Source organism: Salvia splendens, chromosome 5 (genome assembly GCF_004379255.2).
Source record: "Salvia splendens isolate huo1 chromosome 5, SspV2, whole genome shotgun sequence".
Classification (NCBI taxonomy): domain Eukaryota; kingdom Viridiplantae; phylum Streptophyta; class Magnoliopsida; order Lamiales; family Lamiaceae; genus Salvia; species Salvia splendens.
In genome coordinates, this window is record NC_056036.1 from 41,435,190 (window position 1) to 41,505,842 (window position 70,653).

Below are 70,653 nucleotides of genomic sequence, written 5' to 3' on the forward strand. Positions count from 1 at the left end.
GTTAGATAAGTGTTAGTTAAATAGAGCCGAGCTGTGAAAAAAGAAAAGAATTTTTCATCCAAGAGTTTTGTAATCTTCCACACAAATAAAACACAAGATTTCCATTGACTCTCCAAGAATTGTTTTTTTGCTCATTCATTTTCATATCAAGTATTCGTTCTTCTTGTTCCGGAATCGATCTCGTTGTGATAACAAGATTGAGTCGCGTATCTGATAGCATTACAAATTGGCGCCGTCTGTGGGAATCGAAGAAGGACGACGAATTCAACAATGTCTACCGCAAAGTTCGACGTTGAGAAATTCACCGGCGAAAATGATTTCGGCCTGTGGAGATTGAAGATGAGAGCTGTTCTGATGCAGCAAGGCGTCTGGGATTATGTGAAATCCAAGACGGACAAGAAAGAGATTCAAGGGATGGATGCGGCGAAATGTCAAGAACTGGAATACAAGGCGTATAGCTCGATTGTCTTGTGCCTCAGCGATAGAGTCTTGAGGGAGGTTCAGAAAGAGGATGATGCCGCGGGAGTGTGGGAGAAATTGGAGAAAATATATATGGAGAAGTCAATCTCCAATAGGTTGCATCTCAAGCAAAGATTGTTCAACTTTAGATTTTCTGACTCCAAGAATCTGGCGGATCAGCTGGAAGATTTTCGAAAGTATATAGATGATCTTGAGGGTGTGGATGATCCCATGAAAGATGAGGATAAAGCTTTGATGTTATTGAATGCTCTGCCTCAGAGTTTTGAGCAATTCAAAGACTCAATACTTCTTGGAAGGGATTCGAAAGTGACTTTGGAGGAGGTATTTTCTGCATTAAAGCTGAAGGCAATGCAGAAATGTGTCAGCAAGCCAATCGATCAAGCTGCTGAAAGCCTCAATGTGAAGGCAACTTCAAAGAAACAATTCAAATTCAAGAAACCCCCATCTGACAAGTGGAAGCCAAGATCATCTAAGGAAGGAGATCAAAAGGAATCTAGAAGCTGCTTCTGGTGTAAGAAACCAGGACACATCAAGCAAAATTGTTTTGCTTGGAAGAAAAAGCAATCTGAAAATCACAAAGGAGATGGCACAGCAGCTATCACTGAGGAAATTGAAGAGGCAAGAGCTCTCAATGTGGTGGAGGATAGCCCATTATCAAGGCTATGGATCATGGACTCAGGCTGCAGTTTCCATATGTCCTCCAATCTCGACTGGTTCCAAGATTTAAAGGAATCTGAAGGCTCGGTGTTGCTGGGAGATGACCATGTGTGTGATGTAAGGGGTGTTGGGAGCATATGTTTGAGGATGGACAATGGAATTTTCAGAACTCTCACTGATGTGAGATACATCCCATCCATTAAAAGGAATCTTATATCCTTGGGTCTTCTTGAGAAGAATGGCTACGAATTGACTCTCTTTGGTGGAGAGATGCTTGTCAAAAGGGATGGCCAAATGATCATGAAGGCTGTCAGAAACAATGTGCTCTATTATCTGAAAGCTGAGGCAGTTGCTGGAACAGCTAACAACACACAAAAGACCATCAATTGGCATGCTAGGCTGGGCCATGTGGGGGACACTGGGCTGATGCAGCTGGTAAAGCAAGGCATTATTCAGATGGCTGATTCAGAGATACAAAGAGCCATTGGATCGTGTGAAGAATGCATTCTTGGCAAAAACAAGAAGCTGCCATATGGAGTGGGCAAACATAACTCAACACAACCTCTCCAATATGTTCACAGTGACATATGGGGCCCTGCACCAGTAAATAGCATTGGAGGAGGCAGGTATTTCTTATCATTTGTTGATGATTTTTCAAGAAAGGTTTGGATAATGATCATGAAAGAAAAGTCAGAGACCTTCAAGAAATTTCAGGAGTGGTGTACTGCAGTTGAGCTAGAAAAGGGGAAGCCTTTGAGATGCCTAAGAACTGACAATGGGCTGGAATTTTTGTCCCATGAGTTTGATGAGTTTTGCAAGAGAAAGGGAATTAAAAGGCATAGAACGGTGCCTCACAACCCACAACAAAATGGGGTCGCCGAGAGAATAAATAGAACCATTCTTGAAAGGGTAAGATGCATGTTGATAGCATCTGGAATGTCAAAACCATTTTGGGCAGAAGCAGCCTCCACAGCTGTTGTTTTAATCAACAAATGCCCCTCTGCTGCCATTGAAAATCAGACTCCGGATAGTAGATGGTATGGATCTTATGGAGACTATTCAAAATTAAGACCATTTGGGTGTAGAGCATATGCTCACATCAAACAAGGAAAGCTGGAACCAAGGGCTCTCAGATGTGTGATGATAGGCTATCAGGTTGGAATTAAAGGTTACAGATTATGGTGCTGTGAGGAAGGGAATAAGAAGGTTGTCATCAGTAGGGATGTTGTTTTCAGGGAATCTGAAATGCCTTTCTTCATGAAGCAAGTTCAGACTGTTGAGTTTGAGGTGGAGGGTCAGAGGGAATCCTCATCTGATGCTGTAAGAAGTCCACCAGATACTGTGAGAAATTCACAAGAAACCAGTGTTGGTGGATCCTCTGAACATGAAAGTAACATCAAGACTCCACAGAGACTGGTTGCAAGAGACAGAACCAGAAGAAGGATCAAGCTCCCTTCCAGATTTCAGGATTTTGATATGATGCACTATGCACTGGCCATAGCTGAGGAGATGGACTATCATGAGCCTTCAAATTACAAGGAAGCAATAAGGAGTCCGGAGAAGGATCAGTGGCTATTAGCCATGCAGGAGGAGATTGATAGCTTGTACAAAAATCACACATGGATTTTGGTGTTGAGGCCAACTGATCAGAAAACAGTTGGTTGTAAATGGATTTTTAAGAAGAAAATTGAGGCCTTCAACAACAATCAAATCAGATTTAAAGCCAGGTTGGTGGCCAAAGGCTTTACACAAAAGGAGGGAGTAGATTATAATGAAATATTCTCCCCTGTGGTAAAGCATAGCTCCATCAGGATTCTACTTGCCATTGTTGCTCAGAGAAATTGGGAATTGCAGCAACTCGATGTCAAAACAGCATTTCTTCATGGAGAGCTCGAAGAGAAAATTTACATGGAGCAGCCTCCTGGTTTTGTCCAATCAGGAAATGAAGGAAAGGTGTGTTTGCTGAAAAGAAGCTTGTATGGTCTAAAACAAAGTTCAAGACAGTGGTATCTCAGGTTCAATGAGTTCATGCATAAGATCGGTTTTGAGAAGTCTTTGTATGATCATTGTGTCTTCATCAAGAGAAGAGGTGGAGTTGCTGTGGCATATCTACTATTGTATGTAGATGATATGCTGATCTCTGCAGAGCATAAGGAAGAGGTGGAGTTAGTGAAAGGTGATCTGAAATCTGAATTTGATATGAAGGATCTTGGAGATGCAAAGAAGATCCTTGGAATGGAGATCATAAGGGATAGAGACAAGAAAAGGATATGGCTAACTCAGAAAGATTACATCAGGAATGTGATCAAGAAATTTCAGATGGATAAAAGCAAACCAGTGAGTGTGCCCCTGAGCCAGCAGTTTAAGCTCAGTGTAAATCAGTGCCCTAAAGATGATAGTCAGAGAAGAGAGATGGATAAAATCCCATATGCAAACATAGTGGGAAGCATCATGTACACCATGGTGTGTACAAGGCCAGACATCAGCCAAGCCATAAGTGTTGTGAGCAGATACATGGCAGATCCAGGTATGGAGCATTGGCATGCTTTAAAATGGATACTAAGGTATCTGAATGGTACTCAGGATTATGGCATACTGTTTGATGGAAGTAAGAATTTTGATGCACAGCCTCTATTGGGATATTGTGATTCTGATTTTGCTACTAACATTGACACAAGGAAGTCCCAATCCGGCTATGTTTTCTGCATGTATGGAGCTGCTGTAAGTTGGAAGTCGAGTTTGCAATCTGTGGTGGCACTCTCAACAACTGAGGCAGAATATATTTCCATGGCTGAGGCCGTAAAGGAGAGCATGTGGCTGAAAGGAATCTGCTCGGATTTTGGAGTTGATCAAGGAGCTGTGACTGTATTATGTGATTCAAATAGTGCCATATGTTTGTCAAAACATCAGACATTCCATGAGAGGAGCAAGCATGTGGATGTTAAGCTTCATTTTGTGAGGGATGAAGTTGAAATGGGCTCAGTGAAGATTGAAAAGGTAGCTACTGAGCACAATGCAGCTGATATGCTAACAAAGGTGTTGCCCGGACTTAAGTTGAAGTATTGCATGGATTTGGTGAATCTGATTCAGCTGGAGTGATTGTGGAAGATGGATGAAATCTATGGATTGTCCAGTTATGTCCCAAGGTGGAGATTTGTTATGAGGATTGGGGCAAAACTGCACAATCAGTTCAGTTCGGTTACCAATATACTGTTCGGCGATTAGGGACCGATATGCTGTTCGGTGATCTGACGAACTGCAATCATGCTCGGTGATTGGTCGAGTTTGTAGTCGTGCTCAGGGATTAACCGAGCTCAATGTTCGGTGTTGAGCTCGGTGCTCAGTGCTCGGTGTTGGTGCTCGGTGTTGGCCGAACTTAAACGAGTTCTCAGTGCTCGGTGCTCAGTGCTCGGTGTTGGTGCTCGGTGTTGGCCGAACTTAAACGAGTTCGGAGTTGACAGTTGTTATTAACTGATGCACGTCGTCGGATGCGACTAGTTAGTTAGCTTTAAATGAAAGCCGTTAGGTTTGAACTAGTTGTTAGATAAGTGTTAGTTAAATAGAGCCGAGCTGTGAAAAAAGAAAAGAATTTTTCATCCAAGAGTTTTGTAATCTTCCACACAAATAAAACACAAGATTTCCATTGACTCTCCAAGAATTGTTTTTTGCTCATTCATTTTCATATCAAGTATTCGTTCTTCTTGTTCCGGAATCGATCTCGTTGTGATAACAAGATTGAGTCGCGTATCTGATAGCATTACAAATATTATTCATATAATATTAAATTCAGCCCATGTTATTCCATTGTCACATTGGGCTTACCAAAAGTTGAAAAAATAAGTTGGCAATCATACTAAGCTTATAAATTAATACAAAACTTGGATAAATATAAGTAAATAGTTCTTGAATAGACAACTTTTGATTACTTAGGCAACAAGAGTTAGAAGATGCATGAATTGTAATGAAAAGTTTGGTGATTGTTGAGAAAGCAAAGTCGTGTAATGAAACAGAGACAGCATATTAAAACCAAGTGTCCAACTTGATTAATTTAATTTAGTGACAACATAATAAAACCAAGTGTCCAACTTAATTAATTTAATTTAGTGACAACATATTAAAACCAAGTGTCAAACTTTATTCATTTAGTTCTTTTTACGGCTGAAAATGATTTATATGCAACTTTTCACCGTATACACTAGATGAATTGGGTTGAGGATATAACTAATTTAACCTAATTTTAAATCAATTGTGTTCCGACTTTTAGCAATTGCATCAATTATACTAGTATTTTACTATTTTCAGTTATCAATTATAATAAATTTGATTTAAATTGAAATAATTAGGAACTGAAGAGATTGAGATATAATTAATACAATTATTCATAAGACTAAGATAAAATAAATAAATATTTTAATTAAAATAAAATGAAATTAATAAAAACACTAAAGACACAGAATTTCGATCATTAAACCAATTAATTTAATTCACTTTATACTTTTCTAGAAATGATGTTTATCATATCTCCCTCTTAAATGAATGTATATTGACTACTTTTATAACGAAAGAAAATGACATTTGAATAACTAGATAGACATGCACAAAACGAATCTGACCGCCGATTAACCGATGGTTTGGAATCGTCGGTTCACAAACCGGAACCGGCGCCGGCAGTTCGGTGGTTCAAGCGGACCGGTTCAGGTTCAAAAAAATCGTGAACCGTAACCGACGGTTCAGCGGTTCCAACGGTAGGATTCTGGCTAGGGCGTAGGTTTTCAAGCTAGGTGTGCAGAAAAACCAGCGGTTTACGTCAGAAACCAGCGGTTTCTGCCGAAAACCGCCGGTTTCCGACGGTTCAGGACCTTTTTCAGGTGGCAGCGTATAGGTGGCAGTGTGTAGACCTGAAAACCGGTCAGAAACCATGGACTGAACCGCCGGTTCAGGCAGTAAACCGACTGAAATTTGAACTTTTTTTTATTTCTTCCAATTTTACTCCTATAAATACCCCACTTCCCCCATCATTTTTATTCACCCCATTCTTGTGTTAACAAGGATTTCCTTCTCAATCTCAATTTATCTATTCTCTATCCTCATTCTCTCTAATTGCTCAAGTTGTTTACTACTATATTTGTTGTTGTGTTCGTAATTTACCATTTATTCAAAACTCCATATTCCATAATACTTTCATTTTGCATTATGTCTTCTTCTCGTGGTGGACAAGGACGTGGTGATCGGGGCAAAGGAATTTCTCAAGATCAAAGTAGTCGTCCCCAAAGATCAAAGCGACATAATCGTCGAGAAGTTATGGAAGAGGTTTCCCGAGTGGCGGCTGAACGCATGCAAGTAAGTTCTACAAAATAAAATTATTTTTACAATTCATAATTTCATAAGATTGAGTTTTTTAATTTTTTTTTGTGTTCTTAATTAAAACTTTAACTTATATAATATTTATAGATAGAAGAAGATCATAGGACCGCCATGCTACTCGCTCAAATGCATCAAGGTGGGGGGCGGTGGTAGTTCCCAACAAGATGACGAGTACGACGTGGCTATATTGTCGGATTGAAATCTGATATTTTTGTTAAACACTACAAGAAGGTCCCGGTGGTAATTTCAAGTCCTAATGATCCGCTCTCTCAAGAAGAGACATCGGTGTTTCAAGCATATTGTAACTATTGTGATAAAGTCTACAAATTTACGAGTGGTGGGGGATATGGCACCCTCCGTCGTCATTTGGTGACAAAGCATCGGGTAGAATGTGGCACTGCCGCTACCCAAACCCAACTAAACTTCCAACCCGGTGGCTCAGGTTCGTCAGGTACGCAACTTTTTAAATATGATTCTACAAATTTTGCTGACGTTATCACTAGATGGGCCGCAATGAAGCATTTTCCTTTTAATGTTTATGATGACAAAAAATTTGAGGTTACTATGCAAAGTGGTTTGAACATAGCTGTCAAAAGAGTAGGTCGAATGACCGTTCAACGATCTACCGTTCGACAATGTTTGGAGGAAAAAAATTAAATTGTCACGTTATTTACTCAACTTGGGACACAAAGTGAACATTTGCTCAAATGTATGGACTGATTCTTTTAATAGACATTCATACATGGGCATTACGGTTCACTTTGTGGACAATAGTTGGACTTTGAACAAGCGTTTGATTGGTTTTAGAGAATTTGAGACACCACACACTGCACCTGAAATTACTTCTTTAATTATTCAAGTTTTGAATGAATTTCAATTATGCAATAACATATTTTCTGTTGTTTTGCTAATGCAACTGCAAACACTACAAGTATTAATGACTTGATTGTGGCTTGTGCTCCGGTTATTGGTGGTAAGTATTTTCATTAAAGATGCATATGTCATATTTTGAATTTATGTGTACAAGATGCGCTTGAATTATGGCAAAAACATGTTAGTCCTATTAGAACTGCAGTTAGATTAATCCATCAAAAACCGTCTATTGGCAAAGCTTGGAAGAAGTATTGCCATCAAAAGAAGGTAAGATATACGAATTTTACCATGGATGTGTTACATAGATGAAATTCGACATATGATTGTCTGAATTCTACTTTGGAGCATAAAGATTATTTATGTGATTTTTTAGAACCTATCCCGTTCTGATTTATATCTGTCGCATAGCTGTTGGGATCATAGCGTGAGTTTATTAAAATTGTTCAAATATTTCAAAAATGCGACTGTTGAATTATCGAGTGTTTATTATTGCACTGATGTTCATGTTTTAGAGCATTGCATGTATATATCACTTGGTTTTAAAACGGCGATGAAAAATGCTTGTTTTTCTCCTGAATTGATGTGTGTTTTATATTATATGATTGACAAATGGCTTAAGTATTTCAGTGAGATTCCAACGGTGTTTTTGATTGAAAGGTCTTGGATCCAAACTAGAAATTAGCCGGTACCTCCAGGATTTTAGATTTTTATTATAACAATTTGAGTTCTATTGATCTTGGTCCACTTCAAGCATTGCAAGCGGATATCAATGACCAATGAGGAGTAAACCTAATCGAAACATTTCAAATAAACTTCCCGGACCGGTCAATTGTCCAAAAAACCTTCGAGTTTAACTTGCGTGCTCTCTACACCGAATATGAAACCAAGTATAACAGGACCCACCAAGTCAGAAGACCTACCCCTCCTCAACAACATAATTTTGCCTCCGCATTTCAAACTTATTATGATGACCCCGACGCGCAATCCCAATTAGCCGACCTATACAACTACAGCACCGGCGGAAGGTCGACCTCAGGTATGGTAAGTGAGTTAGATTTATATTTCGATTAACTCTTTTCCTTTGGTGATGAAGGTCCTACTCCTCCCGCCCAAATCGACGTCCTTGATTGGTGGGGAACACACGAGAAAGACTTTCACATACTTGCGTCAATAGCCAAGGAGATTTTTTCGGTTCCAGCTTCCACTGTCGCCGTAGAGTCCGCTTTCAGTGTTGAATTACGTGTGTTGGATGAATCAAGAAGTAAGCTCCCCGCTAAAAATATGGAAGTCGTGATGTTACTTGATGATTGGGACAAAACTGACGTTAGAGAACAAGAAAATGATTGGGTTGATCGTTAGTAGGAATCACAAGAAGAATTCATCGGGGATGAATCGTAGGCCAACCGTCAACCGCTGGCCAAGCCAAATAGGTAAGTAAGGTAAGAGAACTACGTGGGCTTTGATTCCCTAATGCAAATGAGCATTAGGGATACATATGCACCTCAACTTAAATTTTAAATTTAAGTTGAGTTCAAGTCTTTTTCCTTAATTTCTTTTTTTTTCATTTGTTTCTAATTTAAAAATATGCAAATACAATTAAATAATTGTATTTGTATATACTCTAGGCGGTGAAGTCGATTTCTCTATAAGGCTAAATTCGGGAAACTTTTGACAATTCTACTATAATTGTTGATTGTTAGACTAAACTCAACATTTAAGCTTGAATTGCTAAAGGTGTCCTCAATTTAGTTATGTAGAAACATCTACTTCGCCGACTAAGAGTATATATACTTATACATTTATTGTTCAGAACTTCAAGTCTTTTTTGTAATTTGTAATTAGCTTCGTTGTAGACTAGTAGTCTCGTTGTATTAATTTTTTTTGTTTAAGACTTCAAGTTTTTTATGATTTGTAATTGTTGTAACTTGTAATCTCAATAAAATTGCAATTTTCATCGTGATTTTTTGAATTTTATTTACGCACATTTCATAGATAAATAAATAAGAAAACGCAAAAAAAAATATGAACCGCCGAACCAGCCCGAAACCGGCGGTTTATGAACCGTGTGCATGCCTATCTAGAAAGTCAAAACTGTTGTAAATATGTTTTTTTTAAAGGAGGATCAACGATGGTTTCCCATCTACCCCCGAAGTGACTCAGACCCCCGGCCTAACGGTCGGAGGTGAAGCGTCTTACCACCGAGCTGCGCTCCGTTGTCTTGGAGGGGACCAACGGGTCCACCTACCTTCCCTCCAGTCACGGGTCCAGACCAGTTAACATATCTTCCCAATTATGGGCCTGACCAGTGAACTTATCTCCCCCTGCTCCTGGGTTCAGGCCAGTGAACTCATCACCCCCCAGGGGAAATAAATCTCCAAGATGGGCTTCCCAGGGGTCGAACACGTGACCTCTAGGATGACGCGGTATTTGTAAATATGTTGAATCTCATTGTTTTCACTATTTTATTTTATTCGTAATCGGCGGTTTGTGAACCGTGTGTATACCTATCTAGAAAGTCAAAATTGTTGTAAATATGTTGAATCTCATTGTTTTCACTATTTTATTCTAAAAAATACTCCATATTGAATATTTGGTAATAAATTATCGGAGTGAGAGTTTCCAATCTTTCACAAGGGTGGGAATTCCTCTATGTTTAGGGCAGGAAATTCAAATCGGGCCTAAGCCCATATATAAAATGATTGGGCCCACTACCAATGTTCAACAATAATGAAATGCTTCCACTGTCAATTGGGCCTCGTGTAAGGAATGAGGAAATAAATATAATCTAGGTTGGGCTCTCATTGTTCTCAATATTTTAGAATATGTGATTATTATTTATTTGCAATAACATTAGATCTTGATGTCAGTTAATTTTTTTTTTATATTTTTGTTTACTTGGGCCCATGTCTATATTTGCAATAACATTATATTTGCAATAGATCATGTCTATTTTTTTCTTAGTTTCTCTCTCTAATAAAGTCTCTCCATTATCAATTCTCCAAACTAATTTCCTATCATTTTTTGCATTAAAACTAAAACTTATGTCGTGCACTAATAAGACTATTAGTAGTAGACGGATGTAATAGTATATAGTTAAAATAAAATATGGAGTACAAAAAAGTACCGAAACTTAATGCAAATGAGAGTATGTATACATAAATTTACAAAGAAAGTGCTTAAACTAAATGACTGATTTAAAGTTGCAAATTTGGCATACTCAAATTCTACCGAGAACTATTTTTTACGTATCATAAATCACTCAAGCCAAAAAGATGGCAAACAACATTATAGCAAAAATAAGGCAAACATGACAGAGTTAGGCTTTCTATTGTTCCTCTTTATTGAAGAATATTCCAAGTTTTCACATTTGTTATGTTCAATTAATAAAAAAAGGGTTGAAAATTGAAAACATAGAGAAGATATAGAGATGGAAATCTTGATAGAAAGAGGTGAGAATTAGTAACACCACAAATTTAGATTTTTGCAGCCAAATGGCACACACATTAGATTTTGTGGTGGCCACATGGCATCTCAACTAGCCAATCACACCTCCACATTCATATCCTAATTGGATAAGCCCCATTCATCCATACATTTAACTCTCTATTCCTCAACTCTTTACACACACAACAACACACACACATTCCTGAAGACAGAAAAATGGCCTCTGCTTGTGCTTCATCAGCCATTGCTGCTGTTGCCTTCTCCTCCCCAAGGTAAGTCTCTCAATTCCCTCTCATTATCAACAATCATGAGATGATCAAAATTGTTAGATTTACCCTTAGGCCTCTTTTGATTTGCTTTACTTGATGTGATAAGTTAGATATTAGGTATTACTATAACTATGTTTTGAGCTTATAAGGATATTTTTCTTTACAAAACTAAGAAACCAAACAGACCCCTTAGCATATGTATAATGTATCTAAGGCCTCATTTTGTTTGCTTGACTTGATATGACAAATTAAGATATTGTGTCAAAACTAAGAAACCAAACATGCCCTTAGCAGCTCACAGAAAAATGGATCAATTGTGGGAGCAACAAAGGCCTCTTTCTTTGGAGGAAGGAAGTTGAGAGTGAGCAAGGTTACTTCGCCTTCCGGTAAGCGATCCGTGGCCGTCTACGCGGCAGCTGATCCCGACAGACCGTTGTGGTTCCCCGGGAGCACCCCTCCCGAGTGGCTCGACGGCAGCCTTCCCGGAGACTTCGGCTTCGATCCTCTCGGCCTAGGTGCGTTAGAACCGGCCTAGAAAAATCGGTTATTACATGAATCGGGTTTTGAACTTTTTTTTTTTTCCTGTAGCGTCCGACCCGGAGAGCTTGAAGTGGAACACGCAGGCGGAGCTCGTCCACTGCCGATGGGCGATGCTCGGCGCGGCCGGCATTTTCATCCCCGAGTTCCTCACCAAGATCGGCATCCTCAACACCCCGTCGTGGTACACTGCCGGTGAGCAGGAGTACTTCACCGACACGACCACGCTCTTCGTTGTGGAGCTGATTCTCATCGGCTGGGCCGAGGGGAGGAGATGGGCCGACATCCTCAAGCCGGGATCAGTCAACACTGATCCCATTTTCCCCAACAACAAGCTTACCGGGACCGACGTTGGTTACCCCGGTGGGCTGTGGTTCGACCCTCTCGGGTGGGGCACCGGATCGCCAGAGAAGCTCAAGGAGCTGAGGACGAAGGAAATCAAGAACGGACGGCTGGCAATGCTGGCGGTCATGGGAGCGTGGTTCCAACATATCTACACCGGAACAGGGCCCATCGACAACCTCTTCGCTCACCTTGCGGATCCCGGCCACGCCACCATATTTGCTGTGAGTGAAAAATTACTACAGACATTAAACATTTAAAACTTATACAGTCTACTAACAGTTTTACTATGATATGCAGTCTTTCAGCCCTAAGTAAGGAACGAAACAACGTGTTGAACGAGCAGCAGCGACCGGAGGAAGATATTCTTAGTTTGTCTTTTTTCTTTCTAATTAATGTTGCATTGTTTAGATGTGTAATGCTACATCCTTATGTGTGTAGAGAAGGGGTTAAGCCGTGTACAAATAAATCCGAGAGATCCTAAATACACACTGTCCATAAACATACCGATACTCATGCATAGAGAAGACAGTTTATTGAATCTAGATTACAAAAAGGGGATCATAAAAGCCGAGTAAAAAAGAGCGCGCAAATTGAGCCACACGTCCTAATTCTAGAAACGAGCATAAAAGATTATATGCACAATAATAGATGGCGTGTGGAAACCCTAGGTCTTAACAATGAAACACTAACCCGAAGCAAGAATTTAGCCCGGCTTTGTGATCTTGAATGCTACTGATCTGGCTTTGACAGTAGGCAGCAGTTGAGGCTGTGTGCATCAGCTTTTATTCGTGCAATACCTGTGAATGACGAGGCAGCATTTGTCGAAGTTCATGTGTTATATCAGCGAAAGAAACCAGAGATCTAAACAACACTATTTTTCTGAACTTATCTCAGTAAAATCCCTGAGTTTTCAGAGATCTCAAATCAGATACACATCCAAGGAGTATTAATTAGTTCTAAATATCCATATCCGAGTAGAGTGCAAGTGAAACTAGAAATCAATCAAGCCACAACATATTGCAATATCTTCCAATGTCATGGAACTTCAACCAAAATTGCAGAAATCTTGAAAAAGCAAATACCTTTAGCCACCCAAACACCAAAAAGATCTATCAACAGAAAACATTATCAATTTCGTAAATTTTGCACTTTTAATTACACCCTAAAGACCAATTCCCAATAGTCATCTGTCTCTGTCTTCTCCAAGAATGTTCAATACATACAGATGAACATATAGGTGCCGTTCAGTTCGACCAAAACATGCAATAAATGAGTAAAAGAGGCAAAGCACCTCAGCTTTCAATAGTCAAGAACTAAAACAAGACAAGAGATAAAGATTAGATATGGCCTTTAGTCACATTAAACAAGACAACCGAACAACCCTTAAAATCGGATATCCATATCCCAGCAGAACAAGTGAAACAAGAAATCAATCAATCCACAACGTATTGCAATATCTTCCAATGCCACAAAAACTCCAACCATAAGAACTCATATCACAACCAAAATTGCAAAAATCTCTAAAAAAGGATAAACCTTTAGTCACCCAAACACCATTATCAACAGAAAATTTCATAAATTTCATACTTTTAATTACACCTTAAAACATCAATTCCCAACACTCATCTCTCTCTGTCTTCTCCAAGAAATAATCAAATCAATACATACAGATGTCATCCTACACAATCCTCAAGAAGGCGGGCGAGGGCGAACCGCTATCTGAACCGGAATCGGGCGGCCCGTTCCAGACCCACCACAGCTGCTGCAGCCCATCCGGCCCGACCCGGCGCAGGTCCGGCATCCGTAATCGCTGTCGCTCCAGCGCGTGCACATGCAGGTGACCCGGCCCGTGCCGTTGCAGCTGGGGCACCTGGGGCCCATCATAGGGCTCTGATCCATCGCCTGTTTCACAAGAACCGCGCCGGCCAAGACGCTGAGGCCGGTGGCGAGGACGATCGGGCCCATGGGTGAAGAAATTGAGGAGATGGGAAGGGGAAAGGAGGGATTTTGGGAGTTGGGTTGGGTTTGAATTGGGGAGGGGTTGTGTGTAGGTCGGAGTTTTGGAGGTGGTGGAGGAGTAGAGTACACGTAATTCGGCGTGGAGCTGGTGGTGTTGGGCGGTTTGAAGCTTCTTCACACGCACACGCGCAATTTGTGTGTGGATTTCTTACTTGTTTGGATTGTTTTTTTCTGTGATTCATTTGTCGTGTGTTTAGATTTTTAGTGTGACGTGGCAATTGTATTTTCCTTGGATTTTTTTTTTGGTGTGGCATGAGGAAGACCACTGCATTTCTTGGTGTCGATGCTAGATTGGATTATTTGGTGTGGATTTTAGTGCCAACTGCCAAGGGATTTTCAATTTTATTACTACTAGTATGAAATTAGATTCTTGTGAATAATGATAGATTTTTGGATTGTTTTGATGAATGTACATCTCAATTTTATTACTACTACTACACTAGATTTTTTTTGGTGTGGGTGTTGGTGCTATAACGGGTTTTGTGTGTGACTGATTTTTGGCGTGCTATGACGGATTTATTTATGATTTAGGGCTAGTTTAATATATCGGTGATGATAAGATATGGCCCAAATATAGATATATATCTAGTCAAGCCTTATTTTATGAAACCTTCTTCCGAAGTCTGACGATCTCCATCGAAATTACTTCATGGAATGGTAAGAATTCAAAATGGTGGGTGAGACCGACAAGGTTGGTTGTGTCATTCTGGGCATCGTTTTTTGGAAATTATTTTGTGATGTTTACTCCGATGATCAGCGCATTTCTATTTATCTTCGAGGCAAATGTCAATTTTTTTTTGGGGGTGGGGGGTGTTTGAGGAGGGGATTGGGCGATGAGCACCCTTGCTTCAGCGCGCCTCGATCCCGGTGATGTAGTAATTTTTTGTTTCCTAGAGTGAAGGAGTGTATGAGTTTTTTTGGGGATTTTAATTGGAACAAATTTTTGCCTTGTAGGTGTTTGAAGAATTGCTTCTTAGTGGTTTAATTTTGCAGACATGCGAGTTGTAGTAAGAGAATCGTTACAAAATTCTTGTGTAAAACCATAGATTACCTTGCAAACTCATATGAAGAACAATGCGAAAGATAAGAGGGAAATTTGGACAGGGAATTGTGATTCCTGCTAGGGCTATTTAGAGAGGGAAATTAGAGGAAAAAATGAGAGGGAAATTAGAGAGTAAAAAATTAGAATGAAATTAGAGAGGGAAAAACGCGAGGGAAATTAGAGAGGGGAAAATTGGAGGCCAACTTATGGACATTGCACATCAAACATGAGTTAATGAAAATCTTGGGCCCTCAGACTAGGCCCAATAACTTGGCGATGTATCTCACATGTGCATAACCCAACCAACATATCAAACGAGCCCTTAGTGTCATATACTAATTTTTTCGTGTCATTGATGGATTTTTTTTGTGTGCTATCAAGATCGCAATTTTTTTTATATTTGTGTCGGACCATACTTCACGAAGTGCGTTTTAGTAATATGGTAGATTTTTTATGTGCTATGACGAATGCATTTCTCGATTTTAGAGTTTTGATTAGATTTTTTGTTGTGAGTTTTAGAGCTATGAAGGTTTTTTTTTGTGTGTGGTATGACAACCATTGTTTGCAATTTTAATGCCAAACTAGACTTCTTAATGTGAATTTTAGTGGTATGATAGATTTTTTGGTTTGGTTTAAGCTTATTCCTCAATTTCATGTGAGACTAAAGTTTTTAGAGAGTGAATGATATAGGGCTGTCAATGAGTCGAGTTGAGCATAAAACTAGCTTACTTGAGCTCAATTTTTGGTGAGCTATATATGATAATTGTATTCCTCAATTTCAATGCTATGAAATATATGACGAGTGTATTCCTTGATTTTAGTGTTATGACTATCTTTTTCGGCGTGCTATAACAAAGTGTATTCCTATATTTCAGTGCTAGACTATATTCAAATAAAATATATTGTTGGAATTTTAACAAATTACTCTTTTGCTATATACTCGTACATAAAACCTTTCAATTTTATTGTTTATGCTACACACCATTAACATCTACGATCTTGTTTTCGTTCAATTTTGTTATCATAAAAAATAAAGGATATAAAATTCTAACCATTAGAGATTGAAACCCAAGACTCCATGTTTTCAATTTGTCTAGAAAACCAGACGCAAAAACGTGGGTATTTAACAATATAATGATATAAATAGTTAAAATGCCTTCAAACCATCAAAAGTTGAGATGGCGAGTTGGTCTACGGCGCCAGATTAAGGTTCTGGTCCGAAAGGGATTGAATTTTTTTGAATTTCATACTTATAATTGTTTTATTTTTTTAACATTTATCTTGTTTTCTTTTTTAAAATATTAGAGCATTTTCTTTTACATTTATCCAATCTAATCTTTACTGCCTACTAACTTTCTAATGAATATCAAAGTTATTTTAGTCTTATTTTGACAATCTATTTGCATTTTAAAGGTTCTTTTCCAACAAAGAAAAAGCAAGACTAGCTAGTATTCATCAGAATTTATGAAGAGAAGAGAGATTGGATTTCATGGTTCTGTAAACAGTTGACTATTGATGTTCCACTATATCTTATAGCCCAAAATAAACTAAGTTATACAAAAATTCCAAAAATCTGCCCATAAATAAGGTAGAGAAGTAACAACACTCAATGGAAAGATCTGAGGTCATTCAACTATGCTCTCACAAAATTCTGTTTCTTGACACCTGCTTAAGATCAATTAGAAAACTTGTCTGATATTGATGTTGATTCTTGAAGTCCTAATGTAATCCAGATAAGCATGACCATCTTCTTGTGTAAACTGGGTTTCAAGATGGGATATGTCTGCATTTTCTGCATCGGTAAATATACGAGGAACACCTGATGTCGGAAAAACAAGAAATTTAGTCAGTCAGTTTGTCAGGCGACATCAGCGTTACTCAATCAACTCTAGTTCAGAGAAGTGCCATACAAACAGTATACATACTCACCAGTGGAATAATCAAGTTACAACTGCAATAACAAAAGAAGAATGGGAACTAGCATTACCATGGAAGCATTCCCTAGCTTCTCCAGCCATAAGAACGGCATCACCACTTCGGAGGAACATTGCAATTGGTGTATCTTCCCTTGATTTTCCCCCAAGAAGGAATATAGCTTTGCAACCCAAGCTAATGTGTGAAGAACATTGTTCAAAAGTTAGAATTCAGGTTATGCTATATAGCAGGAGGACTTACTTTAGACTGAACAAGTGATAGAAAGATAGATACCTCATGCTTACAATAGGCTTGCTCCAGTCTTTTTCCATGTCATCAAGGTGCCCACCAAGCATATCGCCTGAGAGAATAAAATAGCACCAAGGGGTAAGGAAGAGTTGCTAAGTTCAAAGGGAACAAATAAATAACAACAAATTTAAACATTAGCTCTGTCATTGAACTAATAAGTATAGAACATACCTGAACCAAAATAGTTCACGATAGCAGCTTCGGGTAGGAATTCTTCACCACGGGGCATGGCAGGAGCTGCCATCCTTTTCGCCAACTGGCACAATGCATCGGGAATCTTCTTATGAGGTAGAGAAATGTTATAGCTCCGCTACACATCACAGGAGTTACTTCATGAGCTCCAAATAAAACAGAATGGACTAAAGTGTGGATTCATAACATAACAAGATCACAAAACACCAACAATATTGGGAAAACAAAAAACAAACGGACAAAGAGAAATGTGTGCTTATTCATCATTAGCCAAATTTAAATCCATTGACTTTCTAGAGAATCTAAGGTTACTCGTATTCAACATTTCATTAGGTAGACCAAAACCCATTAGTGAAGCTCAAGAGTTAACCCCGATTTTGATAATACAATCGGAGATGTACATCAAAGTTGATATATAGCACATGGATATCGATAATATGAATTTGCAAGCTAAAACCTTTGTCCATATGATTTAAACTGCAAAAAGGGTAACATCTTCTAGAGGTATATAAAGCCAACACAGCCACACAACTCAATAGCAATCGAGAAAACTATCGAAAAGAGGATTCTAGCAAGACCTTGGACCAGTCAAATTGCAAGCCAAGAGTACTCCATCTTAACTTACGCAGCAAAACAGAAGCAGACACTGATTTGCACGCATCTTTACTACGCAATTCACCATGTTCCTCGACAAACTTGTACCAGGGAGCACACACATCACTCTGCAAGGCATTAACCTCAGAACAAACATCATCCGGAAGTCTTTCTACTTCCACCAATACCCTCCGCTCTTTAGCAGAAACAAACAAATCCTCTATAGGGCCATAAATTGCATTGTGGTTTGTTCGATTTGGCGGTTGAGGAAAGCTGGCCAAACTCTCCCTTATCCATTGCCGCTGCTCTTCAATACTCAAGGCACCAGGAATACCTGGGCGGCTTTCCAAGCAGAAAATCGGTCGATCAAAATCACGATTTAGTACCGAAACTCCATCGTTAAGCTCAATGTTGCAATTATAGTCGTCTAAAATTGACTTGAAATCTATGACCTCTGATAAATCCACAGGTCTCGTTACCTTTTTCCTAATGCCAATATAAATAAACGAATCAAAACTACACTTGAAGCAGAAAACTCTCAGATAATTCACAGAATCGAATTAAGATACATAACAAATTAACTAAAAATTAAGAATTCATACTTTTTGGTGTTATCGTAATAGATTTTGTATTTCTTTTCAGCTTTCCGGAAAGCTGTCCGCTCTGATTCTTCGGTGGTAACCTCTGATCGGTACATTATGAGTAGAAGAAAACTTAGAAAAGTTTCTGAAACTGAAATTGGGAAATTTCTCTAGGGTTTTGCAGAAGAAATAGAGCTACAATTAGATGGAATGAAGTTTACTGTGTTGCTAATGAAAACTTGCCACGTGTATATATAGTCAAATTGTATGAAAATATTATGAATTATGAATTTAAATATTCAATAGTGTAATATATAGTCATTGTATGAAAATATTACCATACGGGTATTTTATTTATTTAATTAATTTGATAAAAATTATAAAATTAATGTTAAAGTCATGGAAAAGACTATTATTTGAGTTGAAAGAAAGGAAGGCACTAATCATTATACTAATTTACACATAAAATACTCTAAGTAGTTCAAAAAAAAGAATTACTACTACATTTTTTTAGGATTAAAAGCCAACAAAAACTAGTAGTACTAAGTTTGGTCTATCCCGTAATTTTTTTAAAATGTTCAATTATATCATAATTTTAATAGTATTTTTCTTAATTGTCATATAGTCTATGAAATGAGAGAAATTATGTAGTATGCTCTAGGCAATGAAAAATATCATGCGAAAAAAAACATTCGGCTATTTAAACAACGTCACTTTATACATTTAGTCAATTATATCATTAATTTTTATATATGTACGCAATGCATTGATAAATTTACAAACATAGTATGATGAAATTTTTGCTATGAAACAATTAAGAAAAATGTCAAAACTATAATATATTAATTATTTTTTAAAATTGTGGGATTGACCTTGACCAAACTTTATGGTATTTTTGTCATTTGCTCTTTCTTTAATCCAGTGAGTCTCAATTCTATTTATGAAGCCTTTTTCATTATTTTTTTTTGCTTTTATCCATTTTTATCACCTTCTCTTGTCTCACTTTATAAAATGTGTATTAAAAGTTAAAACAAGAACATCAACCAAAGAAATTATTCTTCATGAATGGATGAAGTATTAATGAAAATATAAATAGACCTCACTTTTGAAGATATATTCATGACTTGAAGATAAATGAACTGGAAATACTTAAAATCTACTGTGATGTTCGGTTTACAAGATAAAATAATACCAAAATACAATCTAGTATTGAGTTATGAGATTATTTTAGTTATATGGGGTTAGCTATGACTAATTATTCTATGATTATCCATCTAAGATTGAGCTGTGGGGTTGAATATAATGAACCAAACACACTACAAATTTAATCCCGGATAGGGTCTTGCAAACTTATCACCACCTACATATATAAAAAAAAAATAGGCAAGGGTATTACTGTAATTAACATCTAAGCAATCCAAAATCCAGAATGAAGGCAAAAAAACTCCAAAATATTCAACTATAAAAGCAAAAGAAAGAAAAGCAACGAACAAAAAATCCGATTGAGCTAGAACACAAAATATCATCAAAAATGGCGTGCAGAATTGCTCTCAGAACCGTCTTCTTAACCGAACCACGGCTGCCTCTCTCCTTCATTCACACCAATTTCTCCAGTTTTAGGCCAATTAAGAAAATATCCACATCCAATCCAAGCTGCGGTTGCAGAGCAGCACCAAATTCCAAGAGCTACCAGTTTTCGCGTTATTGCTCGAATAAAGGGGATTCATCTCCATCAACCGATGATTCTGAGCAAGGACCTCCTCAGGAAGCCGTTTTGAAGGCCATCTCAGGTTTTTATTTTTCCTCATAATCACTTTTCAATCATTATTCGCGTGTTTATTGATAATCTCTTGAAACATTTATCTTTATTGAACGAATCGTTTGTTTTACCCTATTGTGTTGGTACGAAATTTTGAATGAATGGGGCTTTTATGAGATGCTTAATCTTTGTTATGTTTCATATGTATTCGAAAAAGGAATTTGGTGAAATTACATTTTTTTTAAAATTTTCAGAAGTTTCAAAGGCAGAAGGAAGGGTGGGGCAAACTACTAATGTGGTAATTGGAGGTACAGTTGCTGATGATTCAACCAATGAATGGCTTGCTCTAGATCAGAAGGTAGACTTCTGTAGTCTTTCAACGTCGTTACGACTCGTTTGAGTTCAAATATAGGCCTATCTCTTAAATGCATCATTTTGTTCCTTATCTAATGAAGACTTGCGATGGAAAAGATTGTTTTCCCTTGATTGAATTGGCTGTTGCAGTTAATCCCTAAGTAAATATTGTGGCTCGAGTGTACATTATTACGTTGTTTGAGCTATTGAAAATCTTTACTGATTTGATGTCACACATGTATGTGTCATAGGTGAACTCTTATCCCACAGTTAGAGGGTTCACGGCAATTGGAACCGGCGGCAATGATTTTGTGCAGGCCATGGTTGTTGCTGTTGAATCAGTACTTCAGATGCCAATCCCGGAGGTAAGCACATGTTTTCCTGCGTTTAAAGTTTGATTTGGAGTTCGGAACCATCAAAATGCTTTCTGTTTTCCCACATATGAGCTTTAGTTGCTCTAACTTCGTTGCGGGTTGGTCTTATTTTATGCGATCCTTTCCAGACATTAATACCGGATAAAGTTTGAAATGTTATTTCTATTTTTTATTGTTAACTTGTGAGCTAACCAACTATGGTTCAATACTATCTGAGAAAGTATAATTTCATGTTGCAATACGACGTATCATTTCTATTAACTGCTAAAATGGGTATTAGTTCTTAGATAGTGAGAAATTTGGTTCAAGTCATTAGCTGGAAAATGAAATTGTTATTGGTATTCAATATAAGGATCTTCGAAATTGCACGAAAGGATAGCTTTCTGGTTCCGAGGTGTTGACTCTGAGTTGATACTGCCAAAATTTTCATTGATAATGATCTCTACCTCTAAACGTTAGTCCATTCTCGTGCAAAATGAGTGGTTTGTGAAGTTCGGTAGTAAGGAAGTTAGCAATGTAGCTTCTACAGACAAACAAGGTGAATGTTTTCTGGAGCACATAAATGTTTTCTTCTCTGTATTGTGAAGTTTGGTAGTAAGAACGCCTAACTAGGAGTATAATACCTCTCTTTCCCCTGCCAGAAAATAGCCGCAACTCTGAACAATTCATCACTGCAAACCCGACACTCTTAATCCTACCATATATTCTGCTGCAGGGTCAAGTGAAGCAGAAGATATCATCTGGTGGCAAATATGTATCAGTAAACATCGGACCCGTGCAAGTTATTTCCAGTGAGCAGGTGCTCTCTCTCTCTCTCGGCAGGCATGATGTTAAGTTTATGCTGTCAAAATGTGCACATGAAACAAACATGCTAATAAAAATTGGACATTTTGTTATTAATTGAAACATATATAATGTATCTCTATGTGATCGAGTTGTGTTTGTCCAGGTACAAGCGGTATACAATGCTATGAGACAAGACGACAGAATGAAGTATTTTTTGTAAAACCATTTCCAGTTGGAATCTGTATAGAAGGCTGGTCATCCAATCTTCCAGGGGTAACTCTTATTTTCTACGGCTTTCCTACTATATTTGTTTGTGATGTTCGTCTATCTCCATAAGCTGATAGTAGGCTTAGCTAGTTACCTTGTGACAATCACTAGTTATTTATGATTGTGAGTTTTTTATGTGGTAATTTAGCTGAGAAATGGATCCTCATTGGAATATAGTTGTTGAGGCTTTGTAACATCTGTACATTTTGGTAACTCCACTGAATATTCAACTTTTGAAATTTTTTTGAAGAAAGGAAACAGTGTATATATAGGGAAAGCCGTGTGCAATGAAAAATAGAAGCGTAGAATGTCTCTGTTTTCACATCAACACAGAAGAGCTCACTCGGCTGTGTTTTGCTATGCCCGCAAGCATTCAAGTGCGAGCCTGCCATTACCCGACTCAATTCTTCGAGGTGATTCATTGTAAGTTGTCATCGGCCTGACCTAATTGTGTCATCTTTCTCATCCCCAGCTTTCAACATTTCCATTTATTTTTCCCTTAATTTTCCTAAAAATTCACAGACTTTTTCTATTCACCCTTGTCTCACTTATTAACCAAGCCTTTGATCCCATGGTATTGGGAGCCCAACTCTAGTACTCCGTATATTACTCTCTTTTCCTCTTTAAGAGATAACTATGTTTTCCTTTTTTTTGGGATATCTCATAAATCTCTTAAAATAGAAACATCACTCACTCTTACTATATTCTCTTTTTACTTGACTTACAAAATAACACAACATAAAATCTCGTATCAAATAATAAATGTTTCACTTAGAGTGAGACGGAGGGAGTATGTTTTTGCTTGTAATAATATTATATCAATAAGAAAAAAACGGTTCTAGCAAACATGATATGCAGAACAACATGAGCCAATTAATTGAATTTTTTTAAAGAGTGCAGTTACAATTTTGTTTATAAGTGGTGTAATTAAACGTTGGAGAAAGATAATGGATAAAAAATGACATGAAAAAATAGAGGATCTGGTGTGGATGTTGATATTAATAGTTACAATTTTGAACCAGAATTAAGTCTTTGTGAATCAACAAGAAGAGATAATTATGGCATTGATGCCACATGGAACAACCCTCAAGATTCTATAAATTGCAATGCATGCTAGTGGATAAATTCATTCCAATCAACTCCCAAGTTGAAAATCAACAAAACTAGTGGCAAATGAGACTTATTGATGTCTATTTTATGGATAAATTTGAAGATTGAAATTCGTAGTCGTTTAGGATTTCTAACCGTTTTGCCCAAATCAGCCAGAAAGGGGGTAGATTGTATTGAAAAATCACTCTAAATTCATTTGAACTAGTTGAAGCTGAATTTTGGTGAAAAGAATGTCGTTTATCTGGTTAAACTGGCCTCGCAATGCATATCAAATGTTCTCACAACAACATGCAAATTAACAAGATAATATCCCCACATTTTAATTTCCCAAATTCTAGGTCAATTTCTTCCCCAACCAAATTCCAATCTGTTGATTATTCTTTAACCTATACAAATTTTACATATAAACATTCATCATAAAGACTTGAAATGCTAATCAGTAGGGAAGAGAATTAGAAAAAAGAGAGAGATACCATGAATTAGAACGCTGCGTTAGAGTCTGGAAATTGATCGGCGGCGCCGGAAATGAGGCGACGGCGACTCTCCGATGGGGGGAGAGAGACAGAGAGAGAGAGAGAGAGAGGATAAGGGTGTGTCAGGCCACCTGCAACGCGTCTCGCGGGTGGCTCGTATCTCGTCCCACCGAGACGAGACGGCGGCGAGACGCGTTGCAGCGTCCCGTCTCGTCCCGGTCTCGCCGAGACGCCCGTCCCACCAAGACACCTCGCGGGCTGTCTCGCCACGCGCTTGCGCCAAGTGGCACACTCCGACGCCATGCGTGACGCCCACTCACCGGCCAGCGAGTGGGTTTCGTCACGCTGACGCAATAAATTATTTTTTTTAAAAAATTGAATTTAATTAAAAATAAATAAAAAAATCGAAAACGGTAATATTACCGTTTTTCGACTGTTTCCTTTTTTTTAAAATTTTTTTACTCTATAAATACTCCTATTTCATCCTTATTTCACTAACAAATACACATCAAATCCTCCAAATCATCTCCAATTCCTCTCCAATTTTCATCTAACCTCTCATCACAAAATGTCCGGTGAAGGAAACTCTAGAGGTGGCGGTGGCGGTGGTGGTGGCGGCTCCGACGGGTTTGACATCAACACGTTAGGCGACTGGGGGGCATGTACAACGTGTTGGGTGGTTCCGGTTCCGGTTCGTCTACGCCGGGGGTACCAACCACCCCATTTTAATGTAGATGCATACGCTCGTCCCTCCGCACCGAGGTATTCGTAGGGATTATCCAAATTCGGGAGGATTATCCGGATGAACCTCATCCGGAAGGAGGACGAGGCAGTGGAAGCTCCAGGGCATTCGACGCCGTGGAGGAAGAGGCGGAGACGGCCGAGGAGGATGAGGATGTAGGCCGACATCCGTACAACCGCAAGGACACGATGGCGGTGTACAATGCCTGGATTAGCGTCTCGTACGATCTCATCGTCGGGAATCAACAATCCGGGAAGTGCTTCTGGGAAAAGGTCACCGAGGCCTACAACGAGATCAAACCTAGAGGGTCCCGCTGCCGCACATTGAAGATGCTCCGCGCTCACTTTGACCGAGTCGACAGGGAGGTCAAAAAATTCTGCGGCATCTACAAGAACGAAGCGGCTCATTACCAAAGAGGAGCCACGGGAGCCGACATTCTGAGATCGGCTTTGCAAGTCTACTTCGACGACACCGGCATAGAATTCAGACATGTCGATGTCTGGGAGGTCGTCAAAGACGAGGAAAGGTGGGCCGACGGTGTGCGGTCCAGCTCGGGCTCGACCTCGAAGCGCACGAAGCACACGACGGGTGGCCAATACTCGTCTAGTGGGGGCGGTTCGGGCAGCGCCGCACAAGAGGCTGCCTCGCAGGAGGTTGAGGGCACGACAGACAATACCGGGGGGTCCTCCCGTGTGCGCTGTCGGCCGCAAGGGACCAAGGCTGCGAAGGCGGCTGGCTCGAACACCCTATTGTCCATGCACTTGACCGCCACGATGGCGGATAATTCCCGCATGACGCCTCCATAATACCAAGCTCATCTTGCCGGAATTGAGTATATGGCAAGACAAATTGGTATTCCGCCTCCAGGTAGCTTGAGTGCACCGCCACCGCCTTCGGGAGATGATTCGCCGGCGGAGTAGTTTTTTTAATTTCTATAAAATTGTATTTTAAATTATGTTTTTTTATATTTATTTTGCCACGAATTTAATTATGTATTTTTTTTTTTGGATTTTAAGTTGTATTTTTATTTTATTTAATGAAGTGTGTTTTTTATTAATTGAATTTGTTGGAAAAAATAAAAAATAAAATTGAATGAATAGTAAGTTAAGAGATGGTTAAGAGACGGATAAGAGATTGAGGGTTGCAGGTTCTGTCTCTTAGTTAAGAGATGGAGTGAAAAGTACGGTGGGGCCCAAGAATAGTTAAGGGATGAGACGGTTAAGAGACGGATAAGAGACACCGTTGCGGATGGCCTCACAGCTGCAGAGAGAAAGCAGTGGCGGACACACATGCCAACAAAAAAATTTCTTCCTTTTTTCTACTTCAAATTTTTTTGAAAATTTCGAAAGTAAGCTTTAGCCCTTTCCAACCTAGTGCCCTTTAAGACTAAATCTACAAAAATTTAATGGTAGAGATGGCTGAATTGAACCTGGAAATCCATAATTTGATAGTATTAAAAATTGACTAAAAAAAGGCAATTGAGCCAGAAAAAGTTATTAGTGGCTTCAACTTATTCCCATATAAACAGTCAAATTTATCATGGACCAATTTTAATTTTTAAGTTCAAATTTTCCTTCTTTATTTTTTATTTCAATTATGTAAATGTTTATATTTTATAGTAATTCTTTATATTTATTTTATTATGAAAATTTTAGAATAAAATAGAAAAAAATGCATTGGATGTGCAGTATAGTATAATTCATATAAAGTTATGTGATTTATTAAAAAATAGATTGTTTTTCTTGACTTTAAAAACATTGGGGTTAAATTTTTTAATCTAAGTTCGAATTTAAGTTGTTCAAAGTTAGAAGTTGATTCAAATAACATTTAACACTCTTTAAAAAGTAGTATATAATTTAATTTGCAAGAATACTCAGAACTCAATATTCATAGCTTTAGTAAAAATAAATACAAATGCAATATGAACTGCGCTAATATTTTGATGATATACTTTTTTTGTCCTGCTGCGAAATTTTCTTTTAGACATGATATTTTATGTAGTGTTTTTTTCGGCTTAAGTAAGGAAAGAAAAAAAATTATAGATGATGATGTTCCTAATCATGGAAACGTGTCGGTTTAAGTGGGCGTCCCAAAAAGAAAACGAGTCACCTTAAGTGGATCATAGGGAATATTACTTTTTAATATATATAATACTGAAATTTTTATGTGTCTGCCACCGAGAGAAAGTGTAGGCGGAGGATTGGGTGAGGAGGAAGGAGGGAGATGAAGCGGTGACTGAAATATGGCGGCAATAGCGCCTATTTGCCGACGGCGGGAAAAGGGTGCGGTCAGGTTGCACAATTTTCTTGCTTCTCGTTCCGATTTTCCGATTTAATTCTCAATATGTAATGGGCCTAAACTTTAATTAAATGTCCACATTTTTTTATTGATATGAGATTTTAAGAGCAGTTTAAGTAGAGTAAGTAAAAACAAAATAATTAAATATTTTAATAAAAAAGAAAATGAAAAGATTTATTTTTAAATGTAGAAAGTAAATATTTTAATGAGATAAATTAGAAAAAAAAAAAGAAAGGAGTATATATGATTGTTAATGGACTCCACACCACTAGCGTTGCACACAATTGATAAAACTAGGAATTGTATTGTATTGTGTTTTTTGTAATACACTTGATCATCCTATTTATAATGCTAGAGAAATAAATACTCCTAGGAACTATACACTTGGAATTATAACAGAATTAATGTTATATTCCTTGAACTTGTAAGATGTCTCTTTCCAATAGTCTTGATACTCCAACTTTATTATTTCCAACACTCCTTGAGACCCCAACTCATTATTTCCAACACTCCCCCTCAAGTTAAGTAACGGGATTTCCGATACTTAACTTGCTAAGAGCTTCTGAAAAATCCTTTGCTCCAACTGCTTTTGTCAGAATATTTGCAAGTTGTTCTTTTGACCTAACAAATGGGAACTCAACAATTCCATCTTCAATATTCTTTTTAATGAAGTGTCTATCTACCTCAACGTGTTTTGTTCGGTCATGTTGAACTGGATTCTCTGCGATACTGATTGCAGCTTTATTGTCACAAAAAATCTGACAGGTCTTCTGTGACAAAAGACCAAGCTCATCCATCAATCTTCTGAGCCATAAGATTTCAGTTAATCCATTCCTGATTCCTCTAAATTCAGCTTCTGCACTTGACAATGCCACGACCTTTTGCTTCTTACTTTTCCAGGTGACTAGATTCCCCCCAACAAATGTGAAGTACCCTGAAGTTGATTTTCTGTCAATCGGATTTCCTGCCCAGTCAGCGTCGGTATAGCCGTGGATTTCAAGATGGTTGCCACGTCTAAACATTATCCCATGATCAAAAGTCCCTTTGAGATATCTGACAACCCTCAACGCTGCTTCAAGGTGATCATCTTGAGGTCGGTGCATGAATTGGCTTATCACGCTAACAGCATAAGCTATATCAGGTCTGGTATGTGAAAGATAAATCAATTTTCCAACTAGTCTTTGATACCTTTCCTTATCTGCCAAATTAGCTCCTTCCGTGATTTTAAGTCCATGGTTGACAGCGATTGGTGTGTCTGCCGACTTGCATTCCATCATACCAGTTTCTGCTAGGAGATCTAATGTATACTTCTTTTGATTTATGAAGATCCCCTCCTTTGATCTTAGGACTTCGACTCCCAGAAAATACTTGAGTGCTCCCAAATCCTTCATTTCAAACTCTCTTGCCAAATTCTTCTTAAGTTGCTCTATTTCTTCACAATCGTCTCCTGTGATGATCATATCATCAACGTAGATTATCAGGCACGTGATTTTATCTCCTCTCTTCTTCGTGAATAGAGTGTGATCTGCATTACTCTGTAGGTAATCGTACTTCTTCATGGCTTCTGTAAATCTCCCGAACCAAGCTCTTGGAGATTGTTTCAACCCATATAAGGTTTTCTTCAATTGGCAAACCTCTCCATCTTCAAAATCATCTTCGAAACCTGGCGGAGCTTCCATGTAAACTTCTTTTTTTAATTCACCATGCAAGAATGCATTAGTAACATCGAACTGGTACAAGGGCCAATCCTTGTTTGCTGCTATAGAAAGCAGAACTCGAACAGTATTCATCTTTGCCACTGGCGAGAAAGTTTCGGAGTAATCAACTCCATAGGTTTGAGTGTAGCCTTTAGCCACGAGCCGAGCCTTGTACCTCTCGATGGTTCCATCGGGTCTTCGTTTGATGGTGAAGACCCATCTGCACCCCACAATTCGCTTCCCTTTTGGTAGCCGACACTTTTTCCATGTCTTATTTCTTTCTAGAGCTCTCAACTCTACCATCATTGCTTCTCTCCAGTGTTTGATCTTCAGGGCTTCTTTCACAGTTTGTGGGATTTCTTCTTCTCCATATAGGGTTGCCTCAAAAGCTCTTGCCAGTCTTGTCATATTTGCCTTTGCCACACTCCCTACTGGATATTTTGCTTGTTTACTTGGTCTCTCCGGTGAGTATCTTTTGGGAGGAACACCACGGTTACTTCGGGGTGGTAAGATATACTGCCCCGTATCTTCGTCTATGACTTCCTCCATTCTTTCTTCTGTAATGACAGGGTCAGCAGTAGTAACAAAGTTTTCAACATGATTGTTTACCTCAGATATCGGAGGGGGCGGTATTGGAGCGCCACCATGAACCACAGGTTGAGATGTGTTTAAGACAGGTTCGTCGGCAGTATTATTTGGCTCTGGTGGACCTTCAGTGGGATTATGGTTATTCGGCATAAGTAGCCAACTTATCGAGTCAACACTAGTAATTTCCCTCTCCCCCTGACTGGTAAGTTGGGTGTTATAGAAAAACTCAGATTCTAAGAAGGTGCAGTTCATTGTGGTAATCACTTGACGAGTTTTTGGATCATAACACCTGTACCCCTTCTGATTGACACCATACCCAATAAAAACACATTTGGTTGCACACGGGGATAGTTTTGTTCGCTCATGTTTTGGAATATGAACAAACACTGAACACCCAAAAATATGAGGTTTGAGGGATAAGGCAGGAGGAATTGTAGTCATGCTGGATAACATCTGGATAGGATTTTTAAGGCCAAGGGCTTTGGTGGGGAGACGATTGAGGGTGTAAATTGATGTAGCCACGGCTTCAGGCCAGAAAAAATTTGGTACTTTGGAATCTAGGATGATGGCTCGGGTCATTTCAAGGATTATACGGTTTCTCCTTTCGGCAACTCCATTCTGTTCGGGGGTGTAGGCACAAGAGGTTTGATGGATGAGGCCATTATTGGTGCAGAATTCTTTCATCTGAGTATTAACATATTCCCCCCCATTGTCAGACCTAAGGATTCTAATTTTTGTTTGAAATTAGGTAAGAATCATGGTGTAAAAGTCTGAAAATTTGGAAAAAACATCTGATTTATTTTTGAGAAAATACACCCATGTCATGCGAGTGCAATCATCAATAAATAAAACAAAATATCGAAAACCATTTCCCCCCACAACTGGAGATGGGCCCCACACATCAGAATGAATTAAGGAAAAAACATTATCAACTCTAGAGTTTTTGGGTCTGAAAGTTTTTCGATGGCTTTTAGCCAAAACACAAGTTTGACAGTGCAAAACAGAACTCAAATCTAGATGCGGAAAAATAATACTTAAATAACTAGTAGACGGATGCCCTAACCGCCTATGCCATAACCAAGCTTCCCGTTCTGAATTTCCATGAGCCAACATTCCTTTGCCAGTTTGAACCGTCTCATCCACATAGTATAACCCATGATACTCAGTGCCACGCCCAATAGTCTTCCCCGTCCGGATATCCTGTAGACAACAAAATTTTGGATTTATTAGAAGGGAACAATTGAGTTCTCGTGTAACATGACTGACAGATAACAATTTCTGAGACAAAGCTGGCACAAAGAGACAATTAGGGATTCTCAATGATGGTGATATTTGAATGGTTCCCGACCCCTCAACAGATATAAATTCCCCGCTGGCTGTTTCAATATAAGTCCTTTTCGATTTAGTCAACTCTCCAAAATCAGACCTATCATATGACATTGTGTCTGTTGCCCCACAATCAAAAATCCACCCTTTTTCATTTTTTCCATCCACTTTTGCGACTTGACATGCAATGGAAATTTCTGGGGTATCTCTTAATACGGAAAAACGATTTTGGATTGAGATTGGGTTACTATGGTATTTAAGGCTAGTGTGGGGGTCAACATGAGATTTTTTATAAGTATGTGGGTTGTCATGTAAGAGGGTGGGGGCAGATTTATAAAAAAGAAAAGTGGAAGGGTTTGAGGGCAAAGTCAAATCCTCAAACCCTTTACCTTCAATTGCTCTCGTAAATGAGGCAGAGCCTCCCGCCGCCTCAGCTTCTCGGTCGATTCCTCCTCCGTTCACGCCCCACCATCCACCGCCGGTCGAGATTTCCATCGGTTCGCCGCCTTTGTTTCCGGCGTGAGTAGCCCCTTGGCTGCCCGTCGGAGTGACAAGGCCGGCGACTTCTTCTCTCCCCACCGCCATTCTTCCCTTGCCGGTTGAATTTCGGTTCAGTTTGTGTCCATCCTCCCACCATTCTGGAAATCCCACCAATTTGAAGCATGTTTCTTTGGTATGCTTTGTCATCCCACAATGGGTACAATACAATTTTGATTTGTCGATTCCTCTCCGATTTGAGGAATTGTTGCGTGATTGTGGTGGTGGAGGTGGTCCTCGATGGGGCGGCGGTGGCTGTGGTGCTCTGTTCTGACCGCCGAACTGAGGCGGTGGGGCTCCCTGACGAGCACCGAAGCCGGTGCCTATGTCGGCGTTGACGTTGGTGGTACTATCTGAGGGTTTCCAGACTCCGGCCCGAGCTTCTTCTTGTTTGATGAGGCCGAAGGCAGTTTCAGCGTTTGGTTCATCCTTCAATATTTCTCTTCTGAGGTTGTCATATTTGTCATCCAATCCGGCAAGAAATTGGTAAAGCCGTTTAATTTCTTGTTCCTTTCTATAAATGTTGATACCTTTGTCGCAACAATCATACGGGCAAGGTTTTCGAGCATCCGTGTTCACCCACAGATTTTGTAAATTGCTCCAGTAGCTTTCGAGGGATTCATTTCCTTGAACTAATTTGTTTGTCTTGATCTCGAGGTCGTACACCTGCACAGGGTCAGCCCTGACTCCAAATGTTGTGTTGAGGCTTTTCCACATCTCCTTCGCTGTCTGGTGTTGAGCGAATTGAATCACCAATTTTTGATCCATATTCTGGATCAACCATGAGAACACTGTGAAATCTGCCTCCTGCCATGTTTTGAACTTTGGGTCGTCGGTTTTTGGAGGATCTTCATCTCCTTCAAGATGATGGAGTTTTCCTCGACTGCCAATGTTGACTCGCATTATTCTTGCCCAAACAGGGAAGTTTCTCCCATCGAACTTGAATCCAGTTGAGACGTTTTCAAAGGTGTTTGTCATGTTGATTGATACTCACTTGATTTTGGCTGTTTTTGGGTGTAGGTTTGAGAGATTTCTGCCGGATCTGTAGTCGAAAGGTTTGGGAAGGGTTTGAACAATGATGAATTTAATTCTGAGTTCGATTGAACCACAGAACCGTTTCTGCTCTTGATACCATGATAAAACTAGGAATTGTATTGTATTGTGTTTTTTGTAATACACTTGATCATCCTATTTATAATGCTAGAGAAATAAATACTCCTAGGAACTATACACTTGGAATTATAACAGAATTAATGTTATATTCCTTGAACTTTATTATTTCCAACACTCCTTGAGACCCCAACTCATTATTTCCAACAACAATGACGTCGGTTTATACTTTTTTTTCTTCTCCAAATTAAATCATCTATTCTCCCATAATTTTCATTTTCCATTAATCGAAGCATTCCAAGCTTTCCCTTCACCTGTTTTTTTCAATCTTTCTTTTTCAATAAATGTATTTTTTTAAAAATTACACCAAAAAATTGATACTTTCACTCTCTAAAAGAGACTCAGAATCGTCGTTCGTGGAGGAGGTTCTATTGTTTATCTTCCGGTTTGATGTTGTTGTTCTTTCCACAATTCTTGGAAGCCATTAGAGAAGTCGAGTAGCTCGTCATGGAGAAGAAGTTTATAATTTCAGATTTTTTATATTTTAATTTCAGATTTTTTATATTTTAATTTCAAATTATAACTTCGGATGATGTGTCATTTTAGTTTGTGTATAAATCATAATGATAAAAAGATGTCATGTACTCATCACTCTATTGTCAGATAGTTTAAATTAAGACGAATCGGTAACCAATGTACATCGACAACTCTGGTCTTTGGTAAGTTGTACTCCCATTATATACAAACTGTAAAGTTTGTGGAAAAAAAATATTTCGAATAGTTGCGTAACCATGCGCAACGCTGTCTCTTATCCGGCTCTTAACCGTCTCATCTCTTAACTATTCATGGGACCCACTGTACTTTTCACTCCATCGCTTAATTAAGAGACAACACCTGTAACCATCCCTCTCTTTCTTAATCATCTCATCCCTTAACTATTTATTCAATTTCATTTTTTTATTTTTATTTCCAACAAATTCAATTAATAAAAATACACTTCATTAAATAAAATAAAATTACAAATTAAAATCCTAAAAAAATACATAAGTACATTCTAAAAAAATAAATAAAAAGACCTAATTTAAAAAATACATAATTTAAAACTCAAAGAAGCAGAAGAATGAGTTGATTTGAGATGGATTTGCTCAAATGGATCCATGAATGGATCCCTGGATGGATTAAATTTGGGAGAAGAATAAAAGAGATTATTTGAGATGAAAATTGGAGAGGAAAGAGAGATGATTTGAGAATAATAGATGTGTATTTGTGTGTGTAATGATAATGAAAGAGTAGTATTTATAGAATAAAAAATAAAATAAAATAAAAAAATTACCGTTGAACGGTCATATTACCATTTTTTATTTATTAACATCGAATTTTTTTAAAAAAATGATTTATTGCGTCAGCGTGACGACGCCCACTCGCGGGCCGGCGAGTGGGCGTCACGCCTAGCGCCAGCGTGCGCCACGTGGCGCTGGCGCGCCAACCTTCTCGGAGGGACAAGCGTCTCGGCAAGACAGGGACGAGACGAGACGAGATAAGAGACGGTTAAGAGACAAAGATACTTGTTTTTCAATGTCTAGATATTTGTCAAATTCCAAATCACTTATTGATTTGTATTATTTTTTACCAAGTAAAATTTTAGCTCTAATATGACTTAATAAAAAATTTAATTACTATATATAATATTATTTGCGGTCTAAGATACGGCATCGATTTGGTGGAGTACTCTTATATTGCCATATAGGTATGAATTTTAAGCTATGTTAGCACAAAAATTTGATTAATTATAAAATTAAAACAAATTGATAATTTAATTAAAGGATAAATCAATAATCTTTTAAAAACAAATTTTAAAGTTGATACGCAAAAATAAGAATTTGATGAAAATTTAGAATTTACATCCAAAATACCCTTAAAAACCTTCAAAAACTTAAACTTAAGCGCAAAAATCGCAAATGATCTATACATGAATATCAACCATTTTACTGTGGCAAGTTAAATTTGATTGGAAAAGTAATGGAAACTAATTCGATTTACAGCTTCCACTTTTCATTCAGAATTTTCTTGTAAAAACAAACTTTACCTACAGCACATTTTTTTAATCTTTATTAAAAGAAGATATTGAATTTGTCACACAAATTAATGATGAGAGTCAACATGCCAACCCTAAATTTGACAGCACCACAAAAGTTTCTTTAACGTAGGGAACATCTATAATTGAACTAAGATATTCCTATTTGCGAAAACGAAATGAAGATAGGACAAATTTGGTTCCCATAATTATTTTTTTTCTTAACGTGTAACCCAAACCCGACCCAAACACGACCCGACCCAACCCATTGTTTTAGTCAAAAATCGGCCGTTGACCGTTAGTTTTTAACGAAAATGTTGACGGAGGACCAAAATGATCAAAATTCCATATGTGCAGGACCAAAATGATCAAATGTCCATATGTGCAGGACCAAAAAATCCAAAAGATAATGTTGACCGTTAGTTTTTAACGGAAATATTGACGGAGGACCAAAATGACCAAATGTCCATATGTGCAGGACCAAAAAATCCAAATGTCCATATGTGCAGGACCAAAAAATCCAAAAGATAATGTTTAGGACAAAAATCGTAAAATGGCTATATGTTCAGGACCAATTTTGGCCTTTACTCTTAATAATTTTATACCAACTCGTTTTCCAGCGCACCTTAGCAAAAGTCGGTGTTGATATCAACGGCGGGCGGTATCTCGAAATGCCACAGCCTCCCCTCCGCCTTGACTCGATATTTCTTGCATAAGAACGCCTCCGCGTACATTTCCTCCACCGCCGGTCCACGTCGTGCAGGAACAAGTGCGTCACGCCCGTTCCCTTCCGGTTCCTCGCCATCACCGCCGCCGAGTATATCGCCGCCATCCTCCCCGGCGCCTCCGGGAAATACCCCCGCGGCGCGTCGATCATTATCAGGTCCCACTCCGTATCGTACACCTCATTCTCCAGCATGTTCAGCGCTAACCTACGCACACCGAATTTATTCCCTAAAACGCTTTCCTTCCAACCAATAGATGACAAATCACTCCATAAATATAATACTTTTTCGTCCCACGTAAATATGAACTATTTTTATTTAGTCCAGAACTTTATAATTTAGGATTTTTTTTTAAAATAAGGAGGGATTCATTCTTTACTAACAATACTTTAACAGTTAATTACCTGCATTTATCGTTGCCACGTAGGAAGGATTTATGGGGGGAGCAGTCAGGCTCGGAGCGGAAATGTCGCATCAATTCGTCAGCCTGGGAGAGTTGGGTGCGGTAGGGGACGGTGTGGGCCCGGAGGGCGGGGGAGTCTCCTAAGACGGATTGGACCCACTTGGGGTCCTCCTCGAGAATAGCGTCTTGCCATGTGGGTTGAGGGAGGCCCACATGAGCGAGTCGCGCCCAAGGCCGAACACGAGGAAGTTCGTGGGGGCCAGGGAGCGGAGGATGTGGAACGTGACGGAGATCTCGGCCAATGACTGCTGCGGCACTACCGTGGACGTCGCGTACTGGAGCACGGCCTCCAGCTGGAGGCTCGTCGCCGAGGGGCGTGACGACGCCCCCGCGCCGCAGAGGAATGGTGCGGAGGCGTTTTTTGCAATGAGGAGGAATACGAGCGATGCGGCGGCGATCGATCCTATGGCCACTAGGGGCAGGGGCCAGCGGCGCGCTCTGCCTTCTTGCTTTGGTTGTTGCCTTTTTGCATTGTTGTGTTTCTTGTTTTTGGGACTATGCGTTTGGAGAGAACGTTTTAAACTACTACCCTTCATTTGACTTTTTGAACTAAAGGTGTTAATTGGAGTAATTATGAAAACTACATCTTTTCATGATTAATTAATATTGTCAATTTTGATGATTTTCCATCCTTCTCAAAATTGAAATGAAAATATTAAAATGAAATTGTATTGAATTTAAAATAGTAAAATAAATTTCTTCTTTCTCCGTCCTAAGTCACCTCCTTTTTTTACTCGCAAGTCGCTGTTCGTTACTGATTATCAATTTCTTGAGTTGGCATATTCAATTTTCCGAATTTTATTAGTGTAAATATGAGATGGTAGCACAAATTTACGAATGCTATAAATTTCTAATATCTCGACATAATTAATGATTCTCTTGAATTTGAATAGGTATATTAATATAGATTATATAGTTGTGTTAATTGATAATGCATTAATCATTTAAAGTCTAAAGCGATAATTTCTTTAAAATGTTACTAATACATAGTAGTATAAAATATATTTTTATTTATTTGAGAGTCTACTTTTTACAGTGATATTTGTATAAATTATATACATAATTGTGGTTATTAATGATGATTGACAAGATCATTAAAGATGTAGTTGAGTCTTGAATGACTAGAACATAGAATACCTACATTAAATAAAAAAATATCGATAAAATAGATCAAATAATAGACAAGATAGGGAGTTCATTTCCATTTAGAGCACTACTACAATTATTAAACGGTCTAAACCTCATCTTCCTCGTCAACTTCAATTAAATTCCTAGCTATATAGTTGATTTATAGGGTGCAAGAAAATAATGTTCACTAATTAGACTTAATCCATACAGGGGATGCTAAACCTTCTTTTTAGATTTCACTTTAAATATAATTTTAAATTACTGATAAATTATTAACATAAAACAATTAAATAATTTCTTAATATAAATTAAAATTATAAAAAAAATGTGTGGACAGCAATAACACAGCTTAGCTTAATTTGATAGTAATCCAAATGTGTGACGATCTATAAGATGTCGGCTAGATATTTTAAGTACTCGACCCATCCCATATTCAATGCTGAAACTTACTGATTTCGAATCTTTAATCATAATTCATATCTAATCCAAGTCTTAGTAGCTGTTATAAATAGATTAAACTATAAAATCTGGGAAGAAATCAACACACCCACACGTCCCACACCACACACTTATATAGGTGATAGATTATATTTAAATAAAAATACAAATCACTAGGGACTTGTCATTTTTTAGATGCTAATTGATAAGAAGCATGGAAAGGATTTATCCCGAGAGTTTGATAAGAAACTATGGATAGCGATGTTCTATGTGATTACGTGTGGACCATTTGGGACATAAGAATAAAATCAACTTCAGGAGTTTCACCCTATTTGGGAGTTCGAGAATAAATATTTAATATAATCTGAAGACTTGGCACTTGGACTTGAGGTTGGTGCCCAAAATTATCCTTCCATCGGAACAAATGAATGATGAATGAAACGTAGTTAGATTTTGGAGAGAACTCAGTAATCAACGATGAGACAAGAGCTCCTAATGGGAACTTGATAGCCGAATCAGAATCCAAGAAAACAACAGAGTTAAGAAAAGCTGACTTTGTCTTTTGTTTGACCTATCGTTTTGTGTCTAGATCATGAGAACTTTCTTTTAGTGACTTGAGTCTTGGGTGTTGTATTCTCTCTACTAGCTTTCTCTATTTTGTTGATAGCTCGTTGTCCTTGCTTTTTGTTGTTTGGTTAGGCTGTTGGTTAATTTTTTGCTTTGGTGTGTGCTTTTTTTTCCGTTGGATTTTTGGCTGTCAAAAAGTAGTTCGCCGTAGCTACAAGCTTGAGCATGTGTTCCTTTCACAAAAGAACAATATTCCATATTTTCAAAATTCGAAATTCAATTCAAATTTTCCAGAGTGTAAGTCATATACTTATAAATTTTAATATAGTTACATAATCCTAGAATACGCACATCCAAATTTTCTCCCATTTCAATATTCTTAATGCTAAATCATTTTTTTTAATTCAGTCAACATATTACGACAAGGACACATGTATAATTAGTGATGCCTCCTAAATAATTGATCACATATCACCAGTTAGATATAGTAGGATATGGCTAAACTCATATATAAATGTGTGAAGATATATCGACAATTAATAAATGTATAATGTTTGGTAGGAATTAGGAAAGCATTTTGGCAGTCTGAATTTATTAGGCTTCCCACGTGACATCCTCATATTCATACACCTAACTGATAATACAATGTCAATGTGGACCGTTGTTGAGCCCATTGCACAAAACCCACACCACTTAAGCCCATTACTCCGGGTCGCTCTGATCCGTCTTGGACCCGACCCATGTTTGTGACCCGCAATGCTTCTTTCAAATGTGAAATACATTATCGAGGAGACAAGTTATGTGTCATCATCATAAGATATCCGCGATTTCTCTCGATTTCTAATCCACATCTTTTGACCGATCGATTCTTAGTCTTCTCCGATCATCTTCTTCCACCCTTTCGTCTTCTTACCCACAAATTTAATTTATTGTTTTTTCCATTTATTTGAAGTATCTAGAAAATAAAATAAAAAATTAAATTTTATGTAATTTCTAAAATTAATGATATTATTAGAATTTTTTAGGGGTTAGAATCAAAATCATTTATAAAACTAAATAAATAATACTACTCATATAAGTTATGTAACATAATTTTTCTCATGTGCATACATGAAGGGTAAAACTGGCTTTTTCTTTCTTTTATGTTTTATATTTAGATTTGATATTGCATTCATGCCGAAGGCGAAATCCGAACGACAATATAGTTGGTGGTTCTTGTTAGGATTGGCAATTTTTTATTCAACACGATAATTCGATATGAATCCGCACGAAAATAATGGATTTGGGCCAAACCTTAATGGGTTCGTGTCCTTATTGGATTGACCCGTTAAGAATCCAAAAATTTCAGGTTGAGTTCGGGTTGAATGCAGATAACCCATTAAGAGGTAATATTATTATTTTTATTATTTATACTATTTTTTTAAAAAAAAATAATACTTTAGTTTAGTTATTTAATTTGCTGTAAATCGGGTTTAAATTATGAAAAATTAATTTTTATCATGTAAATCAAATTTAATATTAGGTTTAATCGTGTAATATCAGGTTTTAATCATCTAATATTGGGTTCAGGTCGTTATCGTGCGTGTCAACCCATATTATATCGTGTTGTTAATGTGTTCGTGTCGGGTTCAGGTTTGAAGGTAGTAGGTTGAGTTCGTGTTCGGATTTGCAGTTTTCTTAACAGGCTGGGTTCATGTTATGCCTTATTGGGTTTGGTTGTTATCAGGTTGATCCAATAATGACCCAATCCGCACGATTTGACGCCCCTAGTTCCCATTTGGAACCAAAGCTACTTCCTAGGGATTTTGTTGGGACTTACCGGTTTTCGTCATTTTTTGCCCTATTTCACGATTTTCCATGTTTAACATAAAAACACAGATTAATTATCGGTTCACAATTCAAAATTATTGAAACCGAAATTGGTCTATTTGTACCTTTATCAGTTCTAGTTCTACACCGGTACCGACGATTACCATTATGCCGAAGGTTAAATCGAAATGACAAGATAGTTGGGGGTTTTGATTTCGAACTAGTTGCAGTTTCCTACCCATTTTTTGCAAATTTTTACCAATTTCGAACCAAAATCAGTAGTTAACTGTCTGAAAACACTGGAACCAAAACTTGACCATCTGAACCGCCAATTTAATCCTAGTGCTAACCATATTCGGCAATTATAATGTAAAAATCTAGTTGTTAATTTAGTAAAAAGGTTCTAAAAAGAATGCCACTACTACCATTAAAGCCATGTGAAGAAGAATCAAGGAATCGGTAGTTGATAGCGCCGGAATTAATGATACCTGCCACGTGTCAGCCATTGCGCCAAGTGTTGAAAACATTGAATTCATTTGAGCTCATTAATGGCGGATGCATACCTCCACCGCTCCCAACCACCTCCGCCATCAATATACACTCCCAATCATCCCACACCAAAGCAAAAATCACAAATGGCGAAGAGCACGAGCGCTCGGTTTGCGGCCGCGGTCCTCTGCTGGCTCGCGGTCGTGGGGATCACGGCCGAGACGATCGCGGAGAAGTGCGCGTCAGAGTTCCAGAAGGTGACGCCGTGCCTGTCGTTCGTGACGGCCAAGGCGCAGGCGCCGGGCAAGGAGTGCTGCAGCTCGGCCACCGAGCTGAAGGAGGAGGATCCGGCGTGCCTCTGCTTTTTTATTCAGCAGGTGCACAACGGATCCAATGCCGCTATAAAGAGCCTGGGCGTGCAGGAGGCGCGCCTCCTGCAGCTGCCTGCTGCTTGTAATTTGGCTAACGCTAGCATTTCTGAATGCCCTAGTAAGATTTCTCCTTTTTTTTATTACTTGATTCCGTGACAATCTCATTCATTAAAGTGTACGTGATATAATATGTAGATCTTGTTTTAGATTCCATCTTAAAATTAATGGTAAATAGTACTCCTAGGAGTAATAAGTTAATTATTTAAGTTGATAGTACTTTTTACTTTCTATATTTAATATCTAAATCTAGATCTAAGGGTTAGATTCTACCTTAAAATAAATTGGTAATACTTTTTAATCCCTGTATTAAACATGTGAACCCTACCCCTTTTTTAAAAAATTTCTCTGCACTTGAAATTTATTTAAAATTCTATTCAGTCTTTTACCAAGAGAATCTTCTTAACACCAAAATATTGGAATTTGGAGTATGGGTTGAGGCTGAAATTATACCTACTTAGGACAACTCTAACCATACTGGAAAATCCATTTTTCCAGTAAAAAATAGCCCCAACCATACACCAAAACGCATCTCAAATCCCTCATTTTTGCGTTTTTTGAACAGTAGGTACCCAAATATGTGATAGCACTGTAGCTACTGCATAATTTGTGAAAAATTGCAAAACACCCCTTCTTATTTATGTATTTATTGGGGGAAGAAACATGCCTGTGGCCTGATGAAGAGGAAATGGCGGAAACAAGAACCGTTGAGAGATAGACGACTGGTTCTGTATTTCTTCGTATGAAGAAGACGATGGAGACTATTTAATTATTTTATTAAGGTGTATTTATATGGGCTTGACAGTTGTGGGCTTCAATTTAATTATGATCATCTAAATAATTAGTAAAAGATTAAGATAGTTAATTGCTAATATTGATATTTGGTTATGTTTAGTAGTACCAATTAACTATTTTAACACTACACGAATTTAGAGTTTTGAGTTTATATAATTAGGATTTGTTTAACTATTTTGAATTTTAAATTTATATTTGAGTATTTATTCAAGGTTAAGTATTTGTATTATTTAGTTTAAGTTTAATTATTCTTTCATCTATTAATTAGTTAAAAAGTCAAACAACATTAATTTTATTTTATATAAATTATTAGTATTAATTATTTATTTTGTATAATTTGTGATATTATATATAGTATTATATTTTTAAATTTAATACTATAAGAAAATAAATAAAATAATATGATATTTAATTTATATAAATTATTATGGGGTTAATGTGTAATTTAAATAAATGTGTAGGCAAGATTGAAAAAGTAAAAAGAAATAGGTGAATATGGAATATTCTTTTGGGTTTGGATTTGGTGTAAATGGTTGGAGTAGAATTATTATTTGATGTGATAGAACTGAAAAAATAGGTTTGAGTTTGGTATAAATGGTTGGAGATAGCCTTACTAGAAGATAAAATGGCTGCATAAGTAATTTAAGGGAAAAAATAGTTTGAAGAAAAAACTACTGCAAAAAAAATGACTACGTTTATTAATTTTTAGTATATATATTTGTTTGTAAAAAATATAAATAAGTGAACTACTTTCTGAATGAAGTAGGTTGGATATTGATGGTGGTGTTAGATCCACCAATTTTTGTTATTTTTTCTTTTTGAGGAAAAAGTTCATGTACCGATGCAATAGATTTAAGAAAATTGCTAAAGAGAATGGAGGATGTACAAAAACATGCACTTAGATAATGGAAGAAGATAGATGTGTGACATGAGTCATAACCCACTATTTGCAATGACTTTAAATTGAAAATATTCCGAATGGTATAATGGTAGTTTAACTTAAGTAATTAGTAATAAACAATATGTTTATGATGTGTTATGTTGAATTTTTTTTTTGCAACGGACAGACCTTTTACTAGTTTGATGATACAATAAGGTGTATAGGATTAATTTGTTGTTATAATAAGTGTAGAATATTATTGAAAACATAAAAATAAGAATTTACAAAGAGTGGTTTGTGTTAAAATGACAACACCTGTTAAAGTGACACCATAGCACCATTCCTAGCCAATCATTTGTACACGTGGACGAATAATCAGCTGTCATGTGACAATCATAAAAAACGCTTAAGGGTAAATTTTCTGGGTATGCAATATCCAATAGGCTAGACTGCAATTTTTGTCCGTCTGTAATATCCAATACGCTAGACTGCAATCTATAGATTGCAGTGTAGCGTTTATACTATTGCAGTGCAGCGTTTATAATATTGCAGGCTACGTGGTGTCACCGTCTCACTTCAAGATGCGTTGTCATTTTAACGCACCCCTACAAAAAGTTTAGGAATTTACATGCAAATATTGGCTTAATATAAATCATAATTCAATGTTGTTTTGTTGCTTAAAACATGATTTTGTTTCTATTGAGGTCATATAGTACCACGTAAGTAAGCTATGTTAGTACTGAAACCATGATTCGTTGCAAAATCAGAATAAATCTATAGTTTGATAATTTAAAGAAACTAGTAGATTTTAAGCTAGGATTTTATAGAAGTTTAGAAATTCACCGACAAATTACTCAATTCTTTAATTAATGGTATTTATATGTGCATAGGATTCTTTTTGCCAAATTCATTCATTTTATTAATACATTATTCTATATTCAAATTGTTGTCATGTGATTATGTAGAATTATTAATTTGTTTATTTTTGCAATGGACAGAGCTTCTAAACCTGCCTCCAAATTCCACAGAGGCTGCCATCTTCACCAACGTCTCCGCGACCACGACGACACCCAGGACGCCATCAACGACGGCGACACCCGGGAGTAATGGGGATTGGCTTAAACCTCAAGTTGCAGGATGTGTGGCTATGGCAATCTTCCTCTTGGGGTTGATGCCTTTTTAAACTGTGATTTGAATGTCAATTTGTGATGTAAAATCCATACTTTTGCTTGCATTTTTGTGATGTTGGACTATGTGTTACACTCCATTTTGATTCACTAAGTGCGTATTATATTCTATATATTAGTTAAGATAGATTGAAATTTGTGATATTTTAATGTTTGAATTGTATAGAATAATTAAGAAATATAAAAAAATTTGTGATTTATTAAGCTACTTTTATAAATTATGAGATTAATCAAAAGTCAACTAAAAGCAATGATTTAAATTAATATTTTCTCATGTTATTATGCCCATAGTGAGATATGTTTCGTATGCATCCCTATTATTATGCCTTTCACTCCATATCACATTCTCCCACCACAAACACACAAATATTCACACAACTTTTATCAACAAATCTAAAAAATTCATAACATGGATTCTTGTGCAACAAAAGTTCAAAAAGCAACAAAGCAAAAGAGCAAGTTAGAACATTGTTGTTGAATGGTAGTCAGTTCATTATGTTGGAATACAAGCCTGTCTCCTCGCATGGTGTTACAAACAGCTGGAAGTTAGCGTCGGCCGGCCACGGCTGATGAGCGGAGGGCGGATGCAGCCAGAACTCCGAAGAGGATAGGGGCGTGCCTTCGGGGATTCCATACATTGTAGGCTGAGTTGCACGGGCTTCATTTTCTTGAATCGGATTAAAAGCCACGGATTCCGCCCCCCACGAATTGTTTGACAGAAGAGAGAGAGCACGAGGATACTCGGGCGCTGCATCTAAGTGGGAAGAATACGGGGATCCCTTCGAACCTACATATTGCAAGAACAAACATAACGACTAATCAAGATTGGATCTATTTCATGAGATTGAAACTCACAACAAAATCTCGCTATAATATTGTCAAAGCAACATAACGACGCCTCAGTGTCTTAAAACATGAAGAAAAAAGTTTGTCCAAACTTTACTGCAAATGAGGATTTGAGTTGTAGGAAGACAGACCTGGATTTGAAACATCAGCCACAGAGATCTTTGATGCCAGAAATCCTTTGGCTGCACTGTTAACGAACTGTGGATGTTTAGCTCCCGGAATATGCATTTTCTCGCTGCTAGCCCTGTCTCCACTAGACTTCGAAGGATGATACTCTTTTGTCAGCGTGAACTTAGCGTGCACTGGTGGACCGTTGCTCAACAGAAAACTCATTTGCTGCCTTCCTCCTGCACACGGCGTATGAAAATTAGGCTAATACTATCGAACTCGGACTAAATCTTCAGCACAGTAAGTCAGCATTTTTCTACTCCCTCCTATCACACTACTCTTTCCAGTTTACGGCTTACCCCTAAATGCACACCGAGAAATTTTCACGTATGATAAGCTGTCAATGCATTTATTTACATACCGAAAATTTCCAACACCAATTAGCCAGATATGATCATATTTAATGTCAGTGTCCATATTTAATCTCATTCAACAACGGGCATTTATGGTAATATTTAAGAGTTGGAAAGCAAACATCTCGTGTTTATAATATTTCAAACAGAAACTGTAAAGGGCTCAAATGGATAAGTATACCATAGAATGGTGACGGGAGCCTTGTAGCATACTGGATGACGTCCTGCTGTGGCTTCCTGCGTCGCGCATTATGATCAGAAAGTCGTCTTCTACAACTGCGCTTCTTTTCATCAAATTCAGACGGGCTATGGAACCTTCAAACAGAGAGAATAGCATTAAAACTCGGAAAACGTGTAAATGATGTGATACAATTTTATATCTGTGTCTACCTGCTACACTGCTGGCAAAACCGGCGTTCAAGGCCATCAATGATGACCTTTGGGGCTTTGGAATGGATGTTGCAAACTCTATGCTTCCGGTGATAATCTTTAGCCGTTGAAAGGTCAACATTGCAGCCCTCGACCACACAGCGAGGCGCTGGGAGATTTCCACCTGCTAATTTAGTTTTCTTCAATGAAGCGCGCGATGCACTCTTGACATGGCTTCCAGCCCCACTGTTCTCAAAGTATGTTCTCTTTCCAAGCTTGAGGCCGATCAGTGGCTCTACCGAGCCAATGGAAGCTTCCGGAGTTCCTTCTGATTCCGTAATTTTAAAATTTCCGGAAAAATCTTCATTAGCCATGAGGTTCTTTGCTGAGGAATCAGAAACTGATATTGAGCTCTTTGCTGAAGAAACACGGCCGCCATCCGAGCCAGAGGCTCCACTGTTCCCACACCCGGCTATTAGATTGAAGGATTCAGCATCAATTTCCCGATCATCAATAACAGTCCAATCCACTAGTTGTAGCTTTTTTGAACCCAACGCGTCATAGCTTTCCCAATCCCACTTAGTATTCCAATCCATCTCCAAACAGTGGCTCAATAGGTGGAGTTTCTCAATCAACCAAGCAAGAACAATGTATCATAAAACTATAGATGAAGAAACTGCGTGTAACAAGCAACATAATAAGCGAAACTACTTCAGAAGGATCGAATAACAACTAATAAGATATCCATAACAACACTTTATCAGTTATCACAATTACCATGAAGACATCACAAAGTAAGTAATCATCCCATGGAAAACCTACAATTCCCTGTTTCAAGGATAAGGGAACCGCTAACGAAAATTTAATACGCTCCGTGATAACTAACAAGCATCAGATGAAGCATTCAACATCACCAATAGCCCATGTTCTCAGCCCTCAAATTAACAAGACAAAACACAACCAAAGACAAAGAAATTGAATCAAACAACTACAAATAAGAAACCTACTCTTTGCAAATAGAACATAACACAAGCAAAGACAAATAGATTCATTCAAACATACTGCTATGAATAAGAAACCTAATTAATCATTGTTCAAAATTTCCTACCACAAAAACCAACCCAAGCAGAAAACTCTCCAACAATGGATGAAAAATGAATAGAACTTGCTAGAGAAAAAAGAAGAAAGTGGTAGGTAACATTCTTTTTTTAGCCCCTTTACTCAGATGAGTGGAAAAAAACAGAATTTCACTGTTGAACTGCCTGCAATCCCAATCAATCACCATCCTTTATTATAGCAATAAAGACTCCACCTTTTTACAGTTACTATTTACTAGCAATGGGCACCCACCAAGATTGACAACCATGCCTCTTAAACATAACAATTAAAGAGAAGATAAATGGTCTTACTACCTTGAGACAGAAAAGAAACAGACCTAAATATGTTGCTTTTGGCCTCTCTTCCCCACCAGACAAAACAAAACAAAATCCAAAAATATGCATATAATCAAGCCCTTCCACCATCAAAATCAAGACTCCATCTTTGATGAGGAAAGTCTTCACTAATAATCCCCAAACTGCAGACAAATTCACCCAATTGTTTCTCCAGAAACAGAAAGCAATCAATTACGAAAGAAAGCAATCATTAGAGCAGCATATGAGTTAGTTAGACAGAAGCAAGGACATGAAAAGCAACACAATTTTGTTGATAAGAAAAAGAAGTGCAGCTTACCCAGTTGAGAAAGAGGGGTGAATTTTATGTTACCATAAGGAGAAAGTGAGAGAGTTGAGTAAATAAGAGGAGATGGGGCAAGCTGGCAATAACAATGGTGTGAGCTATTTTATGCAGAGGAGGTGGGTCCCATTGATGTGGGAGATCGGACGGTTGGGGAGACTGCTCAACTCATTCCACTACCGGAATGTACGATTCTCGTTTTTGCGGTTTTGTTGATGAATCAATCCTTTTTTTCGATTTAAAATGGAACATTTTTCGTAGGGGTGAGAAAAAAAATCGGAAACCGAATATCCGAACTGAACTAAATCGAAATTTTGAAATTCGGTTCGGTTTTTTTCGATTTTTCGGTTCGGTTCGGTTTTAAAAATAAAAAAAATTCGGTTTTTCGGTTCGGTTCGGTTCGGGCGAAGAAAAAACCGAAAAACCAAAAAACCGAATTATATATATATTCTATTAATATATTATATTATATATAATATATATATTCTTTTAATATATTCTACTATATAATATATATTATATGTATTATTAATTTTATATTATATATAAATATTCTATTAGTATATATAAAATAAAATAAAATAAAATAAAATAAAATAAAATACACATATATAAATATATATTTATATTATATTTATTTTTTTCAGGTTTTTCAATTTTTTTCGGGTTTTTCGGTTTTTTAAGTTCGGTTTTCGGTTTTTCGGTTTCCGTTTTTCGGTTTTTCGGGTACGGTTCAGTTTGGATTTTGAACTAAATTCGGTTTTTCGGTTTTGGCAAAAAACCGAACCGAAACCCGAATGCACACCTCTAATTTTTTGTTTTGTAAGTTCGGTTTAAAGAAATAATATATTATCATTCATCACGTTTTATGCCAATATTTGCACTTTATCATCTTTCTTTTTTCCGATGGATTTTTGGATAGAATTGTGCATTAGAATAAAGCCAAAAGAAAGAAATAATTGATATGTGGCCGAATTTCTCAAAAAAAGAAATAATTGCATTAAGAAAATTTTTGTGAAATTGATGGGGTCGTAAACGACAACAAAGGAAAACTAAAATTCTAATTTTATGAGTTCAATTTGGAAAATTAAATTTGAGCCTTTAAAAGTCTAAACTATCTAATTTCGCACGGCAAAAAAAAGTCTATCCAAATGTGAGATGTAATGTCAACATCAATTTTAATAGAAAAACTAAATCAATAAATATAATACCTGCTTTAGGTCAAATAGTTTGAAAAATCATAAAGTTTGATCAAGTTTTAAAATGAGCAATTATAATATAACTTTAACATTTTTTCAATTATTTCATGACGAAAAATTCTACTATGGACCTGAATTTATAAATGGGGTGTGCACATGTGTAAAGCAAAAAATCTCTGCTCTAGTATAAGTAGTTGAATATTTTGTCCACATAGAATTTTCCGTTGCCACATTATACATAATTTCTCCATATCCTATATTATGGGCAATTGAGAAGAATATCAAAGTTGTGACATAATCGACCATTATTGAAAATTATGGGAGTGACTAGAAATTGAACAAACTTGGGCAAAATAGAGATTGACCCAGGTGCATATTTATGGGGCAAGAGGGTGTGTCTGCCTCTTAGACCATCCACTACGCTGTCTTTATACCGTCCCTTAAACCGTCTCTTAACTACTATTTGACCACTATTTGAGGGCCCCACTGTCCTTTTTTCCTCCATCCCTTAACTAAGGGACGGAACCTGCAACGCTCCGTCCCTTAACCGTCCCTTATTCTGTCCCTTAATTACTATTCATTCAATTTCATTTTTTATTTTTTTTACAACCCAATTAAATTTAAACAAACACAATTCATTAAAATTAAAACAACATTACAACTTAAACTTAAAAAAAAAAAGAAAAAAAGACATAATTAAAATTCTAAAAAAATAAAAAATGACATAACTTAATCTTCTCCGCCAAAGTTTTCCCAAATGTGCTCAATTAGATCCTCTTGGAGTTGGGTGTGGGCGCTAGAGTCGCGTGTCCTTGCCCGAATAGCCAACCGTTCTTGTATAGACGGATGCGCTCCACTTCGCGGCGGACTACTTGCGGTTGAGCTTCCGGGAGATTCGGGGTTGAACCAATTTCCCGCATCGGGTCCTTCATCTCGGACAATCATGTTGTGCAAGATTATGCACGTATACATGATGTCGACCATGCTCTCCATGAACCAGGAACGAGCCGGGGCTTTGATGATGTTGAAGCGCGCTTGGAGAACCCTAAACGCCCTCTCCACATCCTTGCGCGCAGCCTCCTGCTTCTGCGCAAAAAGAGCCTGCTTTGGGTTCGCAGGCCTGCGGCACGTCTTCACGAAGGTCGGCCACTTCGGGTAGATGCCGTCGGCGAGATAGTACCCCATTTTATACAGCCGGTTGTTGGCGACGAAGTTGATGGCCGGCGCTTTACCATCCAAAACTTCGGTAAAGAGATCGGACTGGTAGAGCACGTTTACGTCGTTGTTCGAGCCAGGGACCCCGAAGTACGCGTGCCAGATCCAAAGCCGGTAGTCGGCAACGGCCTCGAGTACAACGGTTGGGTGGGTGCCTTTGTGGCTGCTCGTGTAGGACCCCCTCCAAGCCACCAGGCAATTCTTCCATTGCCAGTGCATGCAATCGACACTGCCAAGCATCCCGGGGAATCCGTGCACTTGTTCGTGCAGGTTGAGGAGGAACTGACAATCGTCCGTGCTTGGCCTCCGGAGAAATTCGTCACTGAAGGCTGTTCGGACGCCTCTGCAGAAGTTGAGCAAGCACATGCGCCCAGTGGTGTCTCCGATGTGGAGGTATTCGTCGAATATGTCGGCCGTTTGTCCAGTCGCAAGCTGACGGATGGCTGCAGTACATTTCTGCAGTGTGGCTGGGACGGCCGACCGCGTCGAACCCTTCTCGGAAGAACTCTTCCCGGGCCGCCAAAGTATTCGCTATGTGGAGAAATAGCGGTTTACTCATGCGGAAACGGCGACGGAAGTAGGTATCTCCCCAAATCAGGTTATCGCAGAAGTAGTCGCGTACTAACCGTGCGGCGGCTTCCTCACGGTTCCGATTGATGTACTTCCGGGAGCGTCGTGGGGGTGGCGCGGCTTCCTCCGCCTCTCGTCGTCGATCTTCTTCAAGTGATTGTTCCATTAATTTACGCATTTGCTCAAAATGATTCATTTGTTTGAGTTGATTTAAGATGGAAATTGGAGTGATAGAGGGGATTTGAGAGGAATAGATGTGTGTTTATGTGTGAAATGAGTATGAAATAGGATTATTTATAGAGTAAATAAATAAATAAAATAAAAAAAAGAAAATAAAAAATTAACGGTAACATTACCGTTTGAAATTTTGTTTAAAAAAAATCGATTTTTTTTAAAAAAATGAATTATTGCGTCATCCGTGACGACGCCCACTCGCGGGCCAGCGAGCGGGCATCACGCATGCATCGGGGGCGCGCCACGTCGCACGGGCGCGTGACAGGCCGGCGCGTCCCTTGTCTCGCGGATGCGGGCTATGGGACGGGCTGGGGACGGGCTACGGGACGGGACGAGGGTTGCAACGCGTCCCGCGGCGGAACCGTCCCTCCGGGACGGAATGCGAGCCACGCGCCGGACGCGTAGTGGATGCTCTTATGACCTTATCTAATTCTCCCATGGGAAAGTAGAAACGAAATAAACCTCACAATCTACACATTTTCTTTTGTTTGAAGTAAAAGACACTGAACAATGTTGTTTTGAGTTTTTCTTAACATGGTGAAATTATAATTTTACCTATTATTAAGAAAACATTCTGCCTGATCACTCGTTCACTTATTTCATCCTACAAATCACTTATACCTAATAGATTCTGTCTTATAATTATGTTTTGGATCCGACACTTCACTTACAAAATATCATATGGTGAAATGGGGTTCACAAGTGGCAGTAGCGTATCCAACATAGAACAAGGGGGTACAATTGTACCTCTAAAATAAGATACTAATAATATGTATTGAGATAAATTTGTTAAAAAGCCTATCTGGTCCAGTGGTTTTGCTACTCATTTTCATAGCTCAGGTTCAGGTTTAGGTTCAAACCCTCCTGGTTCATATTTTGATTTCTTCACCTTTCTTGCTTTGTTTTATGCTACATATTTCTTCACCTTTCTTGCTTTGCTTTATTCTAACATATAAAAGCTGTGTGTATATCATATTACTTATTCAATTATTTTTTGTTTAAATTTTGTTGATACAATGTGTTTACTTATTTCATGTTTTATTTTATTCAGATAATTAAAAATTTTATAGCCTTTTACTTCTTTTTCTATCTTTTTTATTACTAGAATAATGAATTTACTTTTTTATTTACTATTATTTAAACAATTGAAAGAATAAATGTATTATCTTTTTATTAGTTAAAACAATTGAAAAAATAAATTTATATACTTCTTGATCAAATTTTCAAATAAACAAAAAATTTACTTTAAACCTAATTTATGATTTTATCTATTTTGCAGCAATTATCTGCACATATATATAAAACATTTACAACTAATGAAATATCTATAATTTTTTTAAAAGTAATTGACATTTTTCTTAATTTATTTATATCCACAAGGTTCAGTTCTAAAAACTTTTAATCTATTAATTTTTTTAAAAATTTACTTAAATAAATTATGTCAAAAAAATTTATTTCCAAACTATATAATTTATGTATATGTGCGGCATTTGTATTTAAGAGAACAAAAAGGATTATTAACTTCTATAACTATTTTTCGTACCTCGAATTAAAAATTCTAGATCCGCCACTGAGTAGTGGTCTGTTGACAATGGCGTGTGAGGTTGAGATGGAATGATAAATAATTCACACCTGACAGAAAATTTGCGGACGAAACGTTTCCTTTATGCATTCAATTTATTTTTCATTTTACTTTTTGTCTTAAATTTGTTTTTTAGTATGAATATGTCTTTAGATCGTCAAATCTGCTTTGCCGTGTAATTAAACGCGATTTGTGTGAGACAAAATTTAAAAAATAAATGACAGATAAAATCGTGATATTAATTTGATATATAAATTATAGTTGAACATAAACTAACGACCTTTAATAATAGTTTATGCTCATTTTTATTTTGATATCGTTTAAAAATATTTGTTGGTCTTTCAATTTTTATTGGTTTGATATATTATTAAATTATGAAATTTTAATATTTTTTCAATTATCTTATATATATATATATATATATATATATGGGGTGTGTTAAGGTCCTTCGCAGCTTTTCAGTCCAATGTTCTTTTTAATCATAGTCCTTGGATCCTTGAATTGAATGGTTGTGATGATCTGCATTATTTGACGAAAAATTTGCATTATTAGTCGGTGTGCATTATTCAACTGAAAATCTGCATTATTACACTATAATGGTGCATTATTAGTCGGTGTGCATTATTCAACTGAAAATCTGCATTATTAAATGACACGTGGCATCAATCTAACCGTTAGATGATAAAATCGTGGGGCTGAGATTAAAAAGAACAATAGAACAAAAGATAAAAAAGGAAATGAATACATATATAATTACATCTTTAGGTGTTGATGAAAACTCAAAATGACGTTTTATAAAAACAAATACGTATATTATTCATTTATTTTCCTTTCTAATTAAACAGTAGTGTTTAAGCGTTATTAACGTCATTTCACACGGATAACATAATTGAAAAAAAATATTTAATATTTTATTTTCAATTTTATAAGAGTGTCGAGATTTGACTAAATTTTACTCCATAATTTAAATAAATATTCATATAAATTTTGTTTATTTTATCGGTAACACCATCCGAACATTCTATAAACTAATTTTAATTTCATAATTCAAAAATTATCACTGATCTATCTACATATTTCAACTTATTGGTATTTGGGACCGCCGCAATTAATAGAACTCAACTAGTCTAGCATACATCATAGTCTCAAATAAACTTTTAGAAAGGTCGAGAGCCTTTGTCCTAGTGGCAAGAAGTTTATACATTATTGTATGAGGTGCCGATGGTTTTCTGTTTCTAATTTTTGTGTTGCAGGTTGCTCGGAACTTAGACAATGACGATACTGCTGGGAGAAATGGATGTCTTCACTAGAGAAAGGTTGCAAAGCCAAGAGCACAACTACATGCATGGTTCGTTATGCATGGCGACTCGCGACAAAGGACAGACTACTCAGATTTGGCTCTTCTGAAATTAAAGATGATCAATGCATTTTTTGCAAGGAGGAGCCGGTGACCTTAGAACACATTTTCTTCAGCTGCAAAGTCTCTAGTAGCCTCTGGTATTATTGCTGCAACAAGTGGAATATATCATTTTACTTACCCAAAGAGCCAATAGCATGCTTCCTATCTTGGTTGGACACTCCTTTCCGCAAGTTTGACATAAAGTTGTGGATCTCCTTGTTTTACGTGATATCACGATCGATTTGGTTTATTCGAAATAAATGATATTTCAAGGTTTTGAACCAAATTGGGACTTTGAGAAGAAAATGTTAATTTTACGCCTTCACTCGTGGATTAGGAGTTGGTGCCCAAGGTCTGCACTCTCACTCACCTCATCAAATAGAAGATTTGAGAAATATCAGAGGTTGGAACGGAGATTAAAAGTAGCAAGTATGTTGCTTGGTGAAACTCATGGTTTGACTTTTCTATCTCTTCTTCTCTCTTTGGCTGCGTCTTGGGGTGTTGTTGCTTGGTTGCTTTGGTGTTTGTCTGTGGTTTGTAGGCCTTCTTTTGTTAGTTGTTAATTCGTTGTTTTTGCTAGCTTTTTAAATTTCCTTTGTACGTTTGACCTTTGATTGCCTTTTACTTTTACGGTTTCGAGCGTTTCTAAATGCATAAAAAAAAATATGTGCCATATTCAAATAGGAGTAGACAAATAATTCAAAATTCAAATAATTACACCAACTCAAACCGAAATAATAATACTATGGTTGTCATTTTAAAATTTTTAATTTTTTTATTATTCTATTCGATTTGAATTTGATTAAAAATGTTAGTGTTAGATAACTATAGTTCAAATCAATTTTTTCATAAATTCGGTTTGGTTCTTTTTTATTAAAAAAAATCTAAAATGCTAATTTCAGAATAAGTGAAGGAATTGGGGATCGACACCTCACCTATATAATCAAGTAAACATTTAGCTATGGACCATAACTTAAGCGCCAAACTTTATTCCAATTAAATAACGTTAAAATGCTACCTTGCGATTATTTCTTATATAGAGTTCTTAAATATAGTCATACAGACATTATAACTATTGTATTTGTGTGTATCTAGTAAATAATTCAGAAAATGAAATTCATTTCTCCATCTTATTTGCTCTCACATAACACAGATATAACTATCATAGATCTTCAAAAAAGATGAAAGTAATCAAATAGTTCAAATTATATAGGCGAGGTTAGTTTTAAATGACAAACTTGGATTTTCATTATTTTTGAAGCATATCATCAAAAATCTTTTAAAGCATTACTGATTGTCAACAAAAGTAGATTAATTTCGTATAGAAAATCACTACTCAAACTTTGTTTTCTTTGATTATCCTCTTATATTATAGTAGTAGTATTTATTTCATATCTAAAAGTCAAGAACAATAATTATACATCAAACGAGGGCACTTTCATTGGGCCTTGTTCATTTAAACTTGGGGCTTTTCAGTGAAAGATGTTGAATTTGGGCTGGCCCGTTTGATACTTCAACTTAATCATAAGCCGGAATTTGTATTATTTGGGATAGGGAAAAGGGAAATTAATTTGGGCTACCAAAAACTTAGTTGGCCCAATTAATTTGATGACAAATGAAAAGGGAAAATAATTTTGATTCGCTTTCCACCTACTTAGAGGGGATTACAAATTCTAGAAACATAACTCGTGAAGTTAGACACACTGAAAAATGTCATCGTCTATATTGAAAGATAGAGGCGGTGCAGTTGACGTTGTTGGCAATGGATAGTAGATGAAGAACAAAAATTAACCCAGTTTCAAGTAAAATGTAAAAAGAAGTCTATTATTTTTATATACTTCATCCGTCCTATAAGAATATGTACTATTTTATTTTTAATTCGTCCCACAAGAATATATGCACTTTTTAAATTTTTGAAACTATTTTCTCTCTAATGAGGTGGTAACAATACTTTAATTACTTTTTCTTTCTATCTCTTATATTTTATCAATTGTGTATTAAAACTCATGCTCAACAAAAAATGCATACTTTGGAGTGTTATCTAATTATTTTTACAATCCACGGTAAAATCAGTGAGGCTCCAACTCCACATAAATCCATCATTTATTAGAACACATAACAAAATCACATTGAGAGAAGAAAACCGAGTTCTTATTTAAAAAAAAGGTTTGGTTAATCATAAGATTTTAGTTATATGGAAATTGCCAAATATTATAGCACGTCAAATATATCATAGGAAAAAATCAAAGTCGTCAAAATCCTTTTTTTCCCTAAATTTGAAAGACCACTTTATTTGAAGTTTGTAATCATGAAAAGACTCTCCACCTACTAGACAAGAAAAGCAAATCCTTGCCTCAAATCAAGATAAAAAGATCAAACAATTGTAAAAAGTGGTTGTTGAATTCAACATTCAAATCAACAAACTAATTGCACACGTAAAAGAATGATTACCATAGCTTAAAATTTAAGGCCAAATATGTTAATGTTGATGTGATTATCACAATAATTATGAGGTATGATGCATTTTGATTTAGGCCCCCACAAAGATGAGAATGAAATTGTGTGACATGATTACCCACCCACAACCCTTTTTCTTTAGTATTTCAAAACCCATTTTAGATTTCTTTAAATCAATATAATTAAATATTTAAAAAAACATGGTGTATATAGCCAAGATATTGCTGTTTCACGACACTCTTTAAATATGGGAAGAAATAAACAAAATATACAAAATCATCATCATTGTATTAACCTAGCTATTCACCTCTTCTTTCATCTTTAGCACTTCTCTCCACACATAATCATTACATACACATAATCACCCAAACACATTTTGAAATAAAAAAAGGTGAAAGCAAATAAATACAATTTTGCAAAAATCCTACTAATTGAAACCTTTTTAAAGAGAGACCAGTCAAACAAAGTAAAAACTTATTATTTGTTGCCTTATTTTTATTATGTATCACGTAATAATAGTATAAATGATATAGTACCAAAGTACATTTAAAATAGTAATTTTACAATAAATAATTTTCCTTGCAATATAGCGCTTGATCATTTGAATGTGGAACAACACACTTTTTCATTTTCTCTTTTTCTTTTTCCCAAAGGAACAAACAATACAAGAATAATAACGCAAGTTAAACTAGTGCGTAGTTGTATAATCATTTTAAGGAATACTAACAATTAAACCAATTTCATAATTGATTATAATTGTACATTATAGGCGTGTTATCATCTCTACATATAGAAAGCGTGTAATGGATCATCATTAGATTGTTTTTATACTCATTATTATTATTATAGTATTATTCATATACATAAAAATGTTTGGTACTTTACCAAATCAAAATACCACTACTCACATTTGTGAGAGTCCTCGAAACTTTTAGCTAACGCAAAACCTTCAACCAATAACTTTGGTATCCATAAAATTGTATTGAAATATTAAAGAAAAACAATTAAAGATATTTAACTCTATGTGAAATATCTCTCTTTTGCTACCTAAGAAAAATCGACAAAGAAAACTTTGTAACTTAAATGCCACCTCAGTCACCCTCCATCCATATTGGGGTTTGATGGGAAATTCTTTACACCCAAGCAAATGATGCAACGACATTGCTTTATGTGTAAAATGCCGAAATTCATGATGAATCGTTCAAATAAAATAATTTATTATTTCTTCGTGGGGATTCTTAGCTATACCTTACTTTCTACAAAAATAATCACATTTCTTGCAGCAAAATTGCTAAATTAAATATGTACTATAATGATTACACTTATATAATGTATGCAAGTATTTATGCGTATGTATCACAATAATATTAGAGTAAATTTAGTTAGAATTTTCACATTCCAGCCTATTTAATTTTAGATAACATGGGTACTCTAATTTAAGGGGGGTATAGCTCTATGTCACGATTTGCTTTAGAAGTTATTTTAAATACAGTGACATTTTATTTGTTTGAATATGTATAATCGAACTTTGAAATTCTACCTATTTGACAAAACTCACCAATATCATTATTTCCCAGTTTTCATAATCACAATGATTGCACTAAAGTATAAAAGTTGAAAACAAATAAAAACAAAAAATACTCGAAAAAATAAAATGAAAAGGAGGTAGCGGTGATGCAATTTAAGCCGTCAGATTATATGCTTAGTGAATTGGTAGCCGTTGATCTTCCTTGGACAAATTCTTACTTCCCTAATTACTCATATACCCTTCGATTTAATAGACTAAATTTTTTATTAAAGGAGGGGATAAATTCAGCAGCTGTGAAATACTTTTTCTAGAGTTAAAAATGACTAGTTAATAATTTGTGGTTTTGGGATAACTTTGTTTGGTGACGATTTTGTAATTGTAAATTTGCATTTAATTATTTGTGTTGTACTTGTACTAAAGAAGGTGAATTTCTGCCTTTTGATTCTCACACGAGCATTGAAGAGAAGAGTAAATCTCAGAGTTTCTCAATAAAACAATCTGAGACCTAGTGCACACAAGGAGCCATTACAATAGACAAAACTCGTATACTGTCGTTGTCGAGATTTGAACCTAAGACCTCAATTACCTCAATTGAGACTATCTGAACTACCTTGACGTTATCTAAGTTGTACTAATTCATTGTGCTACAAATAATATATTCTATCGAAATAAAGATATGATAATAGTTCATGTAGTAAAAGAATATCATAATCAAATGTATAAAACAAACGGACCTTTATTGTGTGTTTAACATCACTTCTCCTAAACATAAAGCATCTAAAATAAAGCATATTACTAGTACTATTGGGTGAAATTGAGTTTTACTACAATATATTCATACATATTTATGACATGTGGGTTCATTACCTGATTGACATTATTACCAAACTATCAATGTACCAAGTACTTGCTACCTTTTATTGGTAAAGATATATATTTTCTTCTCCTTTATCTTTGTCACATGCTAGATAAAAACAAACAATTTCGAAATTTTATGCACAAGATTATGAAAAGTTTTTGGAAGTGGGGGGAGAGCTGATTTGTTGCAACCAATATTTTGATTTAGGGACACCAAATATGCTATCTTTGTAGAAGAAAGTCTAAAGATTCAATTTCACATTTTTTATATGAGTATATCAATGAACCCCAGGTAAAAAAATGAGAGATATAAGATGATTTCATATGCTAATTATCACCCCTCAAAAGATACCTATAGATTTATGTTAATGCTACATAGTGTATCTTATATGAGTATATCTATGAACCGCTCTCATTTAGTGCACATTATTATGAGTTGTTTTGTTTTTATGTATTTGATTTTATTATTTTACAAAGGTCAATGGCATCATTAATTTTATAAATAATATAAAAATAAAATTTCAATTTATTTTTTTATATTCATTATAAAAAATGAAGTAATCCACGAATGATACACAATTTTATTTCTATTTACGGCGGTGAAATTACAAAAGTAAAAGGAAAAAAATAATATCGTAGGGTCAATTTAGGGAAGAAAAATCGAGTGGAAGTGAAGAAAAAAGAAAAGAGAGAAATGTTTGCGTACGGTCAATACTACTCATCGAAAGTATGGGGTGGTGACGTGTAAATACGGCATTGGCTACAATAAGCAACAACACAACGCCAATCCAGGTCCCCCCTCCCTCGCAACACGCATATACATACAACCTTTAGATATAGAGAAAGAAAGAGGGGAGAGAGAGAGAGAGTCGGAGAGTAGTTATGGAGTGAATGATGGAAGGGGCGGGCATGTTACGGCAGCTTATTTTGGAACTCTACGGTTCTCCTCCCCCTTCCAATCATTCCATTCAGCTTCAACCCTTAAGGTCTCTCTCTATTTCTCATTTTCTGTTTGAATTTGCTGCGAATCGATTTGATTTCTGGATGTTTCGTTGTTTTTACCTGTCTCTGTTTTTGGATTAGGTTACGGATTTTTCGCCTTGTGTCTGGTTTTTTTGTTGTAAATGTTTACTTGCTTAAGTGGAAAGGGATTTTTATGCTATTTTACGCTTCTCTCTCTAGCTTCTGATTCATTCGTTCCGCTGTTTCGGCGTGGAATATTGATTTAATATAGTGTGTATGTTGTGGAGTTCTGAGTATTTGAAGCTGAAATCTATGGTTGCAATACTTGATTTGCTTTGCACTGGATAAAATTGCTTCTGATTCGATCATTTGAAGATGAATTGGCGAAATTCGTGAGTTGTATTGTTGCTTTTGGTATCCTTTTATGTTATTCTTTTGGCGTTTCAGCTTTCACAAGAGCTTTGTTGCCATTTCCAGAAAGTTTTTTTGTATGGAATAAGGTTTACATTTTTGTCTTTCATTTTTCATTTGTAGACTTCATGAGTGACCTTCGTAGTTGTTTGTGCTAGCTAGTATTTGTTTTGTTTGACCAGTGTGTGCAATCTAGGTCTGTATCGTCCTAATCCGAGTGAAATTTCGGGCTTTGGTGCCATGCGATTGTGTTCTTTCTTGCCTATTTCTCCCTTCAGCTGCACTTTATTTGTTGTGGTATGGTATTGATGGAAGATTAAAGTTGAAATCTCGGCTCTGTAAACTCTCCTTCTGCATTATGAAATCTTTTAGGTATTTCATATGCGCAAGTAAGGTGGCGTCTAATGATTTTGATACCATTAATATTACATAAAAGAACAATAGATATTGTCATTAATTGTGTAGATTGACGAATATAACAAAGATGGCTCCTTGTCGTTTTGTTGTCACTGGAATTGGGCAATAATATCAAATCTCAGATTGTTGATGCTCATTAGCTCATGCATCCAATTATTTGTCATGGGATTTCTTACATATTCTAGTAGCGTCTTCCACTTCCACCATTTACCGTGGCGTTCCACATTCCATTCACTAACACTAAATTAGGTGCTATCTTTTCATATTTCTAAAATGGTAATTTAAGGTAGACATGTATTGCATGGAAAACAATATGTGGTTTATGAATATTATGATTGTACCCTTTTTTGCTTCTGCCTTTTCATTTCATATCTTTATGTGTGTGTGTGTTTACGGAGGGTATATGCTTTTTCGCTTCTACCTTCTTTTTATGATGCATTCATGAAAATTTATGGCAGCTTACACATTCATAGAAAGGGGAAGAGCATGAAATCTGCTATAAATCGGTTGGAGATTGCAATTTAGGGGCCAGTGTTATGTTAAAGCTCTAACAAACTGTACTTTGGCCTATTCTTATGCCACAATAGTTTCATGAGCATACTAGTTTTTTAACTTAAAGTGAGTTTATTTGCACCTTTTGCCAGTAGTTAATTAGTTTTTAGAAAGTTGAACATAATTTTTCGTGTTCTCCTAGTCCTACTGGTCTATATTTAATTATTTATGATACACCTTGTCAAAAAAGCTAGAAGTTAGGAGTCTCGTGGATTCAAGTACTTCGTTTCTCCATTATTGGCTACCATCACAAGATAGTTGGATGCAATTCACCTTTGCTTGTTTGTTTGTTTTGTGTTAAGCCCCTTTTAAATGAGATAATACCAATTTTTCCAGGTCACTGCATACTGACTTTTCAAGCAGCTTAGTAACCGCATTTGATATTTGCCATATGCTTCTTGCAAAAAACAAAAAAAAATCACGCCATCAATTTAGGCACAACAACATACCCAGATCATAGACTTCATGAAACTGGCATCTTGTCTTGTCCTTTAAAACCAAAGATCAAATGCGTGTTGAACGATTTAACTGCTTACTACCTACTGGTATGCATTGTGATCTGTTTGAATACTTTGGCAGAGATTCTTTTGATTTCTCTAGTTCCAAGCCATTTCCTTGAAAGAATTGAAGCTTTGGTTATAATGCAATTATTGCACTCTAGTTTTCCAAATGTTGGCATGATTCTACCTAAATAAATTTTTCTGTGTGATAATCCAATTGTTTAGGCAATGTTCTAAAAGCTCGGCCAGTGTGGCTTGTTTGAAGATGCGATTCTTCTGCATAGACATAATTTCTCATGAAATTACTGAACGAACATTGTAAGAAAATATGAGGGATCTATAAAACAGTCGTCGTTTGCTTGTCAACAAAGGATTCATAGGAACCTAGTCTGCTGCAAATGTGTAGTGACATTTTACTTTATCCTATCAATTGTAGCGTTTTGAACCTTGAGATTGGGTGCACTGTGCACTTTTGCAATCATTTGCGCTCAAGTTTCATGTGTGTGTATGCTTTCTGTCACAGCTAACAAGGAGTACTATAAACTTTGATCTTTTGTGTTACATATTGTGTTATCTTGTTAATTCTCACTTTTTTATTTGTAATTTGTCATGACAGATTTTCTTTTTCAACTTCATCTTATTTTATGTTCCTCTAATGTCGATTGATAATTATCCTGTGTACCAATTCTTCCAGTTAGGTTACCACTGATTTTTTTGTTCAAATATTTTTGCTAACAAGATCACATATTTCTGACAGTAAGGAATCTGATACTATTGCCTATTTGTGGTATGTGAATTAAATTGATTTTTGACTCATTTTTCTAGACCACTCTACTTCCCTTATTGATCATCTACATTTTTTCTGTACCTCAATTTGATTGGGCTTTTTAGTATTTATGAACTTGTCTCTTGTGGTATGTGAATTAAATTGATTTTTGACTCACTTTCCTGGATCACTTTACTTCCCTTATTGATCATCTGCATTTTTTTCGTACCTCAGTTTGAATGTGCTTTTTAGTATGAACTTGTCTCTTGCTACGTAGCCAAGTTTAGAATCTAATTGTACCTTTGTTATTTTGCAGATGGTGTTTCTTGAATCTTGAATCTAGTAGCTCTTTTGAAGACAGTTTTTACAACATAATAATGACTGCTGGTAAATCTGAAAATTTAAAAATGCTTGAACCGGGCAAACCTCCACCCTCAAAGAAAGCTAGAAAGGAGCGTAGTCGTGGAAAAGCAACTTCCGCTGCGAGCTCAAATGAAATCATGGAAGATCATATCTGGAAAGATTTTCCAGAGGACCTCTTTGAAGCTGTTATAGCAAGACTTCCCATACCAGCGTTTTTCCGCTTCCGTTCAGTTTGTCAGGAGTGGAATTCATTGCTTACTTCTCAAAGCTTCTCCCAGCAATGTGCTGAAGTAATGCATACAAAGTCTTGGTTCTATACCATCACCCACGAGAACGTCAATACGGGAGCAATGTATGATCCTTCATTGAAGAAGTGGCACCATCCAACAGTGCCTGCGTTGTCAACCAAACAAATCGTTCTGCCAGTGGCATCAGCTGGAGGTCTCATCTGCTTCCTTGACATCGGGCACAGAAGCTTCTACGTGTGTAACCCTCTGACGAGATCATTCAAGGAATTGCCAGCCAGGTCTGTGAAGGTGTGGTCGCGTGTAGCTGTTGGGATGATGCTGAATGGGGGCTCCCCCAACTCAGGGTATAAGATCCTTTGGGTTGGTTGTGAGGGGGACTTCGAAGTGTTCGACTCTGCAAAGAACTCTTGGATTCGTCCAGGAAGCATGCCCCCGAGTATCAAGCTTCCACTAGCGCTCAACTTCAGGTCTCAGGCAGTTTTAGTTGACGGGACGCTGTATTTCATGCGGTCAGACCCAGACGGGCTCCTGTCGTATGATTTGGACAGCGGGATGTGGAAACAGTACGTAATCCCTGTCCCTCCTCACCTGAGTGATCACACACTGGCGGAGAGCGGAGGCAGGATCATGCTTGTTGGGCTGCTGACGAAGAATGCAGCGACATGCGTGTATATATGGGAGCTGCAGAAGATGACTCTGCTGTGGAAGGAGGTTGACAGAATGCCAAACATATGGTGCTTGGAATTTTATGGAAAGCACGTTAGAATGACTTGTCTGGGTAACAAAGGCTTGCTTATGCTATCCCTCAGGTCGAAACAGATGAATCGACTCGTGACTTACGATCTAGCCAGCCGGGAGTGGCTTAAGGTCCCCGGCTGTGTGCTGCCGCGCACCCGGAAGAGGCAATGGATTGCCTGCGGCACTGCTTTTCACCCTTGTTTGACTGCAGTCGCCTAGTTTTTCAACTCTAGACATTGATTGTGGGATTCCTCTGCAAACCAAATAATTAATGTACTATATTACTATTATGGATCAAATCCCATCCTTATTATTGTACCACCTCTTCTTCCCCTTGAGGCTAAATCTCTTTTCATTTCCACTGAAAAAAGATTTATATTGGTGCAATTCTGAGCTCCTTTTTATGCTATATATAGTGGATATCAACAAATCGAATTCTTAGGAAATGTCAAATCAAACTGCCCAAGGTCAAGCGTCTTGGTCTCAGTTCATTTTGAAGTATATTTTGATTCAGCAGTAAACTGTAATCCCATTGGAGTTTTAAAGAATGTAAACATCCCAGTGTACATATAGTCACAGAAACAAACAGATGAAAGATAAAGTAAAACTTGTAGTACAAAGTTTTAAGTCAACACATAATAAAGCTACAAAGATTCCACGTTTCAGAATATAGGCTATCAATTGAGAAGAGATGCTGCATCGCCACCTCTCAAGACGTCCTTGTGAAACATTGTGTGCAGTTAAGCCATGCCTCCGCTCGTTGCCGTCCTGATTATCTGGAATAGCGCTGAAGAAAAAGGTACAAAAAATTCAGAGTGATCACATAAATAACGAATCATCAAAATGGTCGAATCTACTTTAGATTTTGATATGTCTATAGTTCACAATTTTAGACGATGAGACAGAACTCCAGCAGCAAGTTTGCAAGAAGGACCGGGGCATATCAATAATGTCGAGATTGACTCTTTTTAGGCCATGGCTACTGTAAAGCACATGCACATTTTCTCTATTGTAGTAGGGTCGATAGTGGCATATGGTGATTGAGATCTATATTTCTTAAGCTAAGTAAGCAGACTGGAAAGACTAAATACCTATACTAGACAACACAGATAAATGAAATATTACAACAGCTACATATGTGGGATGATGAGACAAATAATAGACCATTCCTTCCAAAATAACCGGTATCTCATGAGAAAGAGACCCAGCAGCATGTGGGCAAGAAGGACCAGGACAGATCATTAAAACTCTTTTTAGGCCACGGCTACTATAAAGTAGTATAACTAATATATTTTCTCTACTGTAGTAGGTAGATAGTAGTAGCTGATAGTAATTGAGATCTATATTTCTTATCTTCCTAAGAAAGTAGACTTGCAAATATATACTCCTACTAACCAACACGAATCAACAAAATATTGCAACTACATAAGTAGGATGATGACACATATATTATAGATCCTTCCTTCCAAAATCACTGTTATCTAGTTGGCAAAACCACAAGGACCAGGGCAAATCAGTAATGTCGAGATTTAACTCTTTTTAGGCTACAGCTACTATAAAGCACACACATATTTTCTCTATTGTGGCAGGTAGATAGTGGCTTATGGCAATAGAGATCTATTCCTTATCTTTCTAAGTGAGCAAACTATCAAAGGTAAATATTAACCAACAGTCCAACACAGATCAACGAAATAGTACAACTACGTATGAGGAATGATGATGCATTCTTACATGATCCAATGACGACAAATATGAAAAACCCAATCAAGACTGGGCCAACAGCTAAGTTGTTCCCCTTCTTTGCGCTCGAATCAGTAACAGCTCCACGTTTATTGATGTTCTTCTCAAACTTCTCGACCTTCCTGTCGGCAAGCCTCCTTGAAGTTGTCTGCATAAATCACATATTTCCAAGATGTTTATGATGCACAGATGAATCACAAACTGACACTTAAGTCTAATACACATCTGAATTCTCACAATTATACTACATACACAGATAATAATCATACACATTTAAGATCCAGTAATCTAATCGTGGCAACAAAATAAAATTATGAAACAGTCAATTCACCTTAAATTATGGATAAATACTTTTCAAGTCATTGTTATTCGAAAACATATACTCTTTCAAATTAGGGATAAATACTTTCCAAATCATTGTTTTTCGGAAATATATAAATCTTTCCAAAATTAACTGCAATGTGACAACTCAATATGTGCTTTACCGGAATGCAAATATAATAACATCAATCGGTTTCCAGCTAAATAGAAAAAATCAAAATCATCGGAAACGGAAGAATCAATTTCCAGCATAGATCTAAACCAATTCATACCTCAACCGTCCTCTACGACGAGATCTACATTGGAAAGAAAAAAAACAGAAACGAAAATTGATCGATCGAGAAACTATACCATAAGATATAAGGCAAAGATCGTTTTGAAACAAATATACATTCATAAAGCATAAACGAACAGAAAAGGGACGAAAATCCAGCAATTCAACCGCAATAACAAAATAAACAGGATAATTACCATTTTTACGGCAAGATCGGGTGTCTGGAAAAGGATCCAACAAAGGAATTGCCGGAGAAACGATGGAAGATTTGGCGAACGATCTGTGTGATTATGTGATTTATCTCTTTCCTGATATGTTTGAAATTCCCAACTTCAGCAATTTAGGGCTATTTATGAGGGGATGAGACGCTGACCTGATTTCATCGACCTAAATTACGCGTCTACGTGGCGGCCCATTACAAATACTAGAATAAATTTAAAATAGAAATTCAGTGAAAATTTAATTTTTTTTTGCATAAAGGCCAAAACTGGTCCTGAACTCATTTTACGATTTTGATCATAAACTTTATCTTTTGAATTTTTTGGTCCTGTACATTTCAAATCAGATCTCAATTGGTCATCCGTTAACAATTCCGTTAATATTTAACAGTCAACGATTTTAATAACAATTTTGACCAACTTAAGCAATTTTTAATTATTTAATAATCAAAATTATTTTTTATAAATAAAATCATAAATTATTTATGATAAATACATGAAATGAATCTAAGATTCATTCACTTTCAAAATCGGGGACAACAAACAACAAATCCACCTATGTCCCCAAAAACTCAAACCCTAAATACAAATCCACATATGTTCACTGTCAAACCACAACAAATCCAAATCAAACCTAATCAACGCACTTTTAATTAGAGATTTTACCTTCACGATAAGGATCTTGAGACGGCGGCGGTCGATTTTGAGACGCAAGTGGTGGTGGCGGTCGAGTATCAGTCGGGGTCGGTGTGTTTTCACTCGGAGGAGGTGGTTTTTCAGTGGAAGGACCAGCTTTATTTGCATCCTTCTCGTTCTCCTTCTCCTTGTCGTTCCCCTTCTCCATTTAGGGTTTCTTTGTTCGTTGGGTTAGGGTTTTTTCGTTTGGGCGACAAGAAATGGTTAGTCAAGTACAAGGCTTCGTCGAGAACTACTCTAATCCCTCCAGGAATGGGATTCGTCCAGGATCCCGTTTGATTTTAAAGATTATATTTCATGATTTAATATATATTAATTTAGTTTATGAGATCAATCTCACAATCTTATATGGATAATCATATGATAATGAATCATAAGCATTTTTCTTCAACTAAAATAGTCTCACCGCTTAATTATAAATATTTAATCATACGGTAACGAGTCATAGCAACCGACACCTGTCTAACCGAGAGTACAACTTTGATCATTTCATAATTTCTCATACTTCAAATTTTGCCCAAAACAATATTGGCAACTGGCCTAATTTAAATTTGGATAGGTATTTGAAAAAGTATGGTTGAGGGTTGGACTTGGAAAACTAATGTGTCATTTTATTTTGTCGTAGTAATTTTTATATTGAACAATTAAAAATTGGTAGGATACTATTTGTTTTCACACTAAAAAGCCAATAATCCATAAACAGGTAACAATTGAACAATTTCATTCCATAATAGTGGCTTATACAAACTTTCACATGTATTTTTTTCAGCAACTACGTCGGTATTAATTTCATGCAATATCAATCAATACGAAGTATTTAAGTCGACATACACTTTAACAACTTCATTTCAAAATAGTGGATTACACAATTGTATCCGTTTACTTTTTCTACAACCACACCGGTATTAATTTCATGCAATATCAATCAATATGAATTAAGTTATTTAAGTTAACGGTTCAACAACTTCAATCCAAAATAGTTGAATTACACAACTACCCCACGTATTTTTTTAGTAAATATGCCGGTATTAATTTCATGCTATATCAATCAATAATGTAGACTATAGAAATAGCAACAAAATGCATCAAAGTCTAAAACTTACGAAATTATAAAAAATTTATACAGTTAAGTAGTTTCGCTTTGCAGATCAAAGCCACAGTATTTCAACAGTGTTTGAACATGAAATACTGAACAAAATGATCAAAATCTAAATAGAAAAAAGAGGTATGGCATGTTAACACTAAAGTAGTAATGAAAAAGAGTTGCTTCATAAATCTCAGACGAGCAACCACTAGTATATACAGCTCCCGCCTACATACCTGTTGAGTCGCGAAACAGGAGGCCACGCTGTTCGTGCAATTCCAGCACTGTGCTGGCATGGCAAAAAAAACACCAAGAAAGTTAAAGGATCCAGAAAATCTTCATAGCTCTTCATGATGTGTTTCAGCATCCTAATGCATCTCTATACCTTGGTTCGTTCGCTATAAATATTCTCCTGCAGCGAATATATGACCAATACGAATAAAACAATCAGCTAGAAATGTCTAGCTTTTGCCCGGGCCATATTTAATATCTGATGCTTGATTTCTACCATGCACTAAACTAAGGACATTCCATTTTCTCATCTTCTGAAACTTCTACCACATTTGAACTGGTAATAGGATCACAATCAACTGCCTTCACTGTTTCGACCTCCTCATCACAATCAACTGCCTTCACTGTTTCGACCTCCTCATCACAATCAACTGCCTTCACTGTTTCGATCTCCTCAATACAATCAACTGCCTTCACTGTTTCGATCTCCTCATCGCAATCAATTGCCTTCACTGTTTCGATCTCCTCATCACTCTCCACTAGCTCAATTGTTTCAATGTCCGACATAACTTGAAGAAATTGAGGAGGAATGGCAGCTGGATCCAACTCAAGACAACCTTTAGGCGACTTCGATCCTTCTTGGCCTGTAAGCAAATGGGAAGGGACATGGTGAGAAAAACAAGAAAGTTCTTCCTTCGGGATCCTTCGTATTTCCCTGGGATCAAAATGCTGATGGAAAACAGCTTTAAAGCCAGCAACTTTAACTAAGGGGATGACTATTGTGCCCAGCTCCTCATCGCAGTCTTCAAGTACTTCAACCAAGTCGTATTTGAGCATTAATCTGTGTTCGGTGAGCTCATTCCACTCCGGGGACCAATTCCTGTACAAAGCCCAAACATCTCCTTTTCGAGGATATATTAAAATGGTCTTAGAAGAGTATTTTGTCCACCTGGCCTGGTGTGAGAAACAGTTTATTGAGTCACAAATTTCATGTCTGCCAACTCCAAACTCCCCATATGTACTCGTAAAACCACTTACAAACCAGCTTCCTTGTCCTAGTCTGCTGTGGGTTGTGGAATTGAGCCAGCTTATAGTCACCTTGAAGGGATTTAGAGATATAACATTCTGAATCAGGGCAAAGTTCCGGGGCATCCCGTCATCATCATCGTACACAGCCCAAACTTGGTTGGCACCAAAACAGTTCTCTGTTCTGCTCTTATCAAAATCATGGAAATCAGGTTCCAGGACATCGATGCACATTTGTTCAACCACTTTCTCATCCAGATAAGAGTCCGAAGACCTGAAACCCCATCTATTCAGAGGACCAAGAATATCAGCTTTGATTGAACTTTCATTTTGTTTCTTATTTATAAGGTTATCCTCACTGGTCACATTCCTCACCACAGGAGCTGAGATGTACTCCTTGAGTTTTATTTGTATTTCATCACGAGCCTTCTCCATCACTAGATGGTTGGCATCAACATGGCGTATGGCATTATGACTGCTTTCACATTTCGGAAAATTATCCTGCTTACAGCCAGAAATATTTACTTGCTGTGAGATGCCACTTTCGCAGTTCGCCTGTTTCATTTTGTCTTTATTGACACCACAATCTTCTGCCACTTTTCTTCTCTTGGAAGGTTCAGAGTTCCTGAAGGCTTCCCCACCCATTGTCCTTTTGGACCCAACATTTTTCCGTCGCAATGCCTCCTCTTTTCTTGCAGCAGCTTGTGCTTTCTGCCTTTCCCGTTTGACTTTCTCATAAGCCTGGTGGACCATTTTAGCAGCTTTAACAGCAGATGGGCCATCACCGTTCTCACCAAAAGGGACCCACTGGAAATTATTCGGATTGGACCCATTATTGCCTGTTGCGTGATGAGTGCCTGAGTTATTTTTACAAGCATCAGATGCCTGCTGGCTCTTCCGTCGCTGAGAATTGCTTGACTGAGGTATCTTTGAACTCTTCATAGAAGATGGAGGATCAATTTCAACAGCAAAGTAGGCCTCATGGCAATTGGGGCAGAGAAGGTTGTGATTAAGATACATTCTAAGATATTCATATTGCATTTTACAACGATGGCAGACCGTCCAAAATGTGTGGCGTTCCTTCTTGCGAGGTGGATGAGGAACAGCTGAAGGATTCCTTTTACTGTTGTTACCCTTTTGAGCAGTGTTTGGAAAGTTGTAGAATCCATTTTGTGTTCCCTCTGGCGAAGGACCCTCATTCTTACCTTTATTTCTCTGCTGAAATAGCCTACCGCACCTCTGATCGTACGCTGTCCTCATGGACTTATCCGACAATAAATTCCATGCTTGGGCAATAAACTGAAACGCCCCTTCAGCCCCGATAGACCTATTTTTATCAGGATGAAGCTGAAGAGCCAGTTTCCGATACTGTTTCTTTATCAAGTCATCATCAGCTAAAGGCGTCAAACCAAGCACGCCATACCAATTCGATTCTCCATTCAATTTCTCCTCTTCAGCGGCAATATAGATCTCAAGCGTCATCACCATTTGAGAAATGCCCTCTAGTTCAGGATACAAATTCTGAGCTTTGAGAGCGAACTTCTTCGCCCCCTTCATGTCCCTTGCCAAAAACAGCCTCTTGGCAATTTCCTTCGCTCTCACGGCCTCATCTCTGTTGCACTCCATCTACCCCTTTCCCCTCACTCTACGTTCCCTCTATGATCATCAAGTTAACAGCAGAACATTAAATCAACTACTCATCCCCGAAAAAAGTAATTCAATAGTAAAGCGCTACGTTACTACTCAACATCTCAATTAAACGAAACAACAGCTAAAACACAGTTAATTCATGAAACAGAAGCAAGCCAACCTCAACCCTAAACCATCTAGAACAGAATTTCCAGAAAACAAAATGAAATCATGAGCTAAAGAATTCTAGCATATTCATCCTCAACCTGAATCACAACAAACTAACTATTACTTCAAACAACACAAAGACAACTGCATTCAATAAACAAAATTCCAAAAAAAATAACGAGCTAATTCCTCAGCAGCCCAAACCGAAATCGATGGCATACCGCAGAATAAAACGAAAAAAAATCAAATAAATATAACTCAAACAACATTATCAGTACATAGATAGCATCACATTATCAGCGTCGGAAAAATTAAAAAACCCTAATCGGTGATCAGTACCGGATAATTTGTGGGAAGAGCGAGAGAGATACGTATGGTATCTATAGAATTGAAGCGCCGAATTTCATCACTTGAGTTTGAATTTCAGATTTCCGAATTTTGCTCCAAAATCTTCTCCAAGATTGGATTTTCGGGAAAGGATCTCAGTAGAGAATAGGTAATTTGTTGTTCTTTTATTAAACTTTTCTTCAATTTTTTTCCATCGAATTTATAGCATTTGTCATTTGTTGCAATTTCTAACTATGGTTAATTTTTAATCATGAGATGTATCGGAAATTTTAACTATGGTTAGTAAGATGGACTAGCCTTGCTTTTCACTCTTGAAAACATAATGCTAATTGTGGTTAAGAGTAAAATAATGATTATAATTTTGTTTAGTTATTTTTAGTATCTCTTATTATTTGCTAGGGTTTTATTTCATTGTTGTATAATG

At 37.1% G+C, this 70,653-nt stretch overlaps 8 protein-coding genes and 1 pseudogene across 15 annotated transcripts; 4 read left to right on the forward strand and 5 right to left on the reverse strand.

Annotated features, from left to right (window-relative positions):
* The first annotated feature begins 10,931 nt into the window (after positions 1-10,931).
* Positions 10,932-12,453, forward strand: LOC121801871 (chlorophyll a-b binding protein, chloroplastic). Of its 2 annotated transcripts, none has more exons than XM_042201318.1 (4): positions 10,932-11,090; positions 11,382-11,602; positions 11,676-12,190; positions 12,267-12,453. In XM_042201318.1, exons 1-4 carry the CDS (start codon positions 11,035-11,037, stop codon positions 12,282-12,284), a joined length of 810 nt encoding a protein of 269 aa, XP_042057252.1. In that variant the 5' UTR covers positions 10,932-11,034; the 3' UTR covers positions 12,285-12,453. The 2 variants fall into 2 exon arrangements, with proteins under 2 accessions (XP_042057252.1, XP_042057249.1); XM_042201315.1 differs by having other exon boundaries at positions 10,938-11,090; positions 11,379-11,602.
* A 1,072-nt stretch (positions 12,454-13,525) lies between these two features.
* LOC121801872 lies at positions 13,526-14,178 on the reverse strand. The gene has a single exon (XM_042201319.1). It carries the CDS (start codon positions 13,932-13,934, stop codon positions 13,659-13,661), a length of 276 nt encoding a protein of 91 aa, XP_042057253.1. The 5' UTR covers positions 13,935-14,178; the 3' UTR covers positions 13,526-13,658.
* Positions 14,179-16,491: 2,313 nt separating this feature from the next.
* LOC121801884 (alpha-ketoglutarate-dependent dioxygenase alkB-like) lies at positions 16,492-18,830 on the reverse strand. Of its 2 annotated transcripts, none has more exons than XM_042201337.1 (6): positions 18,642-18,830; positions 18,024-18,381; positions 17,425-17,563; positions 17,239-17,305; positions 17,018-17,139; positions 16,492-16,849 (listed from the first exon to the last, which is right to left on the reverse strand). In XM_042201337.1, exons 1-6 carry the CDS (start codon positions 18,734-18,736, stop codon positions 16,710-16,712), a joined length of 921 nt encoding a protein of 306 aa, XP_042057271.1. In that variant the 5' UTR covers positions 18,737-18,830; the 3' UTR covers positions 16,492-16,709. The 2 variants fall into 2 exon arrangements, with proteins under 2 accessions (XP_042057271.1, XP_042057270.1); XM_042201336.1 differs by having other exon boundaries at positions 18,024-18,525.
* A 1,268-nt stretch (positions 18,831-20,098) lies between these two features.
* Positions 20,099-22,413, forward strand: LOC121801959. The gene is made up of 5 exons (XM_042201446.1): positions 20,099-20,410; positions 20,634-20,737; positions 20,985-21,098; positions 21,823-21,906; positions 22,057-22,413. Exons 1-5 carry the CDS (start codon positions 20,152-20,154, stop codon positions 22,111-22,113), a joined length of 618 nt encoding a protein of 205 aa, XP_042057380.1. The 5' UTR covers positions 20,099-20,151; the 3' UTR covers positions 22,114-22,413.
* A 12,182-nt stretch (positions 22,414-34,595) lies between these two features.
* Positions 34,596-35,839, reverse strand: LOC121804308 (annotated as a pseudogene).
* A 3,939-nt stretch (positions 35,840-39,778) lies between these two features.
* LOC121803430 (non-specific lipid transfer protein GPI-anchored 1-like) lies at positions 39,779-43,151 on the forward strand. The gene is made up of 2 exons (XM_042203096.1): positions 39,779-40,223; positions 42,836-43,151. Exons 1-2 carry the CDS (start codon positions 39,794-39,796, stop codon positions 43,018-43,020), a joined length of 615 nt encoding a protein of 204 aa, XP_042059030.1. The 5' UTR covers positions 39,779-39,793; the 3' UTR covers positions 43,021-43,151.
* Positions 43,152-43,393: 242 nt separating this feature from the next.
* LOC121802725 (squamosa promoter-binding-like protein 3) lies at positions 43,394-46,677 on the reverse strand. 6 transcript variants are annotated; one of them, XM_042202418.1, is made up of 5 exons: positions 46,492-46,677; positions 44,782-45,436; positions 44,573-44,706; positions 44,002-44,217; positions 43,394-43,811 (listed from the first exon to the last, which is right to left on the reverse strand). In XM_042202418.1, exons 2-5 carry the CDS (start codon positions 45,354-45,356, stop codon positions 43,510-43,512), a joined length of 1,227 nt encoding a protein of 408 aa, XP_042058352.1. In that variant the 5' UTR covers positions 45,357-45,436; positions 46,492-46,677; the 3' UTR covers positions 43,394-43,509. The 6 variants fall into 6 exon arrangements, with proteins under 6 accessions (XP_042058352.1, XP_042058347.1, XP_042058351.1 ...); XM_042202413.1 differs by having other exon boundaries at positions 44,782-46,336; XM_042202417.1 differs by lacking the exon at positions 46,492-46,677 and adding an exon at positions 46,196-46,485.
* An 11,664-nt stretch (positions 46,678-58,341) lies between these two features.
* LOC121801877 (F-box only protein 6-like) lies at positions 58,342-62,815 on the forward strand. The gene is made up of 2 exons (XM_042201328.1): positions 58,342-58,522; positions 61,462-62,815. The coding sequence occupies exons 1-2, from the start codon at positions 58,428-58,430 to the stop codon at positions 62,711-62,713; spliced, it is 1,347 nt and encodes a 448-aa protein (XP_042057262.1). The 5' UTR covers positions 58,342-58,427; the 3' UTR covers positions 62,714-62,815.
* Positions 62,816-66,842: 4,027 nt separating this feature from the next.
* LOC121801878 lies at positions 66,843-70,388 on the reverse strand. Its single transcript, XM_042201329.1, has 2 exons — positions 70,221-70,388; positions 66,843-69,740 (listed from the first exon to the last, which is right to left on the reverse strand). The coding sequence occupies exon 2, from the start codon at positions 69,708-69,710 to the stop codon at positions 67,347-67,349; it is 2,364 nt and encodes a 787-aa protein (XP_042057263.1). The 5' UTR covers positions 69,711-69,740; positions 70,221-70,388; the 3' UTR covers positions 66,843-67,346.
* Positions 70,389-70,653: the final 265 nt, after the last annotated feature.

Coding starts and splice junctions, on each gene's coding strand:
- LOC121803430 (XM_042203096.1), top strand. CDS start 39,794: ATGGCGGATGCATACCTCCACCGCTCCCAACCACCTCCGCCATCAATA. Junction 40,224..42,835: donor TAGCATTTCTGAATGCCCTA/GTAAGATTTCTC, acceptor TGCAATGGACAG/AGCTTCTAAACCTGCCTCCA.
- LOC121801959 (XM_042201446.1), top strand. CDS start 20,152: ATGGCGTGCAGAATTGCTCTCAGAACCGTCTTCTTAACCGAACCACGG. Junction 20,738..20,984: donor GGCTTGCTCTAGATCAGAAG/GTAGACTTCTGT, acceptor TATGTGTCATAG/GTGAACTCTTATCCCACAGT. Junction 21,907..22,056: donor AAGTTATTTCCAGTGAGCAG/GTGCTCTCTCTC, acceptor GTGTTTGTCCAG/GTACAAGCGGTATACAATGC.
- LOC121801878 (XM_042201329.1), bottom strand. CDS start 69,710: ATGGAGTGCAACAGAGATGAGGCCGTGAGAGCGAAGGAAATTGCCAAG.
- LOC121801877 (XM_042201328.1), top strand. CDS start 58,428: ATGATGGAAGGGGCGGGCATGTTACGGCAGCTTATTTTGGAACTCTAC. Junction 58,523..61,461: donor ATTCAGCTTCAACCCTTAAG/GTCTCTCTCTAT, acceptor GTTATTTTGCAG/ATGGTGTTTCTTGAATCTTG.
- LOC121801871 (XM_042201315.1), top strand. CDS start 11,035: ATGGCCTCTGCTTGTGCTTCATCAGCCATTGCTGCTGTTGCCTTCTCC. Junction 11,091..11,378: donor GTTGCCTTCTCCTCCCCAAG/GTAAGTCTCTCA, acceptor ACATGCCCTTAG/CAGCTCACAGAAAAATGGAT. Junction 11,603..11,675: donor CTTCGATCCTCTCGGCCTAG/GTGCGTTAGAAC, acceptor TTTTTCCTGTAG/CGTCCGACCCGGAGAGCTTG.
- LOC121801884 (XM_042201336.1), bottom strand. CDS start 18,736: ATGTACCGATCAGAGGTTACCACCGAAGAATCAGAGCGGACAGCTTTC. Junction 18,526..18,641: donor TATTACGATAACACCAAAAA/GTATGAATTCTT, acceptor TATTGGCATTAG/GAAAAAGGTAACGAGACCTG. Junction 17,564..18,023: donor TGCAATTTGACTGGTCCAAG/GTCTTGCTAGAA, acceptor TGTGATGTGTAG/CGGAGCTATAACATTTCTCT.
- LOC121801872 (XM_042201319.1), bottom strand. CDS start 13,934: ATGGGCCCGATCGTCCTCGCCACCGGCCTCAGCGTCTTGGCCGGCGCG.
- LOC121802725 (XM_042202418.1), bottom strand. CDS start 45,356: ATGGATTGGAATACTAAGTGGGATTGGGAAAGCTATGACGCGTTGGGT. Junction 44,707..44,781: donor TTTTGCCAGCAGTGTAGCAG/GTAGACACAGAT, acceptor CTCTGTTTGAAG/GTTCCATAGCCCGTCTGAAT. Junction 43,812..44,001: donor GGCTGATGTTTCAAATCCAG/GTCTGTCTTCCT, acceptor TGCAATATGTAG/GTTCGAAGGGATCCCCGTAT.